General features: G+C 50.8%; 1 protein-coding gene across 1 annotated transcript; it reads left to right on the top strand.

Annotated features, from left to right (window-relative positions):
- Window positions 1–27145: 27145 nt before the first annotated feature.
- Window positions 27146–27913, top strand: LOC123099912 (uncharacterized; the record flags this gene model as incomplete). Its single annotated transcript, XM_044521934.1, has 1 exon — window positions 27146–27913. A coding segment is annotated over one exon (768 nt), but the record flags the coding sequence as incomplete, so codon positions are not given.
- Between the last annotated feature and the right edge of the window lie 44176 nt (window positions 27914–72089).

The following is a 72089-nucleotide window of genomic DNA, read 5'->3' as shown; positions in this document are numbered from 1 at the left end:
AAAAACTGCAAGTTCAGTTTCAGATAAGAAATTGCAACTTTCAGAGGCAGAGCATTTTTATTAACACAGCCTTTTCAAACAGGGTTAACATCATGTTGGAAGTTTTATTCATGGTCAAAAATGGAACTACCAGCCAATTAACATCATGCTGATCAACATTCATGCATAGCACATCTTCATATGATGCACAGTCAAAATGCCCACACAATGTCGAGTGTGCGAAACACAGAGAAAACGAGGGACGAAGTTTTGGCAAGTGTTGGACGTGGTTTTGGGCTGCCCCGTCTAGGCCTGCTCCCTCCTCCCCGCGGCCGGCTCTGCTGCCGCGTAGGCCTCACCGCCCCACCGTACTCCCATCGCTGGCCTAGCCATCCCTCTACTCACCCACACCTGCTGTTATTCTCCAGCGACGGCAGACGAACCAGTAAACCCTAGTACAGTCGTACTCCCCTCCGCGTGGGATACAACTACCGAGTCTTCACGCCTCCATATCTTTCCCTTCCTAGGCCTCGCCGTCGTCCACCGCACTGTGCTCTCGGCGCGGCTTGGTCAACGTGGTCAACGACTGACATGCATCTGAAGTGGACTGTACGTGGAGAGGCCGACAGCTGGGTCCATAGCCGCACACAAGGAAATGCCTCCTTATTACGCGCAAAATAATGATTCCTCCACCTGACATCAGGGACACACCGAAAGGGCCACTGTATTTCACAAAAAAACGTTACCGCCGCTGACAGCTCGGACCCACCAGCCATATCTTCGCACGCAAGGAAGTGCCTCCTTATTACGCACAAAAAAATGAATACTCCCCCTGCTAGCTGGGACCCACCATGGTGGGAGGCTGACTTGTGGGCCTACTAAGTTGACTGGGACGGGGGCCTTTGTCAACTTTAGTCAATATGAACGATTCTAGCTCCAGTGACCGTACGATGTCCATCCAACGGCCATAGTGCTTCTTCAACCTCTGGTCTTCTTTCTCTAGCCGCCCAAAGCAGCGCCGGTGGTGCCGCATGCTCCTGCCTCCCGTGGCCAGCTGTGCTGCCGCGGAGGCCTCACCGCCCCCTACTATTCCCACCGCTGGCCAGCCCCTGCGGCGACGGCAGCCTCACACCACAGCCGAACCAGTGAACCCTCGTACTCCTCTCCGCGCGGCCTTCCACTGCCGCGTCTTCCCCGACTCCGCGTCGTCCCCTTCCTAGGCCTCGTCGTCGTCCACCGCCGTGGTGCTCTGCGCACGGCATGGTCAACGTGGTCAAGGAACGACTTCCATCGGAAGAATACTGTACATGGAGAGGCTGACAGTTGGGTCCACGGCCACAGCCCAGTTTTTTTGTGATTTGCCAAGTAAGTCGCTTTGTCAGGCCTGTTGGGCTGCAAATCTTTCAAGACGAGGAGAGCTTTCATTCGGCTGGCCGAGAAAATGGCCCATTAGTAATGAGAAATGGGATGTACATTTTTAAAACACATCAAAGCGGCAATTAGTTTCAAATATCTTTTTTTCATTTCAAGATTTTAAATTACATTAATTTTTATGTGTGGAGAATTTGTTGGATTTTTATATTGATATACATTTATTTTTAAAATCAGTTTCAATGTGAGTCGAAATTTCGGGATTAAAACAAGTTCGGACCGCACCGAAATATGCAAAATTTCGTATAATTTTTTAACCGTGGCGACAATATGGGCTGTAATGCTAACAAAAAGAATATGGGCTCCAAAAAAACCTTAATAATTAGCAAATGGGCTGTAAATTATTAGAAATAATGGCAGATGGGTTGTATGCTATTTTCCACAGATTTGAGGTTTTCCAAAAAAAAGGGTTGACGCACAAGCAGTGACTGTTGGATGGCCATCCAACGGCCGTCGTGCTTCTTCAATCTCTGCTCTTCCTGCTTCAGCCGCTCAAACAAGCGCCGGCGGGACTGCCTGCTCCCTCCTTCCCGTGGTCGGCTCTGCTGCCGCGCAGGCCTCACCGCCCCACCGTACTCCTATCGCTGGCCTAGCCATCCCTCTACTCACCCACACCTGCTGTTATTTTCCGGCGACGGCAGACGAACCAGTAAACCCTCGTACAGTCGTACTTCCCTCCGCGTGGGAAACAACTGCTGAGTCTTCCCTGCCTCCATGTCGTTCCCTTCCTAGGCCTCGCCGTCGTCCACCGCCCTGGTGCTTTCGGCGCGGCCTGGTCAACGTGGTCAACGACCGACATGCATCTGAAGTGGACTGTACGTGGAGAGGCCGACGGCTAGGTCCACGGCCGCACGCAAGGAAATACCTCCTTATTACACGCAAAATAATGATTCCTCCACCTGACATCAGGGACCCATCGAAAGGGCCTCTGCATTTCGCGAAAAAACGTTACCGCCTATAACGCCCACGATGCGGCTATATCTCCCACGTGTCGAGGCACGACTTGGAGGCATAACCGCATTGTGGTATTGTCGCAAGAAGGGTTATCTTCACACAATCCCATGTAATGAACAAGAATGGGATAACGAGAGTTGGCTTACAATCGCCACTTCACACAATACATAAATTAATTCATACATCATCCAAAATCCACACATAGACCGACTACGGTCAAATCCAAATGAAAATAAGATAACCCCAAATGCTAGATCCCCGATCGTCCCAACTGGGCTCCACTACTGATCATCAGGAAACGAAACATAGTAACGACCACGTTCCTCGTCGAACTCCCACTTGAGCTCGGTTGCGACATCTGCACTGGCATCGTCGGCACCTGCAACTGTTTTGGTAGAATCTGTGAGTCACGAGGACTCAGCAATCTCACACCCGCGAGATCAAGACTATTTAAGCTTATAGGAAAGGATGGTGTAATGAGGTGGAGCTGCAGCAGGCACTCAGCAAATATGGTGGCTAACATACGCAAATGAGAGCGAGAAGAGAAGCAACGCAACGGTCGCGAAGCTAGAAATGATCAAGAAGTGATCCTGAAACTACTTACGTTCATTCATAACTCAAACCATGTTCACTTCCCGGACTCCACCGAGAAGAGACCATCACAGCTACACACACGGTTGATGTATTTTAATTAAGTGTCAAGTTCTCTACAACCGGACATTAACAAATTACCATCTGCCTCATAACCGCGGGCACGGCTTTCGAAAGATAATACCCTGCAGGGGTGTCCCAACTTAGCCCATTATAAGCTCTCACGGTCAATGAAGGATAAACCTTCTCCCGGGAAGACCCGATCAGCCTCGGAATCCTGGTTTACAAGACATTTCGACAATGGTAAAACAAGACCAGCAAAGCCACCTGAATGTGCCGACAAATCCCGATAGGAGCTGCACATATCTCGTTCTCAGGGCACACCGGATGGGCAAGACGTCGGGTTGGCATAGTCCCTGGTTGCCCAAGGGGCGCCGGACATCGCCCAGTTTGGGCCAGCACTCGAAGGAGCACTGGTCCGGGGGTTTAAATAAAGATGACCCTCGGGCTCGCGAAAACCCAAGGGAAAAGGCTTAGGTAGGCAAATGTAAAACCAAGGTTGGGCCTTGCTGGAGGAGTTTTATTCAAGGCGAACTGTCAAGGGGGTCCCATAAATCACCCAACCGCGTAAGGAACGCAAACTCAAGGAACATAATACCGGTACGACGGAAACTAGGGCGGCAAGAGTGGAACAAAACACCAGGCATAAGGCCGAGCCTTCCACCCTTCACCAAATATATAGATGCATTAATTAAATAAGAGATATTATGATATTCCAAAAATATCCATGTTCCAACATGGAACCAACTTCAACTTGACCTGCAACTAGCAACGCTATAAGAAGGGCTGAGCAAAAGCGGTAACTTAGCCAAACAACGGTTTGCTAGGAAAGGATGGTTAGAGGCTTGACATGGCAATATGGGAGGCATGATATAGCAAGTGGTAGGTAGCAGCATGGCAATAGAACGAACAACTAGCAAAGCAAAGATAGAAGTGATTTCGAGGGTATGGTCATCTTGCCTGCAAGGTTCTCAGATTTGTCGAAAGCTTGATCCTCGTAAGCGTACTCAACAGGTTCCTCGTTCACGAACTCATCTCCCGGCTCTACCCACAACAACAATACAAGCAATGGAACCACAATCAATCACGGGAAATGCACAAGCAACATGATGCACTACATGCATGATATGCGAGACATGATATGCAATGCGTATGCGTGCTCCGGAAGAAAAAGGATGAACAAGGCAGTAACTTGGCAAACCAAGTATGCCACTGGAAAGATGAGATGATTTCGGTCGAAATCGATATAAAGATCACCGGAAACGGATGCATGGTTTGCAAATGGCAAGCAAAACAAGAATGACACAAATCTGCGATTAACAGCATGACAGCACTAAAAATACAACAAGTAACTATGCTACAGCACTCCAACACAGAAACAAAGCATATGGCAGTGATCTACAGGAGATGCTTGACAAAAGATGAACACTGAGCTACGGCTAGATCACAACATAACAAGTTCAAACAAGCATGGAAAAAGTGCAAAAGATATCAGGTTCACAGACTCGGTGAAATTACTGGACATAGCATAAACAGCATCAGTAGCAATGTTCAGAGCAAGCAAAACTCATGGTACAGGAACTTAACATAGAAAAACAAGGCATGGCATGAATCTACTAAATTCATAGAACAAAAGTTCCTTACTCACCATGAGCCAAAAAGGATCAGAAGATCTGATAACACCCATGTAAACATAGCAAGTTTCGTTAACAGGTTTCAGACTTAGCAGAAAACAGAGCATGGCAGTAACAGAAATTATGAGGGCATCTTGGTGAGCTTTATTCACTCATCACAAAGCAATTCATGACAAAACAAGCATACCTACAGCAAAGACGGCATGTTTATGAAGCTATCCAAGGCAAGAGCAAATACATAGCCTGAGTGGATCAACTACAACAACCTTGGCAAAATTGAATATCATGTTAACAATCTGCCACGAACATTTTATAGCAAAAGTAGAGCAAGATTAAGACATGCTATGGCACTCCATAATTGCAAACAGGGGCATGGATGGATAGAGCACAACTATATCTACAAACCATCCTTAGTGAACATGCCCGAAAGAAGCATGGATCTCTCTGTAGCCACATGGGTACATGGCAACAAAATAACAGCAGTCACAGACTTGGCAAAAATCCGAAGTCCCTGAAAACAGAAACATCACGAAGCCTAGTTTGCATGCTTGTGCTAGTGACCACATAGATCACAAAAATACATGGCATACACCTCTGTAAAGATGGCATGGCATAGATCAAAACACCTATAGAGCTCATGCCCAAAAGATGCACACATCAAATGTAGCAAAAATAACAAAACACCAAGTTCTGATAAGTAACAGCAGTAAACATCATATAGCTTGCACCAGAGATTTGGCCATCAAGATGAACTCAAACGGGCATGGCACAATGGAACAAAATGAAGATCATCTCGAGGCGGACAATACGATATATCATGCACGCAAAACGGAGCAGTATGCGGTAAGATATGATGCAATGAACATGAGCAGATAATGCAATATCTTGGGACTTGGAGAATTTGAGGGGAGGGGGAAAGTCAACGTCGCGGATGAATCTGGATCGGGCGCTCGAGGCACGCCGGAGCAGGAGCTGGCTGGAGTCGGAGGGGAAGAGGAGGGCGCCAGCCGGAGAGAGCTCGGGGGAGGCGGACGAGACGCGGGGCGGCGGCGGTCGCGGGCATGGGAGGCGAGGTGGCGGGGTCGGGCGCGGTGGAGGAAGCCGGGCGGCGGCGTGCGAGGAGACGGGACGCGGGGGCCCCGCGCGGGCCGAGCGGGCCGCGGGCGGCGGCGCCGGCAGCTGCCATGTGGCGGCGTCCCATTGGTCGGGCGCGGCGGCGGCGAAGCGTCCGTCCGGACCGGACGTGTCCGGCGGCGCGAGGGGAGCGGTGGCTAGGGTTGGACCCGGAATTTGGAGGAGGGGTGCACGTTTATATAGGTAGAGGGAGCTAGGAGACTCCAAATGGAGTGCGGTTTTCACCCACACGATCGTGATCGAACGACCGATAGCATGGAGGGGACTTAGATGGGTTATTGGGCTGTTTGGAGGGGGGTTTCGCTGCAACACACAAAAGGACTTTGCGGTTACCTGGTTAACCGTTGGAGCATCAAACGTTTAACACCCGCTCACGAAAAGAAACAAGATTGGTGCGCCGGTGTACGTGGGAGTGTCGGATCGCAAAACGGACAACGGGGAGAATGCTCGGATGCATGAGACGAACACGTATGCAAATGAGATGCACATGATTACATGATATGAGATGCATGACATGAACAAAATGCAAAACAAAAAACAAAACCCGACCACGAAGGGAAAATCATAGCACATAGCCGAAAATGGCAAGAGTTGGAGTTACAAATATGGAAAGTTACATCCGGGGTGTTACACCGCCGCTGACAGCTCGGACCCACCAGCTATATCTTCGCACGCAAGGAAGTGCCTCCTTATTACGCACAAAAAAATGAATACTCCCCCTGCTAGCTGGGATCCACCATGGTGTGAGGCTGACTTGTGGGCCTACTAAGTTGACTGGGACGGGGGCCTTTGTCAACTTTAGTCAATATGAACGATTCTAGCTCCAGTGACCGTACGATGTCCATACAACGGCCGTAGTGCTTCTTCAACCTCTGGTCTTCTTGCTCCAGCCGTCCAAAGCAGCGCTGGTCGTGCCGCATGCTCCTGCCTCCCGTGGCCGGCTGTGCTGCCGCGGAGGCCTCACCGCCCCCTACTATTCCCACCGCTAGCCAGGCCCTGCGGCGACGGCAACCTCACACCGCAGCCGAACCAGTGAACCCTCGTACTCCTCTCCGCGTGGGCTTCCACTGCCACGTCTTCCCCGCCTCCGCGTCGTCCCCTTCCTAGGCCTCGTCGCCGTCCACCGCCGTGGTGCTCTCCGCGCGGCGTGGTCAACGTGGTCAAGCAACGACTTCCATCGGAAGAGTACTGTATGTGGAGAGGCTGACAGTTGGGTCCACGGCCACAGCCCAGTTTTTTTGTGATTTGCCAAGTAAGTCGCTTTGTCAGTCCTGTTGGGCTGCAAATCTTTCAAGACGAGGAGAACTTTCATTCGGCTGGCCGAGAAAATGGCCCATTAGTAATGAGAAATGGGATGTACATTTTTAAAACACATCAAAGCGGCAATTAGTTTCAAATATCTTTTTTTCATTTCAAGATTTTAAATTACATTAATTTTTATGTGTGGAGAATTTGTTGGATTTTTATATTGATATACATTTATTTTTAAAATCAGTTTGAATGTGAGTCGAAATTTCGGGAGTAAAAACAGTTCGGACTGCACCGAAATATGAAAAATTTCGTATAATTTTTTAACCGTGGCGACAACATGGGCTGTAATGCTAACAAAAAGAATATGGGCTCCAAAAAAACCTTAATAATTAGCAAATGGGCTGTAAATTATTAGAAATAATGGCAGATGGGTTGTATGTTGTTTTCCACAGATTTGAGGCTTTCCTAAAAAAAAGGTTGACGCACAAGCAGTGACTGTTGGATGGCCATCCAACGGCCGTCGTGCTTCTTCAATCTCTGCTCTTCCTGCGCCAGCCGCTCAAACAAGCGCCGGCGGGACTGCCTGCTCCCTCCTCCCCGTGGCCGGCTCTGCTGCCGCGCAGGTCTCACCGCCCCACCGTACTCCCATCGCTGGCCTACCATCCCTCTACTCACCCACACCTGCTGTTATTCTCCGGCGACGGTAGACGAACCAGTAAACCCTCGTACAGTCGTACTCCCCTCCGCGTGGGAAACAACTGCCGAGTCTTCCCTGCCTCTATGTCGTTCACTTCCTAGGCCTCGCCGTCGTCCACCGCCCTGGTGCTCTCAGCGCGGCCTGGTCAACATGGTCAACGACCGACATGGATCTGAAGTGAACTGTACATGGAGAGGCCGACAGCTGGGTCCACGGCCGCACGCAAGGAAATGCCTCCTTATTACGCGCAAAATAATGATTCCTCCACCTAACATCATGGACCCACCGAAAGGGCCTCTGTATTTCACGAAAAAAATGTTACCGCCGCTGACAGCTCGGACCCACCAGCTATATCTTCGCACGCAAGGAAGTGCCTCCATATTATGCACACAAAAAATGAATACTCCCCTGCTAGCTGGGACCCACCATGGTGTGAGGCTGACTTGTGGGCCTACTAAGTTGACTGGGATGGGGGCCTTTGGCAACTTTAGTCAATATGAACGATTCTTGCTCCAGTGACCGTACGATGTCCATCCAACGGCCGTAGTTCTTCTTCAACCTCTAGTCTTCTTGCTCCAGCCGCCCAAAGCAGCGCCGGTCGTGCCACATGCTCCTGCCTCCCGTGGCCGGCTGTGCTACCGCGGAGGCCTCACCGCCCCCTACTATTCGCACCGCTGGCCAGGCCCTGCGGCGACAGCAGCCTCACACCGCAGCCGAACCAGTAAACCCTCGTACTCCTCTCCGCGCGGGCTTCCACTGTCGCGTCTTCCCCACCTCCCCGTCGTCCCCTTCCTAGGCCTCACTGTCGTCCACCGCCCTGGTGCTCTCGGCGCGGCGTGGTCAACGTGGTCAAGGAACGACTTCCATCGGACATGGACTGTACGTGGAGGCTTACAACTGGGTCCACGGCCGCAGCAAGGAAGTGCCTCTTTATTACGCGGAAAATATTGATTCCTCCACCTGACAGCTGGGACCCACCAGACGGGCCACTGTATTTCATGAAAAAAACGTTTCCCCCTGACTGCTGGGACCCACCAGCTACATCTTCGCACGCAAGGAAGTGCCTGACAGTAGGGACCCACGTGGTCGAAGCATATGGAGCGTTGTCATTCTGTTCGCGAACGTGTACGTACATATATACTGGTGGATGTAGAGGTGCGCACGTGTCGTAGTAGAGGCGCGTACGTGTCGTAGTAGAGGCGCGCACGTAGCATGTACACGTACGTACAGCGGCCAGGGTGCATGAAAGAAAATACGGCCACGCATGTGTACATACGGGCGGGGTCTCGAACGCCTACTCGCGCATACGTACGGCCAGGGCTCGTGTACATGGCTGGGTCGGAATGGAGAAACAACGTCGTTGTCGTGTTCATGGGGAGGCAACGGAATGCGTCGTGTTCATGGGGAGGCAACGGAATGCGTCGTGTTCATCGGGAGGCAACGGAACGCGTGGGAGCCAACCGGCTGGGTCGAAACGGAATGCGTGCTCGTGTTCATCGGGAGGGCTTGGATGGAACAGGCGATGGAAACGAGGCCTGGCGTACCGCACAACGGAGGAAACGGACCTCCTACGTTTGGAACGGGGTCCTGTTGATCGAGAGGGGTGTGGCGTACCGCAAAACAGAGGAAACGGACCTCCTACGGTCGAAACGGGGGTCCTGTTGATCGGGAGGGGTGGGGCGTACCGCAAAACGGACGAAACGGACCTCCTACGGTCGAAACGGGGGTCCTGTTGATCGGGAGGGGTGGGGCGTACCGCAAAACGGACGAAACGGACCTCCTACGGTCGAAACGGGGGTCCTGTTGATTGGGAGGGGTGTGGCGTACCGTAAAACGGACGAAACGGACCTCCTACGGTCGAAACGGGGGGTCCTATTCATCGGGAGGGGTGTGGCGTACCGCAAAACGGGACTCCACGGGATACTGTTCATCTCCACCGTCGACCTCCTCCAGCCTCCACGGGCTACCGTCGACCTCCTCCAGCCTCCACGGGCTACCGTCGACCTCCTCCAGCCTCCACAGGCTCCTGTTCATCCAGCCTCCACCGCGCGCTACTCCACCGGCTACTGTTCAACCACCCCTCCACGGGCACCCCTCCACCGTCTACTGTTCATCCAGCCCTCCACACCACGGGGTCCTGTTCAACCACCCCTCCACGGGCACCCCTACACCATCTACTGTTCATCCAGCCCTCCACCACACCACGGGGTCCTGTTCATCTAGAGGCAACACCACCGCTCACTGTTCATCCAAACCCCCCCGCAACGCTCATTGTTCATCCCAGAGGCAGCATCGATCGGCTTCAGTTAGCAGCAGTAGCGAAGGAATTGCTCGATCGGGTTCAGTTAACAGCCATCGATCGATCGCTCGGGTTCAGTAACGCGTAGCCTGCAGTGCAATCGCTCGGGTTCAGTTAGAGCCCAACGCCTCGCTTGGGTTTAGTTAGAGCCAACGCCTCGCACACACGCGCCTACGTGTACGAGAGAAACGCGCATCGCTCGGCCCCCGACCTCCCACCGTAACCGGGAACTCCCCGAAATTTTCCTCGCCCTCGCTTCTACCACGGTTTTTTCCGTCATGGACGGCCCAAAGAATGTCATGCAGCTGCGTCTCCGGCCCACCCAGGACGAAAAGCCCATTTTCTGTCATGATTTTTTGTCATAGAAGTAGGAGCCCACCACATCTATGATGATACCGGGTTTTGTCACAATTATTGTCATAGAAGTGTCATATGTATGACAGAATTTTTTTTGTTCGGCCCAAAATGTCACGGATGTGTCTTTTTTTTTGTAGTGCCGTTTGCGTCTTTTGGCTCACGTATATGATAGTGTCGCTAGCATCCATATGACAGAGAACCCGGGCCGACATGGCTAGTCGTAAACCGAAAGTCGCACTAACTTACAGGGACAGGCATACATGACCTAGCAACCAAGTGTCGGTCATCAGCGAGTGAATCCGGGCTGTAGCAACTAGGCTAACAGGACTCCGGTAGACACCGCGTGACATTTCCCCGAAGGGACAGACACAGGAATGAAGAAGGACACATGCCAGCCAGTCTAAGTGTTCCGGAGCAGTAGCAACTGGGCTAACAGGACTCCGGTAATCCGGGCTGTAGTAGACTACCATGGCTCAGTGGAAGCACTAGACCACATTTCCCCATAAGAAAGGCTACCATGGATAGACAACTAGGTTGTTGGATCCCACACATAGCAATACACGTCACATGTACACATAACATGCAAGTATGTGCTAACAACATGGCATCACAACAAAACTCAAACTCATTTAGATAAAGGCCCAGAAGAGCCACATAGCATTCAATACAAACAGGGGTCTCATGACCCATCATTCAGAGCATACAAGCAACAAGCGGAAGCATTACATGTCTGAGTACAGACAACTACAAAAGAAAAAGGCTGAGAAGCCTGACTATCTACAAGACCCTCCCAAGGGTACAAGATCGTAGCTGAGGTAACAAGCTATTCATCGAAGTCCATGCAGAACTACTACTGAGACAGAAGTCTCATCTGAAAAAACATAAATTAAGCAACGTGAGTACAAAGGTACTCAGCAAGACTTACATCAGATCCTATCATACATGCATTAGTTTCAAGAAGGCAATGTGGGGTTTAGTTGCAGCAAGCCAGCTTTGACTCGGTAGCTATCTTGAACTACGACTGCTGGTAACTCTTTTGAGGTGGTGCACACGAGTCCACTAATCACCACATCAATACGCTACTATGGATTCATTCCCGTCTTCCTACGAGAAGGCCATCCATAGCACTCACACTTGTCTTGAGCATTTTAGGGTATCCACTTCAAGTTGTCTATGTACCACGTAAGCATCCAAGAAGTCCATAACCGCGGACCCGGCTATTCGAATAGTTCATGTTAACCCTAACGGGGTGTACTTCTTCACACATGCTCTCGCCACTTACCGCCATGTACACATCATGTATCTCGGCAACCTTGAAGCGGAATCCTGGTGAGGGAGTCGGCCACGACCTAACTAACCACACAAGACTCTAGTCCAGGTTTATCGCCTATTCGGGTTCCATCCGCAAGGAGATCCGGCTGGGGTGTCGCTCACGGCCCCAAATGATGTGTGCAGGGTTCCCAAGCCCACCTCGCCGGATGGATCTACGCTTGGTACACCGTGCCACTTGTGCCTCGTCTGTCCCAAGCCCACCTGGCCGAGTGCCACTTGGTAGACTACTAACACTACCTACAAACACCAGAAACTAATTGCAGCTCCTGGACAGAGATCAAGTTGGTCAATAAGTCGAGAGAGCTTGGAGCGCCCGGAGCCCAATGTGTGGTAGTAGCTGGTCATTGTACAACATACACAGAACTCAGTGCTTAAGGACGGTTCCAGTGAGACAACCCACCATGTACTCCTACATGGCCTCTCACCGCTACCTTTACCAAATCATGTTCACACACTTAACTCTCAGCACCAGAACATATCGTAACACTCCAATTCATTCCCAAGAATTAGACCTGACACAACTCTAAGAAATAGCAGGCATGGCATGGTAGGAACACAACATGGCTCAATCAACTCCTACACATGCTAGTGGGTTTCAACTATTTATTGTGGCAATGACAGGTCATGTAGAGGAATGGGTTCAACTACAACATAAAGTAGCAGTTGAATGGCTGTTGTCCTAATGCAATAAAAGAGAGTAGGAGTGAGAGAGTGGGATTGTATAGGAATGAACAAGGGGGGTTTGCTTGCCTGATAAATCGACAGTACAACACTGCTCTTCAGACAGGTACTCTCGAACACTCTCTCCGGAGCAGGACCTATCAAGAAGAACGGTGCCAGCAATCAATACACAAGCATATGCAACAATATGATGCATGATCATGGCATGTATATGTGATGTTGTTTGAGCTAATGCAGCTAGCATTCATTTGGATGAAGTCCATTTGAACCAAGAATTCAAATGCAACTCCAAGTTAAGTCTTTATAAATGCCATTTGTGTGTTTTCACCTATACAGCAAGTATGATTTGGTTTATGATGCATGAAACTGGTACAGATGGATAGATTGCATTTTTTTGATAATTTTTCATATATAAATTATTTCAATCTGAGCTACGGTTGAATTTCTATGAATTTTAGAAGTTTTTATCATTTTGTGGATTTTCCTGATTTATTTTTAAACCAGAAAATGATTAATTGCGTCAGCATGATGTCAGCGAGTCAACCGCGGCTGACCAGGTCAAACCTAACGTGTGGGGTCCACACGTTAGTGTCACAGTGTTAAACAGAGGGGTTTTTACTAATCTAATTGAAATTAGTGGCGCTGGGCCCATTGTCAGTGTCTCACGGGTTTAGTTAGGTGGTAATTACCCTTAAGCTAATCACCTGGCAGGTCGGGCCCGCACATCAGGCCGGCAAGGTCATCGCCGGCGACCTCTGGACGTGGCGGTGTCCATGCTGCAAGGCACGGGGGCGGCGGCTGAGAGCACCGGGGCATAGCCCGTGCTCTCTCGCATCTAGGAGGGCAGGTGGGAGGAGCTGGGGTGGCCGAAGCTCGCTGGAGCGGAGATCGGGGCGGCGGCCGGGGCACGGCAGGGGCTGCGGAAGGCCTCTACAGCCTCCTGGCATCACCAGGAGCATGGTGACGCGCGTGGTTGTGAGCTGCAGCGGCTAGCGCGACGGCGGCAACACGGATGGCGGCGAAGAGCTACGGCGATGGCGGGGAACGAAGCTACGGCAAGCGGCAAGCCACGGGGTTAGGGGCAAGACGTGCAGGAGCTCACGTTGGTTCGAAAGGCATGCTCAGCGGCTCGGGGGAGGCTTTGGAGTCAACGGAGCGGCGACGGCGATCTCGGGCGGCCGATGATGAAGACGACGGCGATGGCGGTGATGCAGCGCGTCCCTGGTCGCGTGGGTCGTCGGAGCGGTCGGAGACGAGCAGGCGGAGCGTCTGGGCACGAAGCGAGGGCGAGGCCGTTGCGGTGGGCGCAGCAACGGCGTGCGGCGGCGACGGGGGTGCTCGGGCGTCGCGCGAGGAAGCGAGGGAGAGGAGAGGAATGGGCACGGGAGAGTGAGAGGGGTACGGGGCGGCGCGGGGCGTCGCGCGGGGCATCCAGAGCAACGAGGGGGGGACAGGCAGGCAGGAGGTGGCCGGACGCGTGCGTGCGCGCCGCGGGCACACGTCCCTGTCCTCCTGGCACGGTGGAGAGGACGACTAGCTCTGGCCAGTCGGCTGGGCCGGCCTGTTGGGCCACTGGGCTGCCAGGTAAGAAGCCCAGGTAAGCTCCTACTCCTTTTTCCTTTCTGCTTTTGTTTTCTTTCTATTTCTGTAATTTTTGTTTCTGACTTAGTAAAATACTAAATCAATTTGTTTGCCTCTGATAATTTTTTTAGGGACTAGTTGGATTAATCCAAAGCCCCACACCAAAAATCAGAGATATTGGACATATATTAAATATATAACTATTATATATCCAATGCAAATATTTAGGCATTAATTCCAAATGGCCAAAATAAATATTTATGAGCTCCTAAATATATTGGTTTGAATTTTACCTCTGACCAATATTTTTAGAGAGCAACATGAACATTTTCTTGGACCTTTTTGGAGCAATTTTTAACTAGGTTATTTCCAGAAATGATTTTTGAGGATTTCACAAATCCCCATTTCAAATTTAAATGAAATTTAAACATGATGCACACATGACTAGCTAGTCTAGGTCATACCAGAACTAGGGATGTGACAAGCTGCTTCTTCTTGGTTGGTGCGGCTCCCTTTGGCTCGGAGGTGCCTGCGTTGGCGGGCTGCGCCGCCGTAGCGAGCTTGAGGGCAAGCTTGAGTGCTTCCAAGGCTTCCTTGGCGCCCCCCTTGATGGCGAGGACGCCCTTGCTTCCATGCATCTTCATGAGGGTGTAGGCCGGATGGGTCGCTGCCATGAATCAGGCCAGTGCCGGGTACCCAAGGATGGCGTTGTACGGGAGGCCGATGCGGGCGATGTCGAAGTCGACCAGCTCGGTGCGGTAGTTGTCGAGCGTGCCGAAGGTGACGGGGAGGCGGATCTGCCCTAGGGAGCGGGTGGCGCCGCCACCAAATCCTGAGAAAGGCTTGCTAAGGCTGAGCCGCTCGAGTGGTACGTGAAGAAGGCTGAAGGCCTCCACGGAGAGCAAGTTGAGGTTGGCGCCGCCGTCGATGAGGGTCTTGGTGACGGCCACATTGCATATGGCGGGCGTGCAGAGCACCGGAAGCCTGCCCGAGCCGGTGGTGGTGACGGGGTGGTCTTGTGAGTTGAAGGTGAGGTCGGCCTCAGGCGCAGCCCAGCCCAGCAGAACCCCCGAGCGCTTGGAAGCGGCACCGATCTGGCGAAGGAATGGCTTGATATGGCTATCTGAAGGTGGCGCTTGAGAGCCGGCAAGCAGGACCGTGACCGCATGGTGCGCCGGCGCCGCGTAGCACTGTGTGAAGAGGATGCGCAGCTCCTCCCAAGATGCCACCGTGGATCCGGGGAGGTTGAGCAGCCAGGCGCGCGACATGCCGGTGAGGGCCATGGGAAACCAATTGGCCATGACCTTGTCGTCGCCCCCGGCCTCAAGGACAGCCTCCTCGTATGCCTGCAGGAAAGCCGACGAGTCCGCCGCGCCGTCGTAGCGCGGCGGCATCTCCGGCTTGAACTTGGGCGGCCACTGGACTTGCCGTAAGGCGGGGGCCAGGGCTCGGAGCCCCCTGGCCAAGCCGTCAGCGCTGGCCGTCGGAGTCGGTGGCGGGGCGCCCGCCATGAGGGCGGAGCGCGGTGGCGGCAGAGCGTCGATTGGCAGAGGGAGGGCTACGGCGCACCCCTACCTTGCGCGCCAAATGTCAGATCACTAGTTCCGGCAAAACCCTCAAGGTTCGAACACTGGGGTGCGCGCGAAGATTTCCTCCCTATCGGTCCACGTCCTAACTAGCTAAGATCTTAAGAACGAACTCGACGAACTCACAACACAAGGGACACAAGATTTATACTAGTTCAGGCCACCGTTGTGGTGTAATACCCTACTCCAGTGTGGTGGTGGTGGATTGCCCCTTGGGCTGATGATGAACAATACACGGGGAAGAACAGCCTCCTGAGGTTGAGGTGCTCTTGTGATCGCTGTGTGGCTAAGGATTGGGTGAGATGCCTCTGAATGAGTTATCCCCTACGGTGGTGGCTAGCTCTACTTATATAGGCCCTGGTCCTCTCCCCAAATATTGAGCGGCAAGGGAGCCAACAGCGGCCAATTTGAAAGGGGACAGCTAGTACAGCTTATCCTGACAAAAGCAGTCTTTGCCTGCAAAAGTCTCTGGTGGTGACGCCGCCTTGGGCTCCATGGTGACCTCCATCTTGCCGTCCTGCTGGTCTTGGTCTCGTTGCACCGATATGGAAACCTTTGCTTGATGCCTCGGTACTCCGTGCCTGCACTTGCCTCCTTAGCACCAAAGGGGAAACAAGGACGCTGCGCACGCTGGCGCCCGCCTGGTCTCGATCATCATGGCTCACATCGCGAGAACCTCGTGAGGTTTGCCTTGCCTTGATCTCTCCGCCCCTCGCGAGCCTGCCTGGTTAGGCTGCTCCTGAGTTGGTCTTGCGTCATCTGCCTCGCGAGGCTTGGCCCCTCGCGAGGGTTTTGAATGCCTTGTTGATGAAGATGGGCCGTACAGGCCTGCTAGCTCAGCCACGGCATGGGCCGCAGGCAGGCAAGTCTGGGGACCCCCGTTCCCAGGACACCGACAAGAAGAGTCGCCGTAGCTGGACGAGCCGCGGCCAGCGCCGAAGACAAGCCCGCCTTCACCCTCGTCGCGACCATCGCCAAGGCTGAGCACCTCACCGCCGTCGTTGTCCTCAGGGCAGCACCCGACGCGGCGACCATCTTCCCCGAACACCCTCACGTAGAGGGTCGCGTTGCCATCGTACTTGAAGTGGAGCATACACTGCCAGCCCAGGCTACGCGCGCGGGCAAACATCTGCCAGCCGCGGGCCAGGGCTGCGTTGCCCGCGACGGAGACTTCGACCGCGACCCATGAAGCCTTGCTGCAGTAGTCGTCCGCCTACAGCCAGAGACCACCTGGACCCATGGCTGGCAGCTCGCCGACAAAGAAGCGCGGGATCTAAAGCCAGGTGCCGGCCGGGTTCTCCGACCAAACGACGAACTCCGGTAGCACCTACGAGTGGAAGCACGGACGGGGAGGCCGCACGACCATGGCGCGCCTACCTTCATCGATGGGGCTGCCACGGCTTGGGCAACCCCCACCGCGCGAAGAGGCGCCGCCGCGGCAGGAAGGGGCCACCGCGCGGGTCACGGTGTGCTTGCGGGGGCGGCCGCGCCCCCTCTTGGGCGACGGTGAGCCGGGGCCCTCCTAGCGGGCCTTCCCCTTCTCTGCGGCCGAGAACCTCTACGCAAGCGCCATGGGTGTCGCTGCTAGCAGTGAAGCAATGGAGAAGAAGCGAGCAGAGCAGGAAGAGATGAGCGACGGGGGCTCCGCCCCCTCCTCATTTATAGCGGGAGAAGGCCAACCGGCGACCCCCACGATCACAGGTAATGATGATTTTTCTTTGCATGCAGCAGGGACTCGTCAAGTCGGGCAGTTGCCGAGGCAGCGTGGGGAAGCGGAGACGTCCACGTCCCATCAATCGCCATGCGTCAACCGAGGCCACAGGCTGTTGGGGCCCGTGGCGCTCCGCGCTTGCCCCTTGGCTTCGCCTCGACGCCAAGCCAGAGCGTGCCTAGGGCCCGAGGGCTACTGTCGGCGTCCTGGGAACGGGGTCCCCAGACTTGCCTGCGTGCGGCCGACGGTGTGGCTCCACCAGTGGCCCTATACGGCCCATCTTCATCAGCAAACAGTCAAGACCCTCGCGAGGGGTCCAAGCCTCGCGAGGCGGACGATGCAATACCTCCTCGGGTGCAACCTCACTAGGCTGGCTCGCGATGGGCGGAGAGTTCAAGGCGAGGGGCACCTCGCGAGGTTTCGTTGATGCAAGCCATGACGACCAAGGCCAGGCGGGTGCCAGAGCGCGCAGCGTACTCGTTTCCTGTTTGGTGCTAAAGAGGCAAGCGCAGGCGAGGAGTCCCGAGATAATAGGCAAAGGTTTCCATATCGGTGCAACAAGACCAAGACTAGCAGGACGGCGGAATGGAGGTCACCGTGGAGCCCAAGACGGCGTCACCACCAGAGCCTTTGGCAGGCGAAGACCACCTTTTGTCAGGATAACTTGTACTAGTTGTCTCCCTTCAACTTTGGCCGTTGTTGGATCCCTTCCCGCCTACACTTGGGAAGAGGACCAGGGCCTCTATAATTAGGACTAGCCACCATAGTATGAGGCGACGGATCTTGAGCCATTCAGATCATCCTCATCCATGCAAGCTCACCAAGCACAAGAGCACCTCTCCTCAGGAGGCTGTTCTTCCCGTGTAACTGTTCATCCTCAGCCCAAAAGGCAATCCACCACACCACACTGGAGTAGGGTATTACACCACATCGGTGGCCCGAACCAGTATAAACCTCGTGTCTCTTGTTCTGTGAGTTCGACGCGCCAAGCTTTGAGATCGCGGTGAGGGCTTGAGATAGAGGGGGGAGAGATCTTCGTGCACACCCCAGTGTTTGAACCTCAAGGGTTTTGCCGGAACTCGAAATCCGACAGGCGCCTCCGTGGTGGCATGCAGATCTTCGTGAAGACCAAGAACATACGAGACTATGTGAGTATTAGAAGATGGAGATCCTCGGCGAGATCCTTGCCGAGGGTACTCACGAGACCCCCCCCGGCAAGATCCTTGCCGGGGACGCCCACGACGTCGCGGCAAGGCCCTTGCCGAAGACATCCACGGGGCCACAGCCAGGCCCACACCTGTCAAGACTCCACCGCCTTTCCCACACAGCTGAAAGCCCACCAACTAGGCGAGCACCTGCGTGGCAAAGGGCGGCCTCTAGACCAACTCAGCAAGCACCTGCGTGGTGGCATGCAGATCCTCATGAAGACTCTGCCACCACACCTACTCAGCAGCCAGCCAGCTAGCGTGGCACTACACGCCTTGTCAGCTCGGACGCGCGTCGAAGCCAGGCGAGGCGGCGACAGCTGGGACAAGCTTCCTTGCCATCCCCGATAAAGCAAGAAGGGCATGTCGGCAGCTCATTAAATGCGTTTGTCCTACGGCGCTAGGAGATAGACTTGACTACTGTACAACTTTCCACCTCCTGTGTGCCACTTGGCAACCCCTTTGACTATAAAAGGAGGCCCACGGCGTACAGAGAGAGGATTCAGATTTTTTGGACCCTACACGCTTTGTAGCTAGTCCAAGAACACCAGATAAACATAACAGCAGCAAGAGTAGGGTATTACGCATCACATGCGGCCCGAACCTGGATAATCCCCCTGCGTTGATCTCTCAATCCAGCTCTTTCCACAGCCCCGCGCCCGCCAATCGTAGCAAATGGGATTCCTCGTGATCCCGTAGGTATCGTTTCCCCCGACATCTTTGGCGCCCTAGGTAGGGGGCGCAAGCTGTGAAAATCCGGTTTGAAGGTTAGCACACCGACTTCATCATCACCATGGCCCCCAAGAGAAAGGGGATCACAGCGATCGGCTTGTCCGGGGCCGGCCCGTCCGCACTAGCGCGAGTAGGCGGCCGAGTGCCCACAGATGGGGCCGGAGATGCGGCCCGCGAGCATCCACGACATTCTAGCGATAGCAGCCAGATGAGCGGCGTCGTCCGAATCCGAGACGACGAGCCACATGCCGCTGGGTCCGGGGGCGGGGCCGTGCTACCCACGGGCGGCGCGGTAGCCACTACGACACCCCAGCTGGCACCCGTGCCGCGCCCTTCCCAGGCCGCGCGCGATGAGCAACACCGCGATGCCGGAGCCCCCGGGCACCACCGCGGAAAGAGCCCTGTGCGCCACTCCTAGGACAAACCAGGCCGGCGTGCGCACTCGGACGCCGGTGCAGGCGGCGTGCGACCGCGAGACCGTGATAGAGCCCCTTCTAACCCGGTTAGGAGTCGGAGCGCATCACGGTCTACGCAGCTCTCTCCGCTGCCTACGCCAGCGGAAGCGCTGGCACGCGTGCAGCTGCTCCTCGACTCCCCCCCGTTGCTGAAGCTCGGCGAGTGGAGGGCCACCATCCGAAGCATTGCCAGCTTCAGCAACAAAGACGAGTCGCTCCCGACAGGACCCTCACACCGGCGTCTTGCCGAGCCGGTGCATGCCGGCAGTGGGGGGACCAGAGATGCTGCGACCATGGTCACTCCCCCCTCCCCCGCGGCCGCGACAGCAGCCACTGGCCCGTCGGGCTGATGTCGGTGACAACGTTTCCACCGTGTCGTCCGACCCGCGAACCCGCTTCGACCAACGTCAATTCCTTCGGGAACGGGCCCATGAAGACGCTCGAACTTCCATCGGCAACGACAGGAGACGCGCCATCAGTTAGATCAACGTGCGGGGCCCACTATGGACCACCCGACGCCGAGAGGCCCCGGCGACCCGCCTTACGAGGTGGGATGCCGTGCTCTTACCCGAGAGCTGCGGCAGTTCTAGTGGCCCGATGTTGGCAAGAAGTACAACGGCAAGACCCACCCATCGGAGTTCCTCAGCATCTACACCATCGCGATGCAAGCTGCTGGAGCTCGCGACGACAAGGTGCTTCCCAATTACTTCCCGTTGGCACTCAGACCCAACGTCATGTCATGGTTGATGCACTTGCCAGTAGATTCCATTTCTTCTTGGTCGGATTTGTGTCATCAGTTTGTTGGCGCCTTCACTGGAGGCCACCAAGCTCATGGCCAGGCAAGCGATTTGCATATCATCCCCCAGAAAGAAGGTGAAAACCTGCGTAAGTACATACAGAGGTTCAGCCGGGTGCAGTACACCATCCCAGATGTCCATCCCGCCGCTGTCATCAGCGCATTCCATCAGAATGTGCGCAAACGCAAGACACATGAAGAGTTGGCGATGAACAAGGTCAAGGATGTGGCCGAACTCTATGTTCTGGCCGATTGATGTGCTCGAGCTGAAGAGGGGAAGAAGTACCCCGGCAAAGACGCCGGTGTGGAAACCGACTCCACAAACGAAGACACCGCCGCCCCGATGCGGTGCCGCAACAGGAAGCGTAAGGGCAAGACTGTGCTTGCCGTCGAGGGATCCGGTGAGCCCGGCGCCACCAAAAAGGCCAAGGCTGACGACCCCGGCAAGGAGGTTGCCGGGTGTCCCGCCTGCCTGGCCTTGGCGGCTGCCGGGAAGCTAGGAAGCTACGACAAGCAATATTGCGAGATCCATCGCACCAAGGGCCATGACCTCCAGAACTGATGACAGGTTGAGCTGCTTGCAGAAAAGCAGAAGGCTGAATACGAAAGGCAGGACAAGGAGAAGGGTCAGGATGGTGCCGAGGGGTCCGGCAAGAAGCGTGGCAGCCAAGGGGCTCGCCGCGGCAAAGATAACCAGCAAGAGAGGCTCTGTCGGAGTAATGGGCAACGGGTAGCCTAACCCGAGCCCCAGAACCTTTCAAGGCATCGGGGCCGGCTGCGCCCCTCAAGACATCAAGATGAAGCGCCGCCTTCTGGTGGCCGGCCGGCTGAGCGGCCGACTGCCGGAAGACGGCCATGCTTGGGAAGATGGCTCCAAGACGGGCCGACTCCTAAGCAGGCGGCCTCCAGAGAGGCCGACTCCGAGCAGTCGGCCCATGGCGCCCTCAAATTATGCGCCCCCATTAAGAAGACAAGACAGGGTGTGGCTGCAGTATAGCCCATCCCCCCGTATCTAGGGCCGGGCGTGGCCACAGTGCTCCGTACAGGCGGAGATCTCCGCCCGGCGCAGCATTGTTGCCACTCCGCTCGTGACATCACTCCTGTCAGGCGAAGCCCTGTTCCCACGACCGCTTGTCGGTACGGCCCGAAGAAGGCGGGCCCTGCCGGTCAGCGAGAGCCCGGAAGACGGTGGGGGCCTCACCAGTCGGACCCGAGGGAGGCTGGCTCCCAGCAGTTGGCCCGTTCCCTCCTTGGGGCCCTACGCACCATTAACCAGATAAGACACGGAGTGGCTACAGTGATCTCCCGCCAGGCGGCGGGACTGTAGCCATGCTCCCCTGACCAAGCAAGCGTCATTAGCGTCACGGCTACAGTAATCCGCAGCCAGCAAGACCCGTGAGCAGCGGAGGCGGCCTGTCGCCTCCGTACCAGACCAGCCGGCGGGGCCCACCAGGCGGTGGGCCCCGGAAGTCGGCGGAGAAGCCGGCGATCAGAGAGACTGACAGCCGGGTCCTACACCCGGCCGGATTACTATTGTACCCCTGGGGTAGGCCTATATAAACCCCCAGGGCACCCATGCAAAGGGTTCGAACATGTTAGAGTTAGACACACACCTAGGGGAGGAGGAGGGCAAGCCTGGCCTTCTTCCACCTCTGGCATACAGCTCGAGGAGCACCATTGTACTCACTACTGCCTTAGTGATCATGCATAGAACCCGTAGAACAGGACTAGGGGTGTTATCTTCTAGGAGAGCCCCGAACCTGGGTAAAGTGCGCCGGCATTCATGTCTACGCCTCATCCCGCTTCCAGGCACCGGCGACGTTCTAATCGCTCCCACCATGATAAGCCATCCATTGGCATATGTCCCACCCAACCCCCGACATTTGGCGCCCACCATGGGGGGAGGTGCACCGTCTCCCGGAGACCTATTCTGGACGGAACCCTGTTCCTTCCTGGCGAGCGCAGCCAGCCCGGCACACTGGACGGCGTCTGCGCCGACGCGCTGCACGGCGCGGAGGTCGCCTGCGCGGCGAGCTGCCTCGCTGATCTTGTTGGCGAGGTTTGCCTCTCCAACGAGCCCGCGTCTGATGCGGGCACCGATGGCCCTGAGAGCCGCCTTGTGAGCCTCCTCGATCAGCTCCACATCGCCGGGGAGTCTGCTGCCGACTTGGAGTCGGTTGGCTCCACCGACCCGATGTTGGTCGACTCTGACACGGCGTCGCTTGATGCGTTCCCCACCAACGTGGTCGTCTACGATGAGCCGCTTCCTCGTGCGGACAGCGGCGGCAGCACCGTCATGGAAGTGCTCGTCATCAGCCATGGCGAGCACTCTGGCGGGGGTGGTAAGGATCCATTGCAAGCGCCGGTGCAAGACTTGACTGCGCCCATCCCGGAAGACGCCGACGCCGAGACACTGGAAGCACGCCGCGTCCAGCTCGTCGAGAGCGCAAACCGGTTGGCCAGCATGAGACGCCTTTGGAGGCCTACCAGCGGGACATGGACCGTGCTGTCGGAGGCACGCCGGCTCCTGGTGGGCCTAGCCGCATTGGCCAGATCCAGCAGCGTGGCGCGACCATCGCCAGCATGTTCGGGACAGATCGTCCCGTCTACGCCACGCCTGCAGAGAATATACGAGCTGCCCAGGCGGCAGCGGATGAGCTAGACAAGCTCGAGGGCGACAAGCGTCGCCACATGACAGAGCGAGTCCAGCAGCTCCTCGACGCGGCTGCTGAGCAGCAAGACGCCGGGTGCTGCACTGAAGCGCCTAACCGGTGAAACAACGACCCGCCTCCTCGCCGAGACCAAGGTGCGACATCCCGGACGCCGACTGGTGGCGCCCGCGATAAAAGAGACAAGGAGCCGGCTGCTAGCCGCAGCTGGACTCGCATCACCATCGAGCGCGACCAAGACGGCCGCCCAAGAGCAGTGCAGCGATGAGACGACTGTCTGCCTCCTCCTCCCCGCAGGGAGAGGCGCATTTCCCCGCCGCCTGTTGATCACCCGTCACTCGGCGACCGCCTTGGCCGCCGAGAAGGAATCAGAGGAAATGACGGCCGCCACCGGATCGATCGCCTCAACCGATCCCTGGCGCTAGAAGAAGAAGACGAGCTGGGTCCACCTTGCTTCGGCCCCCGCATCTGAGACGAACCTTTCCCCAAAGGGTTCACGCTCCCGAGAGATACGCCCAAGTACACTGGCTCCCTGAAGCCGGAGGACTGGCTGGTCGACTACTCCACAACAATCAGCATAGCGAACGGCAACAAGCGCGTCGCCGTAAAGTACGTTTCGCTCATGCTCTAGGGCACGGCCCGGACATGGCTGAACATCATGAAGCCCCGCAGCATCAACAGCTAGGTTGACTTCACTGAAGCCTTCATCCGCAACTTCACCAGTACGTACAAGCGGCCGCCCAAACCTCGCGACAGCTCTCCTTGTGCGTCCAAGGCCCCAACGAGTCGACTCGCGACTACCTCACGCACTGGGCCGAGCTGCGCAACTCTTGCAAGGGCGTGCACGAGGTGCAGGCCATAGAGTACTTCACTGCCGGGTGCCGAGAGGGCACCCTCCTCAAGCACAAGCTCCTCTGCAATGAGCCGACAACCCTCGACGAACTTCTAATCATAGCAGACAAGTACACCACGGCCGACTCCTCCATGAAGGCGGAGATCCAAGTTAACGCGTCGGGCAAGGTGGCCCCTCAAGCTCCTCGGACCCCGGTTGGTGACACCAGTCGGTGACAGCAACCAAACGATAACAAGCGCAAGGCCATGTTGCCGGCTTCCACGAGCCGGCAGGTGGCAACAGTCGAAGATCAGCAGCCGGAAGGGCAGTCTCCCCCCAAGCGCCAGAAGGGCGGCAAGCCCAACTGGTTGCTTGCCTTCTCATACGAGCAGACCCTTGATGCACCTTGCAAGTTCCACAGCGTAGCGAAGCCGTCCAACTACACAACTCGTAAGTGCCACTGGCTCACTAGGATCGCCAAGGGTGAAGGACTCCAGCCCCCTCCGCCTGCCGGCCCGCCGCCTCCTCCCCCTCAGCAGTCGGCGGTTCGGCCAGTCGACGCGATACAAGATGAATAACCTGAAGTGCATGGAGCCTATGTCATAGTTCAAATGGCAGCAGCAACAAGAAGTAAATGCAGTAGCATCAGAGACCCCTGAATTCATGCACTGGTCTGAGAAGCCCATCAGCTGGAGTAGAGCCGACCACCCGGAGGTGATGCCCAATCCCGGTTCTTATGCTCTGGTGTTGGATGCCACCTTTGCCACGGAGAGGCGAGCTGCTCGCTTCTCCCGAGTTCTGATAGATGGCGGCAGCAACATCAACATCCTGTACAAAGATACCATGGAGAAGTTGGGAATCAAGCAGAGACATCTTCAGCCCAGCCGGACTGTTTTCCATGGCATTGTTCCAAGCCTTTCCTGCTCACCAATCGGCAAGACTCAGATAGATGCCCTCTTCGGGGACAAAAATCATTTCCGCTGAGAGCCAGTCTGGTTTCAGGTGGTGGACCTTGAGAGCCCTTATCATGCACTGCTTGGTCGGCCTGCCCTGGCCAAGTTTATGGCAGTTCCCCACTATGCTTACTTGAAGATGAAGATGCCGAGCTCCAGGTGAATCCTGACCATAGCAGGAGACTACAAGAAGTCATCTTGTGGTAGAGAGCATCCGGTTAGCCGAGTCACTCGTGATCGCGGCTGAGAAGCGGCTGCTTGACCGGGTTGTGGCAATGGACGGCAAGCAGCCGGAAATATCACCCAACCCCAAGGAGTCAGAAGCTGAGGGATCGTTCAAGCCGGCAAAAGAAACAAAGAAGATACCCTTGGACCCGAAGCACCTGGAGAGGCATGCTGTTATAGGTGCAAACCTGGACAGCAGATAGGAAGGCGAGCTCGCCGATTTCCTCCGTGAGAATCAGGACATCTTTGCATGGTCTCCCAAGGACATGCCAGGTGTTCCGACGGAATTCGCCGAGCACAAGCTACACGTCCGGTCTGATGCCAAGCCAGTCAGGCAGCCCTTGCGCCGCCTGCTAGAGGAGGCGAGAAGAGTTGTTGGAGAAGAGATAGCCCGGCTTCTAGCAGCCGGCTTCATCATGGAGGTGTTCTTTCCAGAGTGGTTAGCTAACCTAGTCCTAGTGCTGAAGAAGAACAAGCAGTGGCGCATGTGTATCGATTATACCAGCCTCAACAAAGCATGCCCCAGAGATCCCTTTGCCTTACCAAGGATTGACCAACTGATAGACTCCACAGCCGGATGCGAGCTCTTGAGCTTTTTGGATGCATACTCAGGATATCATCAGACCAAGTTGAACCCGTCCGACAGGCTGAAGACCGCCTTCATCACACCATTCGGATCCTTCTGCTACCTGACCATGACGTTCGGGTTGAGGAATGTTGGCGCCACGTTTCAGCGTTGCATGCAGAAGTGCCTCCTCAAGCAACTCGGTAGAAACGCCCACGTCTATGTGGACGATGTTGTGGTGAAGACAGAGAAGCGTGGAACGCTGCTCGAAGATGTCAAGGAGACCTATGAGAATTTGCGCCGATTTCAGGTCAAGCTCAACCCGGAGAAATGCGTCTTTGGTGTACCAGCCGGCCAGCTTCTTGGCTTTCTGGTCTCAGAGCGCGGCATAGAATGCAACCCTGTGAAGATCAAGGCCATTGAAAGGATGGAAGTGCATACCCGACTGCTGGACGTGCAAAAGTTCACCGGCTACTTGGCATCCATCAGCCATTTCATCAGTCGGCTGGGCGAGAAGGCTCTTCCCCTGTACCAGCTCATGAAGAAGACCACTTTTTTCGAGTGGAACGACAAGGGGGATGAAGCTTTTCTCCAGCTCAAGAAGATGTTGACCACTCCGCCTGTTCTAGCGGCTCCGACTCCTAAGGAGCCCATGCTCCTCTACATCGCCTCTACCAGCTGGGTGGTCAGCACAATCATAGTGGTGGAACGCAAGGAAGAAGGCAAAGCAATACCAGTCCAGAGGCCGGTGTATTACCTGAGTGAAGTGCTGTCTGCCTCCAAGCAAAACTACCCCCACTACCAGAAGATGTGCTACGGCGTGCACTTTGCCGCCAAGAAACTGAAGCCATACTTCCAAGAGCACCCAATCATTGTGGTCTGCACTGCTCCCCTTGCCGAGATCATTGGAAGCCGAGATGCCTCAGGCCGAGTAGCCAAGTGGTCCATATATTTGGGCCCCTACACCATCTATTACCAGCCTCGCACCGCCATCAAGTCACAAGCACTGGCTGACTTCCTCGTCGACTGGGCCGAAACCCAGTACTTGCAACCAGCGCCAGACTCCACCCATTGGCGAATGCACTTTGATGGTTCCAAGATGCGCACCGGTTTGGGAGCCGGCGTCGTCCTCACCTCTCCCAAAGGCGACAAGCTCAGATATGTGTTGCAAATTCACTTTGCCACCTCCAACAACGTTGCTGAATATGAAGCACTCATTCACGGGCTCCGGCTTGCCAAGGAACTCGGCATTCGCCGGATCCTGTGTTATGGAGATTCCGACTTGGTGGTCCAGCAGTCGTCGGGTGACTGGGACGCCAAGGATGCAAATATGGCGAGCTACCGTTTCCTCGTACAACAACTCAGTGGATACTTTGAAGGTTGCGAGTTTCTCCATGTGCCAAGAAACGACAACGAGCAAGCTGATGCCTTGGCACGGATCGGCTCCACCCGGCAAGCAATACCAGCCGGCGTTGCCCAACAATGCCTCCTTAAGCCGTCCATCAAGCCATCGCCAGAGTCGGATTCCATATTTGTGCCGGCCCCTCCTGAAGCAGTCGGATCCGACTTGAGGACCCTAGCAGCCGGCACGGGGAATTCGACAGGTGACCCGGGGACTGCAGCAGCCGCACCCGGCCCGGGGACTTCAGAACCCGACCCGGGGACTGCAGCAGTCGGCCTGGGGACTTCATCAACTCAGCAAGCGGCAGCCGACTCCAACCCGCCGCCTCCCGGCCCAACCGCCCTTGTGCAGGTAGCAGTCCTAGCAGTCGAAGAAATTGCAGCACCTTCATGGGCCCAGCCCATCCTTAACTTCCTGGTGAACAAAGAGCTGCCGACTGATGAGATCTCAGCCCGGCAAGTGCAACGCCGGGCAGCAGCATACACCATAGTCAACAGAGAACTTGTGAAGCGTAGTGTCACTGGTGTTTACCAGCACTACGTAGAGCCGGAGCAAGGCCAAGCAATCCTCAAAGATATCCATCAAGGCGAGTGCGGTCATCACGCGGCTTCAAGAGCACTCGTGGCCAAAGCTTTCCGCCACGGTTTTTTCTGGCCGACTGCTCTAGAAGACGCCAAAGACTTGGTCCAGAAATGCAAAGGGTGCCAGAAGTTCCGTTCAAAGCCACATCAGCCGGCTTCTGCACTCAAGACTATCCCCATTGCCTGGCCTTTTGCCGTTTGGGGCCTAGACATGGTGGGACATTCAAGATGGCGCGCGGCGGCATGACTCATCTGCTTGTCGCGGTGGACAAGTTCACCAAGTGGATAGAAGCAAAGCCAATTAAGAAATTGAATGGTCCGACTGCTGTGACTTTCATCTCCGACTTCACCATCCGGTATGGCATACCACATAGCATCATCACCGACAACGGCACAAATTTTGCGAAAGGTGCCTTGGCCCATTTCTGCACAACACAAGGCATCCGACTGGACTTAGCGTTCGTTGCCCATCCGCAGTTAAACGGCCAGGTGGAGCGAGCAAACGTCCCCATTTTGTCTGGCATCAAGCCCCGACTGGTCGAGCCTCTGGAGCATTCGGCCGGCTGCTGGCTCGATGAGCTGCCGGCCATCCTCTGGAGCCTGCACACAACCCCAAACAAGTCAACCGGCTTCACGCCTTTCTTCCTCATCTATGGTGCCGAAGCTGTCATCCCGACGGACATAGAATTCGACTCCCCTCGAGTCACCATGTACACTGAAGAGGAGGCATAAGAAGCACGACAATATGGTGTCAATCTACTGGAAGAGGGCCGGCTATTGGCACTCTGCCGGTCCACCATCTACCAGCAGAGCTTGCGCCGATACTACAACCGAAAAGTCAAGCCAAGATCCTTCCAAGAGGGAGACCTTGTGCTCCGGCTGATCCAGCGAACAGCCGGCCAGCACAAGCTCTCGGCACCTTGGGAAGGCCCCTTCATCATCAGCAAGGTGTTGGGCAATGACTCCTACTACCTGATCGATGCTCAGAAGCCTCGAGCACGCAAGAGAGACGACTCCGGCAAGGAGACGGAGCGACCATGGAATGCGAACCTCCTCTGAAGGTTTTACAGTTGATGCAGTATGTACCACGCCAACTTTTGTATCAAGTACAGAGACTCCGGGTCCCCCGAGAAGATCTCGGGGACTGCCCTCTTTTATCTATATGATAAGTATTAGGCCTGTCATCGTGTTATTTCATTTGTCTGTCTGGCACCGGGTTTGACCAGTCGACCCGGGGATTCACCGCCTCGTACTATTTAATGCTTCCTGCAGCCAGACAAGTAATGTATTGGCACTCAAGCTTTCTCCTGCCAGAGGCCGCAGCTCACAGAGCGACTGTTCGGCCGGCAGGAGTTAAGGCAGAAAGGGTGTCTGCATGAAAAATGGCTAAGGATCCAAAGCATGCACGTAGTCCAAGCCGACTTCCCACTTCGCCGAACGGCTGCTGAGCAGCCGGCCGGCCGGCTTCTACTTAAGTTGCTAGAAAACTCTAATCGGCTAAGTACTTGCCTCCCGAAAGCGGCTATGTACTTGACCTAGCCACGGTCCGCAGAGCGGCTATTCGGCTGGCAAGACGGCAACCAAGGGAAGGCGGCAAAGGAAAAACCCAAAGAGCAGAAAGCAAGAAAAGATAGAACTTGGTGAGCATATTTTACATACCAAAAGTTTGTCGAGACTGATAAGCAGGTAAAAACAAAAATAAATTGGCAGCCTAGGGAGCAGCAGATGGGTTCGGTGGAACGATGGAGTCGGTGGTGCTGCTTGGTGGAGCGGCCAGCTGGTCAGTCTCCGCTTGGTCGCCTTCAGTAGCAGCCGGCTCGCTCGGGCGTGGCTCGTTGCTAGAGGCGCCGTCGAGCTGGGGCTGGCCGTCCGCTCCGACCTCTGGCACCTCCTACTCACCTTCCTCCTCCTCCTCGTCTTCTTCCTCGCCGCTGGAGTCGATCACCTCGGCCGAGTCCTCGCCGTCCTCTGGGTTCAGCCCGAACCACTCTGCGCCTCGGCGCCGTTCTCGGCCCGCTCCGGGATGAAGATGCTGGTGTTGGTGTACTTGGCGATTGCCGCCGCCCGCTTGACAAGATCATCCTCCACCGCCACCAGCTCCTCCTGGGCCTCCTGTCGAAACGTGGTCAGCTGGGCTAGATTCAGCCCAGGACACCACGCCTTGACGAACTCCAAGGCCCAGCGTGCTCCAGCCCGGGCTGAGGAGCCCTTCTAGGCCTCAAGACGGCGGGCCGCCACCTCCAGCCAATCGGCAGTCCGACTCGGAGTGCGCCGTGCCGGCATATCCGGCCCCAGGGCAGCGATTGCCTGGGAGCCGACGCGTTGAAGACGGCGCAACACCCGATGAGCCGACCGAAGACGGGCCTCGATGCTGAGGAGCTGCTCGCTAAGGGTCCGGGGGCGTTGGCAGCAATCTGCGCACCTTCCACCCTCTATCCTTCGCGATCAGCTTCGATGGCCCGATTGGTGGCGTCAGAATGACCAGGGAAGAAGTCTGTGAAAACGAAAAGCGAAGAGCCACAGTTAGAGACAAGAGGCCGGCTCGGTAAGCAGCCGGCAGCTCGAAGAAGGAAAAAGAGCGAAGCTCACCATCAACCATGTCCTCAATGATAAACACTTCAGAGGAATGATAAACACTCCAAAGGAATTCAACCTTCATTTGAATCGTGGAGGAGCAGATTCAAGCAGGACTTTGCCATCCTGGTTCGTCGATCAAAGCAAGAGCAGGGCCCTTACATTCTATCAATAGTTAACTTGCTTTGATTTTACCTTCTGTTTGTGTTAGGCTACTTATCTCACCCCCCTATGTAACTTATACAGTGCTGGACACTCTAACCCCCCTTAATTTTGTCTTATTAATATAAAAGTAAGTGAGAGAATCTCACTGTCATCAATTCTAAAAAAACCATGTCCTCATTCTCGCCAAAGCCGGCAGTCAGCATCGCCTCCTTGTCAGTCCAGGCGGAGCGTTCGGTCGCGAACTCGGCAAGGAGACTGGTCTCCTTGTTCTCCGCCTCCTTTTGGGCCTTCTTGAGAAGCTCCCCCTGCTCTGCCAGTTGCATGACTAGCAGGTCACGCTCTTCGGTCATCTTGTTGCAGTCTGCCTCCTTGGCACGCAGCACGGTGTTGGATTCACCCAGCTGCTGCTGAAAGGCGCTGTTGGCCTCTGCAAAAGTAGAAGAAGAAAAGGGCATCAACAATCAACAAAGAGAGATATAGTTGCTGGGGAGATCCGGCCCGACTGCTCAGCAGTCGGCCCGAATCTCGGGGACTACAGCCCGCGGGTGCGCCACCGCGCCCCCGCAGAGAAAGAAGTCATTAATATCAACAAAAAGAAGAACAATCGCCGGGGAGATCCGGCCCGACTGCTAAATCTCGGGGACTACAGCCCGCGGGTGCGCCAGCGCGCCCCCGCAGAGAAAGAAACAAAGACTTACTCCGGCTTTCCGACAAGTCGGCGGTCCGTTGAGTTAGCTCCCGAACCTTGGAGTTGAAGACGGCCGCACAGAGGTTGTGATAATCCTGCAATGAAGATATCAGATAACGTTAGTACTCGGAGCTTGCCAATTAAAGTTCCGAGTCGCCTGCTCAGCAGCTGGCCCGAAACTCGGGGACTACACCCAGTGGGTGAGCTGGCGTGGCCCCACGAAGAAGTATAAAAGTCAAAAAGCAAGAGGTATACCCAGACGGCTACTCGCGACTCCAAGAACGCGTTGTTGCAATGCTTAAGAGCGTCGGCCTCAGCCTGAAGCTTGGCTTGGACGTCTAGGATCGCCATGTTCAAAGGGCTCGTCCCGCCTCCCCGCACCCACCCAGTGGGCGAGGCGGCGCTGGTCGCCTCGGCGTCCGGGATTGAAGAGCTCGCAGCGGCGGTCTCCTGCGGGCGTGGCACTGAAGCCGCCTTTGCGAGCCGGCGGCGCGTCGGGGTGTGGACCTCAGGAGTTGGGTCCGTCGCCATCTCGTCTCCGGCTGATGGTGCCGGTGGATCAGCCGGCTGCTTGTCTCGCGCCTCCTCAGAAGGCGGCGACGGAGGCACGATTACGTCCGACATGATGACGTCGCCGCTGTCCCTCTCCATGATCGGGTGCTCGTCGCCGGCTCCCCCAGTCGCCGCCACGAATTCTGGTGACGGCGGCGCAGAGTTCAGGGGTGACGAATATCGCTGACTGGCGGCGCGCGGCTTCCTCGGCCTACTTCTTCGCCGCGGCAGCAGCCTCGGCCTCCGCCAGCTTCTTCAGGGTGGCGGCCTCCACCTTCTCCGGTTCCGCCTTCTCCAGGCGGGCGGCCTCCTGCTCCTCGCGCGGCTCCCCCGCGTTTCGCTCCATCGCCTCCCGGAGGTCAGCGGCCGGATCGATTCGCCGGGTGGTGGTGGAGGTCTCCACCGACCCAACAATGGAGGCAGCGGCCGACTTCTCAATAGAGAGTGGGGCTCTAAGTCAAGAAAATAAAGCAAGGGAAACTCGGAAAGAATCAACAAGGAAAAAAGAAAAAGCACAAGAAAAGATACTTACGCCGACACCATGGGAGGCGCCTTCGGGAGCTTCCGAAAGTTGGCCGCCTTCGCAGCGGCCTCCTTCTACCGGGTCGCGGCTGTCGGGTTCTTGGCCTTCTTCGGCACGCTCCCGAACAAGACGGCGCCCTATTTTCGCTTCCGCGTGCCGCCTCGAGCAGGGCTCAGTGGAGGAGGCCGCGTCCGCCTTGCCCGTGCCTCGTGAAGAACGCGGCTCGTCTTCCTCATCGTCGTCGTCGGGCCAGGTCTCGATGCCGCCTTCCTCGGAGCCGCCGGCTCCATAGACGCCGCCTGTTGCGGTATCCTCCAAGGCGGCTGCCCCCAAGTCGGGGTCGTCCACGTCGCTCATGACCCGGTCCAGTGCTTAGTCACCACCCGGCCCCACGACAGCAGCCGTCGCCGGAGACATGTATATCTGCATCCCAAAGTTTGACTGCTCAAGACCACCAGAAGGAATCAAGATGAGTGTTAAAGAAAGGAGAGACCGAAAGAATTACGGCGGGTGGCGGATCCGCGTGGGAGTATGGCGGCTTGCCGAACTGCCAGGACCCCTCCAGCTTGAAGCCGGAGATTTCATTCACCAAGTTGGCCACCTCGGCAGCCGGCATCTCCTTGGTGCTCAGCCGGCATGGGTCGCGATGCCCGCTCATCAGGCTAATCAGGTGAGGCCGGCCTTGGAGTGGAAGAACCCGGTGCGCGGCGAAGGCAACCAACAAGTCGGTCGCCTTGAGGCCCTCGGTGTTGGTCAGCTCCCGGAGTCGTTGGAGGGTGGCGGCGCCATCTGCCGACACCGGCTTCGGCTTGTAGCCCCATCTGGCCCGAGGCTCAGCCGGCGGGCTGGCTACATAAGCCGGCAGGTTGAGGAAGTCAACGGCCGGGTGCACGTTCTCCACGTAGATGTAAGATTGCTGCCACATCTTAACCGACTATGGCAGCTTGATGGTGGGGAAGGCGTTCTTCGAAGACAGCCGGCGCACCGCGATGAAGGCACCGCACTGGGCAGCCATCTCCCGGAAGGAGGTGCCCAGCTTGGTGTAGAAAAACGCTCCCCACAGCTCGATGGTGGGGAGGATGCCGAGATAGCCTTCGCACATTGTGACGAAGGCGGCCAGGAGCATCACCGTGTTGGGCGTGAGGTGATGAGGCTGGAGGTGATAGAACTCGAGGAACGTGCGGAGGAAGCCGCTCGCCGGTAGACCGAAGCCGCGGATGAAGTGCGAGCGGAAGACAACCCGCTCGCCCTCCCCCGGCGCCGGCGAGATCTCTCCCTCCGGCGGCACGCGTGCCTTCACGTAGCCCGCAACGGGGAGACGTCGCGTCTCGTGTAGGAAAGCGATGTGGTCCTCATGGACATTCGACCCGTCCCAGTCTCCTCCATGCTCGCGCGCCACGGAGGGCTCGACGAAGAGAATGGCGCGGCGGGAGAGCTGAGATTGGGGCGGGGCCAAGAGGGCTCGGAGACGAGCAGCGGTGGTGCTCCGGCGGAGGTCGGGGGCGCTGCGACGAGAGGAAGAAGAAGGAGGGAAAATGGGGCGGAGGGGGCGCGCGTGCTTCGCTGCTCCATCTCCTCTCCCTACTTATAGCCTACGGGCTATGAAGCCGAGGGGGCGGGCGAGGAATCGTGGGATTAACTGTGCCCACGACCCCACGCTCCCGCCTTTACCGCGCGAGCTACTGCGCGCAGTAACTCCACGGGGAAACCCAACTGCCCGCCTCGGCCGCAGCGGATCCGCTCGCGTGCCGAGGCCCGGTGGTGGCGGGCCCAGCTTGCAGTCGTGTCCCATCACGCGCGTGGGCTGACAGGCTGGCCCGGCTGGCAGGCGCCATGTGGTGCACCCACGACGGGTGGCGGGCCAAGAAGCTTAGCTAGCACGCCACGCGATTCCGGCCATTGCGTTCGAAATCCCAGAAAGCTCTGACTGGATGTACCCGACTCCTGCCAACTGGCTTCCCAAGAGTTGGATGAAGCTTCCTTCAGAGCACCCGAAGGAGGAAACTATTGAGGCTCCTCGGCTCCTCAGCTACGCCACCTCACCAGCATCGGGGACTACTGTCCGAATAATGGGCCACGGGTAGCCTAACCCGAGCCCCAGAACATTTCAAGGCATCGGGGCCGGCTGCGGCCCTCAAGACGTCAAGATGAAGCGCCGCCCAGCCGGCCGAGCGGCCGACTGCCGGAAGACGGCCGTGCTTGGGAAGATGGCTCCGAGGCGGGCCGACTCCTAACCAGGCGGCCTCTAGAGAGGCCGACTCCGAGTAGTCGGCCCATGGCGCCCTCAAAGTCTGCGCCCCCATTAAGAAGACAAGACACGGTGTGGCTGCAGTATAGCCCATCCCCCTGTATCCAGGGCCGGGCGTGGCCACAGTGCTCTATACAGGCGGAGATCTCCGCCCGGCGGAGCACTGTTGCCACTCCCCTCGTGACATCACTCCTGTTAGGCGAAGACCTGTTCCCACGATCGCTTGTCGGTACGACCCGAAGACGGTGGGCCCTGCATGTCAGCGAGAGCCCGGAAGATGGCAGGGGCATCACCAGTCGGACCCGAGGGAGGCCGGCTCCCAGCAGTCGGCCCGTTCCCTCCTCGGGGCCCTACGCACCATTAACCAGATAAGACGCGGAGTGGCTACAGTGATCTCCCGCCAGGCAGCGGGACTATAGCCACGCTCCCTTGACCAAGCAAGCGTCAATAGCATCATGGCTACAGTAATCCGCAGCCGGCAAGACCCTTGAGCGGCGGAGGTGGCCTGTCGGCTCCGTACCAGACCAGCCGGCGGGGCCCACCAGTCGATGGGCCCCGGCAGTCGGCGGAGAAGCCGGTGACCAGAGAGACTGACAGCCGGGTCCTACACCCGGCCAGATTACCATTGTACCCCTGGGGGTAGGCCTATATAAACCACCCAGGGCACCCATGCAAAGGGTTCGAACCTGTTAGAGTTAGACACACACCTAGGGGAGGAGGAGGGCAAGCCTGGCCTTCTTCCACCTCTGGCATACAGCTCTAGGAGCACCATTGCACTCACTAGTGCCTTAGTGATCATGCGGAGACCCCGTTGAGCGGGACTAGGGGTGTTATCTCCTAGGAGAGCCCCGAACCTGGGTAAAGTGTGTCAGGACCCCGATTCCAAGTCACATCGATCTAGCCGGTAACACCTCATATCACTTTGCGGCCTCACGCACGGTTCTCCCACGGGTGTTGCCTTACCATGGCCCGGGACCGTTTGCGCCTTCTGGCTCACGTATATGATAGTGTCGCTAGCATCCATATGACAGAGAACCCGGCCCGACATGACTAGTCGTGAACCCAAAGTGGCACTAACTTACAGGGACAGGCATACATGAATCAACATCGAGCATGTCGGTCAGCAGCGTGCGAATCCGGGTTGTAGCACTGGGCTAATAGGACTCAGGTGAACCGGGCTGTAGCAGGCTAGGCAGGACTCCGGATGTCACCGCGTGACATTTCCCCGAAGGGACAGACACAGGAACGAAGTGAATCACATGCCGGCCAGTCAAGTGTTCCGGAGCAGTAGTGCTGGGCTAGCAGGACTCCGGTGAACCGGGCTGTAGCGGACTACTATGGCTCATGGAAGCACAAGACTACATTTCCCCATAAGAGAGGCTACCAAGGATAAAACAACTAGGTTGTCGGATCCCACACATACCAAGCATTTCAATCATACACACAATATGCTCGATATGTGTAAATACAACATGGCATCACAACAAAACTCTACGACTCAAAGTATTTATTCATTAGGCTCCGAGGAGCGAAATATTACAAACATGGGTCTCATGACCCAACATTCAGAGCATACAAGTCAAAGCACATGCGGAAGCTTAACAGGTCTGAGTACAGACATCTACAAATGAAAAAGGCTGAGAAGCCTGGCAATCTACCAGATCCTGCCAAGGGCACAAGATCGTAGCTGAGGTATCAAGCTAAACGTCAAAGTCCACATGGAACTACTAGCAAGACTGACGTCTCTCTGCAAAACATAAAATAGGCAAACGTGAGTACAAATGTACCCAGCAAGACTTACATCAGAACAAGCTACAATGCATCAGTATCAACAAAGGGGGTGGTGGAGTTTGACTGCAGCAAGCCAGCTTTGACTTAGTGGCTATTCTAAACTATGACTGCAAGTAACACTTTTGAAGTGGCGCACAAGAGTCCACATATTCACCATATCAATACACCACTATGGATCCGTTCCCATCTCCCTACGAGAACGCCATACATAGCACTCATGCTTATCTTGCGCATTTTAGAGTATCCACTTTCACTTGTCTATGAACTGTACAGGCAACCCAGAAGTCCTTTACCGCGGACACGGCTATTTGAATAGATGATGTTAACCCTACTTCTTCACACACGCTCTCGCCACTTACCACCATGTACAAGTCGTGTATCTCGGCAACCTTCATGCGGAAGCCTGGCGAGGGAGTCGGCCACGACCCGACTAACCATACAAGTCTCTAGTCCAGGTTTATCGCCTATTCGGGTTCCATCCGCAAGGAGATCCGGCCAGGGTGTCGCTCACGGCCCCAAACGATGTGTACAGGGTTCCCAAGCCCACCAAACGGGCGATGCTTGGTATACCCAGCCACTGGTGCCTAGTCTGTCCCAAGCCCACCTGTACCGGGTGCCACTTGATAGACTACTAACACTACCTACAAACACCAGAAACTAGTTGCAACTCCTGGACAGAGATCTAGTTGATTAATAAGCCGAGAGGGGTCGAGTTACCGGAACCCAATGCGTGGTAGTAACTGTTCATGGATCACAAACATAGAACTCAGTTCCTGAGGATGGCTGCAATGAGACAACCCACCATGTACTCCTACATGGCCTCTCACCGCTACCTTTACCAAATCGTGTTCACACACTTAGCTCTCAACAGTAGGACATGTTCACCACATTCCAATTCATCCCCGATGAATCACACCTGACTCAACTCTAAGCAGTAGTAGGCATGACAAACAAGCACAAATGAGTACGCACATCAGGGCTCAAACAACTCCTACTCATGCTAGTGGGTTTCATCTATTTACTGTGGCAATGACAGGTCATGGAGAGGAAAAGGGGTTCAACTACCGCAACATGTAACAGTTGAATCACTGTTGTCCTAATGCAGTAAAAGAGAGCAGGAGCGAGAGAGTGGGATTGTATCAAAATGAACAAGGGTGTTTTGCTTGCCTGGCACTTCTGAAGATACTATAGTTCTTCATCGGTGTCATCGATCTCATCATCGAAACCATGTCTATCGAGAGGGGACAAATACCGGCAACAGAGAAAGAAACACAATCAATGCAATGCACAATATGATGCATGATCATGACATGGTAAAATGCGTGTGTTGGGCTAATGCAACTACAACCAAATGGGTTTGAGCTATTTTGAACCAAAGATTCAAAGTTCAAACTCATTTGTGATCTTAAATAGTGCTTTATCATGTTTTGCACTAAATAGCAAGTTAACTTGTTTAAACATGCATGAAACTAGCACAGATGGATATATTGGATTTTTTGATAATTTTTCATATATAACTTATTTCATTCTGAGCTACGGTTGAATTTCTATGATTTTTAGAAGTTTAAGACATTTCTGAAATAAATAAATCATTTCTGATTATTTAAAATCCCAGAAAATGTTTACTACATCATCAATATGTCATGCTGACCTCAGCAGGTCAACAGGAGCGGTCCTGGTCAAACCTGACCAGTGGGGTCCATTGGTCAGTGACCCAGGGCTATTTTGTGTGGCTGACAAGTGGGCCTGGTCAACGGCTACGTCAGCAAGGTCAAATCTGACGCCTGGGTCCACCGGCATTAAGTTAAGTCTAACTAATTTTGTTAGCGGTTTAACTAAGCTGGTGGGGCCCGGCTGTCGGTGGCATAGGGGCTTAGTTAGTGGGGTGATTAACCCCTAACAGTTGCTATCACCAGCGGCTAATCGCCGGCGTAACCAGGACGCGGCGGCGTTGCCCGTCCGGCCAACTCCGCCGACGGGAGCTCGCGCGGCTGGGCTCGTTGGAACCGGAGCAAGGAGGCGCGTTGGTTGGTGGCCTCAGGCGATGCTAGGGTGGCCGGGAACGTCGACGACGTCGAGTTTTGCGGCGGCGCAGCTGCGACTTGCACGGGTGCAAGGGCCACGGTGCACGAGCAGACGACCTAAGGTGCGCTACGGGTTCCTGGAGAAGCCCAGAGCACGACTCCATGCTTGGGTTGGTCAGGCGGGGCGGCTAGCGACGGCGAGCTTCGCGGCGGCGGCGGCGATTGCTCGGCCATGGCGGGGCTGCGGTTAGAGGACGGGAACAGAGGGGGCAAGCACGGGGGAAGGTGTAGGAGCTCACAAGGATGCGGCAGAGAAGGTCAGCGGGCTCGGGGACGCGTTGGAGATGGCGGATCGACGGCGGCGGTGGTCAGAGCCCGAGGTGGAAAACAACGGCGATGGCGACGTTGTAGGGCGCCCGAGGATGCGTGGCTCACCTGGGATGATGCAGACGATGAGGCGGAGCCGATAGACACGGCGGTTGGTTGAGGGACGGGCGGTGAGCGCGGTGGCAGTGAGCGGCGGCGACGAGCTCGCTCGGCTTCGGGAGAGAGCGAGAGAGGCGAGGCAGGGAGAGAGGGGAGCGGTCGAGGGGGTCCAGGGGTCTGCGTGGCACTCCCAGGGTGTCAAGGAAGCGGCGGGAAGTAGGAGGTGGCCCGGCGCGTGGCCGATGAGTGAACCGCCATGGGGTTCCTCGGCCTGATCCATCTAGTCGGGAGACGATGTGGTGAGTACCCCCTAGTCCAGGACACTGTCAGTAGCCCCCTTTAACCGGTCTTCAAGTTGGGGATGCTCCTCGATCCTTCCGAACTGTTCTTCATCTTCGATCGTCGGTCTTGAAAACTGGTTCAACAAATCTTCTCATCTTCGATCTTGAGGATCGCCGAAGTAAATCCGAAGAGTTTACACGTCGGGTATCCGAGGAGCCCCTTTAAGTTATCGGCCTTTATCAATGCCTTGTTATTTTTATGCCACACCTCGGGTGTGAAGTTGTTCCCGGGCGGCAGTGTCCTCTTGCGTCTGAGCTCCAACGCCGGACTGTATTCGAGGTGTCTTTTGCAGCCGAGCACCAACGCCGAACCGCTTCCGAGCTCCAACACCGGACTGTATCCGAGCTCCAACGCCGGACTATGTCCAAGCTCCAACGCCAGACTATGTCCAAGCTCCAACGCCGGACTATATCCGACGTGTCATAGATCACCTTGGTTCAAAAAAGTTGAAGGAGTTTAGCCGAGCTTAATGCCGGAAATGCCCTCTATGGAGCCTGCCACTGGCGCCCGAGCTTTATGCCGGACTGCTTCCGAGGTGGTGCACCACCCCGACTACGGGCCGATTTTTCGTCAATATTTTGATTGGTGCAATTTATTCTCTACTGAGATATATAGCCAGTATCCCTCAAGGTGTGTATCAGTCGAAACCCCGAGATGCACCTGAAGGATGACATAAGACCGCTGATCCCTGTAGCCCCTGAGACTCACGTTGATTCGCAAAATCGGCCTGAGGATCAACTCCTAGCTTAGGCAGAATACTTCGGGACACAAAAAAGCGGTGTGCAAAGTCCTTGAGACTCAGGTTGGGTGCGGCCGACCAACCTGAGGATCATAATCTCCTCGAAAACTATATTGCACTTAAATTTTTCTTCATTGGATTGCCAACGTAGTAGCCCCCGAGACACTGGTCGGGTGGCAACACCAGATCAGGGGATCGATGTGCCCATTTAATATTTATAAATAATGAGCATGAAGCCCAGTAGCCCCCGAGCCTTAATGTGGGCACGGGTGGCCGAATTAAGGATCGATATCCGGAGTAAAATCATAAATTATGTGTAATGATTCTATGTATCCAAGTACTTGACATCATTAATGCTCAGATCCGCATTGTCCAAAACTTTGTTGACCGACCATCGGCTTCAACCTCCTCGGCTAGTAGCTGGGGAGTGTTTGTCCTACTTTACTAAGCCTTTATAAGGGCAAAAGTTTACGGCTAACAAGGCAATCCAGTCATACAGTTTTATAAACAAGGCAATCCTGAGAGATATGTTATATTACTTTTTTAATATAAGAAACATAAGGAAAATAGTCCCGCTATCAGTTCTTTTCCTTGGGTTGTCATGCTGACCATGATCATGAAACCTCACCTCCGATCAATGTGGGAGGAAAATATTGAGGATTCAGTTCGGAGAAAGTTTCCGAACTCTATGGTCTTAATGAACTGAAATTTTCACTTCCATCGTTGCCGACCAATTATATCCTTTAAGATCGCTAGCTTTCAGCTTCACCCAGTCTTAGGTACCAACTCGGATGACCCGGTAGTAACAATCACAGAGGTGCTCCCTTTACCGCCTAGCCGAACAATCAGGAACTTAGGGGTAAGCACCGGAGCCAGGCAACCCAGCTTGACCAAAATCAAGTCAAATTGATGCATATTTATGGATTTATAACGATGATTATGGAAGGCAGCCATCGTATATTGAATACAAACACCGATGGTATGTTTATTTTGACTCCGTTGCGACCGTTTATCAGTTGAAAGTGGCCCATCGTCGGCTTCCCACTACTAGGAAAAGGGCTATAGCTAATATCGACATTAATGGCGCACCATGTATGTGGTGCGCCACTGCTATATAGCAGTGGCGCACCAGATACAGGTGCGCCATTATTGACATATTACTAATGGCGCACCTGATGTGTGGTCCGCCATTACTAGTTTTGAAAAAAAAATTGTTAGCAGTGGCGCACCAGGAGATAGTGCGCCATTAATAGTTGACATAGTAATGGCGCACCTGTACAAAGTGCGCCATTACTATGTGTATGACTGGGTCAAACCTTGGTCAAACTTAGTAATGGCGCACTTTGCATAGGTGCGCCATTACTATGTCAAACTTAGTAATGGCACACCTACACAAAGTGCGCCATTACTAACTTTGACCAAGGTTTGACCAAGTCATACACATAGTAATGGCGCAATTTGTGAAGGTGCGCCATTACTAACTTTCTTTGCACCCCCTCCCATGGACCGCCTTTTCAGTTTTTTTAAAAATAAAACAAAAATGATGGAAATGACAAAAAATAAAAGAAAATAAGTTTCCCATGTGATATGTGGTCTAGTTGTTGGGAAAATTTACAAATATGAATTTCGACTTTATTTGCAAAATCTCTTCGGAATTTAGTAAAATGGGCATAACTTTTGCATACGAACTCAGATTAAAAAGTTTTTTATATGAAAAATCATCTACTCGGAAAGTTACATCCGAAATCAACCGGGGGAACTATGTTGAAGATTTTCAGAATCCCCAAAAACCTAACAGAACGAAAGATACGGGGCTTTTAAGATCTAGAGGGGGGGAAATGGAAAAAGTTTCAAACTTAGTAATGGCGCACCATTTGCTAGGTGCGCCACTAGTAACAGAAAAAAATGGTTTCAAATTTTGTTTTGGAATTTTTTTTCAAAATATGATACGTAATATGACCGGGAAGTTTGAAATATTTTTTTTTATTTTCATCACACTCATGAACATGAACAAAGTCCTAGAGATCAACAAGGTTTAATAGGATTCATATGATAGATATATCAACAAGTGCCTGTTAAGTGAGGTGGTGTTGGGTTTGGATAGAACTGCGAAGTTAAGCGTGCTCGGGCTGCAGTAGTGTGAGGATGGGTGACCTTCCAGGAAGTTTGACCACGAAGTGCGATTTGACTTGAGATTAAGCATATTGACCCGAGATTAAGCCATAGTGACCCGAGATTAAGAATAAAACCGAAAAAAAATTCTAATTTTTTTTTAAAAAAAATTGTTAGTAATGGCGCACTTCTATGTGGTGCGGCATTACTAAGTCAGATAGTAATGGCGTACCAGATAGGCATAGTAATGGCGCACCAAATGTGCGCCATTACTATTTGTTACTAATGGCGTGATAATAGTGGCGCATCTATAGTGCGCCATTAATAACAAAAATAGGTGCGCCACTAACAGGCCTTTTTCTAGTAGTGTCGACCCCCTTGTAGATGCTACACAGGGTGTTTCCATAATAACAAAACAACCCTTAGCCGACGTCTCGGTGCCCGAAGGCGGTTGTGTTAGCGGAAACGAGGCAATCAGATATGCGGGCTTTATAACTTTCACTTAGTCATAGGAGCTTTAAACTGGGGATGCTAGCTCTGAGCCCCCGGTTAGTGTTCGCCGACAGCCAAGGTCAAGCCATAAACACTTCGGCCAATGTTATGAACGACCTGTATTTAACATGGGGTGACCTATATCGATCTTATAGTGTAACACAGTCATCGGATCGCTGACTAGTTTGCCCTTATTGTAACAGTCAGTTTTCGGCTTTCTCCACTGAGGTGCTTTAACCATGCTAGCCGGAAGCACAATCACAATGGTTCTCCCTTTGCACACCTAGCCGAATAAAGAGGAACGTAGGAGGCAAGCACAAGAGCCGGGCAAGCTAACTATTGACCGAAGTCACAATTCGAAACCGATGCATATATAGCAATATCCGAGAATGTTTTTGCCGAATCTCTAAAGGTGTCCGGCGTTGCACTGCGAGACTTATGCTGGAAACACACAAATAGTTTAAAAGTGCCATAGGCTTGGAAGACCGAAAAACTTCAGTAAAAACTTGACGTCCGAACTAGATCAAGTGTTCGGTGCCGATCCGAAAATTGGCCTTAGAAAAAAAATTGTGCTTCTGTCGTGCTTTAACATGACACATCCTATCTCAAGACTTAAAGCGGGTCAGCCTACGGTTTCAACCTCCTATCCCGAAGGCGGAGTACTTCTCGTTAGGCCAGTTTAGCAAACTAAACTCTAGCGGCTTTGAGAGAGAAATTAGGCTCCCCCGCTATTGACCACACACTCGCGTCGAAAAAAGGAGTGATAGAAAGAGAATTTGCAACGACTAAGAAGAATACTTATTATAAAACAGCTCATACTAATTTAAGAGCCCCCAAGTGATTTGGATAAAAGAATTTTATGAATGATTGTATGTACCAAAGTACTTATATCATATCTGTGTTCACCCGAACTTTAAACGCGTCTTAACCGACCGTCGACTTCTCCCTCTTCGGTCAAGGGCCGAAAAGTGTTATGTACTCCACCTGTCGAGAATATCGATGGTGTTTCCGATAACCAGGCAATCAGGCCATAAGGCTGTAACAGACAAAGCGCGCTCAGGGAACTTATGCTATATTACTAACGAAGTGTAAGAAGCATCTTCAAAGAAAATATTACCCCCACTGATACCTTTCTTCGGTTGCTCATTGTTACTATGAGACTTGTGCAATAGATTTTTTGTACTCATGAGTTCCGTTGTGTGCCGACCATGATTGAAAACAATAAGAGTGCTAGCTTGATAACCCACAAGTATAGGGGATCAATTGTAGCCTCTTTCGATAAGTAAGAGTGTCGAACCCAACGAGGAGCTAAAGGTAGAGCAAATATTCCCTCAAGTTCTATCGACCACCGATACAACTCTACACACGCTTAATGTTCGCTTTACCTAGAACAAGTATAAAACTAGAAGCACTTTGTAGGTGTTGTTGGATAGGTTTGCAAGATAATAAAGAGTATGTAAATAAAAGCTAGGGGCTGTTTAGATAAAGACACAATAAAGTTAGTATAGCGAGTGTGGAAAAAGTGGTGGTAGGAGTTGCGAAATTGTCCCTAAGCAATTGACTACTTTACTAGACCGATAGCAAGTTTTATGTGGGAGAGGCCACTGCTAGCATGTCATCGCTGACTTGGAATTCTATGCACTTATGGTTGGAACTATTAGCAAGCATCCGCAACTACTAACGTTCATTAAGGTAAAACCCAAATATAGCATTAAAATATATTGGTCCCCCTTCAATCCGGTATGCATCAATTTCTATGCTAGGTAGAAGCTTCTGTCACTCTTGCCCTCCAATACATAGTCCTATGAACATACAACTAACCCTATGGTGTGATCCACGCGCGCGCTCATATGATGCGCACCAAAGGACAGCAACATAACCACAAGCAAATTAAATCAATCATAGCAATTCATCAACCACCGATAGGACAACGAAAATCTACTCAGACATCATAGGATGGCAACACATCATTGGATAATAATGTGAAGCATAAAGCACCATGTTCAAGTAGAGGGTACAGTGGGTTGCGGGTGAGTGTACTGCTGTAGATAGATGGGGGAAGGTGATGGAGATGTTGGTGAAGACGATGGAGGTGTTGGTGTAGATCGCGGTGATGATGATGGCCCCGGCGGTGTTCCGGCGCCACCGGAAGAGAGGGGGAGAGGGGCCCCCTTCTTCTTCTTCTTCTTCCTTGACCTCCTCCCTAGATGGGAGAAGGGTTTCCCCTCTGGTCCTTGGCCTCCATGGCATGGGAGGGGCGAGAGCCCCTCTGAGATTGGATCTGTCTCTTTGTCTCTCTCTTTTTCTGCGCTCTTGATTCAGCCCTTTCACCGTTTCTTTTATAACCGGAGATCCATAACTCCGATTGGGCTGAATGTTGGACACGATCTCTATCCGGATATTAGCTTTCTTGCGGCGAAAGAAGGGCTCCAACCGCCTTATGGGGTGTCCACGAGGGTCAAGGGTGCGCCCAGGGGGGCAGGCGCGCCCCCTGCCTCGTGGCCAGCTCGGGCACCGTCTCGCGTTGATTCTTCCTCCCATATTTCCCAAATATTCCAAAAATATTCTCCGTCCATTTTTATTCCGTTTGGATTCCGTTTGATATGGGGTTTCTGTGAAACATAAAACATGCAACAAACAAGAACTGGCACTGGGCACTGGATCAATATGTTAGTCCCAAAAATAGTATAAAAAGTTGCCAAAAGTATATGAAAGTTGTATAATATTGGCATGGGACAATAAAAAATTCTAGATACGACGGAGACGTATCAGCATCCCCAAGCTTAATTCCTGCTCGTCCTCGAGTAGGTAAATGATAAAAAAGATAATTTTTGATGTGGAATGCTACCTAGCATAATCTTGATCACACAATCTAATCATGGCATGAATATTAAGACACGAGTGATTCAAAGCAATAGTCTATCGTTTGACATTAAGACAATAATACTTCAAGCATACTAACCAAGCAATTATGTCTTATCAAAATAACATAGCCAAAGAAAGCTCATCCCTACAAAATCATATAGTCTGGCTATGCTCCATCTTCACCACACAAAATATTCACATCATGCACATCCCCGATGACAAGCCAAGCAATTGGTTCGTACTTTTTAACGCGCTTTAGCCTTTTCAACCCTCATGCAATACATGAGCGCAAGCCATGGATATAGCACTATGAGTGGAATAGAATATGATGATGGAGGTTGTGTGGAGAAGAAAAAAAAGAAAAAAAATAGGAGAAAGTCTCACATCGACGCGGCTAATCAATGGGCTATGGAGATGCCCATCAATTGATATCAATGTGAGGAGTAGGGATTGCCATGCAACGGATGCACTAGAGCTATAAGTGTATGAAAGCTCAAAGAGAAACTAAGTGGGTGTGCATCCAACTTGCTTTCTCATGAAGACCTAGGGCATTTGAGGAAGCCCATCGTTGGAATATACAAGCCAAGTTCTATAATGAAAATTCCCACTAGTATATGAAAGTGATAACTCAAGAGACTCTCTATATGAAGAGCATGGTGCTACTCTGAAGTACAAGTGTGGTAAAAGTATAGTAGCATTGTCCCTTCTCTCTTTTTCTCTCATTTTTTTGTTTTTTTTGGGCCTTCTCTTTTTTGGCCTTTCTCTTTTCTTTTTTTTCGTCCGGAGTCTCATCCCGACTTGTGGGGGAATCATAGTCTCCATCATCCTTTCCTCACTGGGACAATGCTCTAACAATGATGATCATCACACTTTTATTTACTTACAACTCAATATTACAACTCGATACTAGAACAAAGATATGACTCTATATGAATGCCTCCGGCGGTGTACCGGGATGTGCAATGATCTAGCGTAGCAATGACATCAAAAAACGTACAAGCCATGAAAACATCATGCTAGCTATCTTACGATCATGCAAAGCAATATGGCAATGAATGCTCAAGTCATGTATATGATGATGATGGAAGTTGCATGGCAATATATCTCGGAATGGCTATGGAAATGCCATGATATGTAGGTATGGTGGCTGTTTTGAGGAAGATATAATGAGGCTTATGTGTGATAGAGCGTATCGTATCATGGGGTTTGGATGCACCGGCGAAGTTTGCACCAACTCTCGAGGTGAGAAAGGGCAATGCACGGTACCGAAGATGCTAGCAATGATGGAAGGGTGAGAATGCGTATAATCCAGGGACTCACATTAGTCATAGAGAACTCATATACTTATTGAAAAAGTTTATTAGCCCTCGAAGCAAAGTACTACTACACATGCCTCTAGGGGGATAGATTGGTAGGAAAAGACCATCGCTCGTCCCCGACCGCCACTCCTAAGGAAAGCAATCAAAGAACACCTCATGCTCCAACTTCGTTACATAACGGTTCACCATACGTGCATGCTACGGGACTTGCAAACCTCAACACAAGTATTTCTCAATTTCACAATTACTCAACTAGCACGAATCTAATATCACCACCTTTATATCGCAAAACTATTGCAAGGAATCAAACATATCATATTCAGTGATCTACAAGCTTTATGTAGGATTTTATGACTAACCATGTGAATGACCAATTCCTGTCATCTCTCTAAATAGATATAAGTGAAGCAAGAGAGTTTAATTCTTTCTAAAAATGATATGCCCATGCTCTAACAAATATAAGTGAAGCAAAACAGCATTCTACAAATGGCGGTTTTCTATGTGAAGAGAAACAGGCAATCCAAACTTCAAATGATATAAGTGAAGCACATGAAGCATTCTATAAAGCCATACTCAAAAGATATAAGTGAAGTGCAAAGAGCATTCTATAAATCAACCAAGGACTATCTCATACCAGCATGGTCCATAAAAGAAAAGATAAAACTAAATGGAAAAAGACGCTCGAAGATTTGCACATATCACATGAATGAAACGAATCCGAAAACATACCGATACTTGTTGAAGAAAGAGGGGATGCCTTCCGGGGCATCCCCAAGCTTAGACGCTTTAGTCTCCTTGAATATTTACTTGGGATGCCTTGGGCATCCCCAAGCTTGAGCTCTTGCCTCTCCTTCTTCTCCTCACATCGAGACCTTCTCGATCATCAAACACTTCATCCACACAATACTTCAAAAGAAAACTCAGTAAGATCCGTTAGTATAATAAAGCAAATCACTACTCTAACTACTGTTGCAAACCAATTCATATTTTGTTTTTGCACTGTAGCTACTGTAATATAACTTTTTAATGGCTTAATCCACTGATATAAATCGATAGTTTCATCAAAACAAGCAGACTATGCATCAAAAACAGAATCTTTCTAAAACAGAACAGTCTGTAATAATCTGAATATTCACCATACTTATGATACTTGAAAATTTCTACCAAAATTAGGAAAAATAAAAAATTTGTATAGAAATACAGTGCAAAAAGTTTCAGAACCATCTGACGTTCCAGCAGAAAACTAAAAATTGCGCACTACAGTCAAAGTTTCTGTCCTGCACCGCAAAAACCAACAAACATTGTAAACATCCTAAAGGCAAACCTTGGCACATTATTTTTATAATACAATGGAATTGTAAAAGGGGATAATTATTTTTGTTTTGAAAGTTTATGTAATCAAGATTCACAAAGTTTCCGTGAGCATGAACAAAGTTCAAGGCTAGCTCCCACTTTAACAATGCTCGTCTTTCTCACTTTCGCTTTTCTTTTTGAAAAAGTTTTAGGTTCCCCTCTTTATTTTTTTTGTTTTTAAACTCTATAAAAGCACACAATAGAAATAAATGAATCTCTAAAACTTCCTGGTTGTCTCCCTGGCAGCGCTTTCTTTAAAGCCATTAAGCTAGGCATATAGTGCTCAAGTAATGGATCCACCCGGATCCCAAGGTATATCAAAGCCAATTTTAATTAGCAATGATTTGGCATTTAGTAGTGAGCACAAGGAAACATATATCAAGCAATGAAGAAGTCTAACTCTCTTACTATGCATCGGCATGTCATAAAAGAACAATTCATGCACACATAGTAAAGGCCAATGCATAGTATAAACAGTTTCTTGCAATTCTATTGTATTGGAACCATAGAGAGGTGAAGATATAGTTCCTCTCTCATAATAATTGCAAGTAGGAGCAGCAAGCACATGCATATTATATCTATCAAATCATCATGTGCAACGGTAAAAGGCAACCCATCAATATAATCCTTAATAAGCACAAACTTCTCCGATATAGTGTAATTTGGAGAATTCAAAAAGATAATAGGACTACCATGTGTGGGTGCAATAGCAACAATTTCATGTTTAACATAAGGAACTATAGCAAGTTCATCTCCATAAGCATAATTCATATTGGCATCTTGGCCACAAGCATAGCAAGCATCATCAAAAAGGGATATTTCAAGAGAATCAACAGGATCATAACAGTCATCATAGCAATCGTCCTTCGGTAAGCACGAAGGGAATTTAAATAATGTATGAGTTGAAGAGTTACTCTCATTAGAAGGTGGGCACGGGTGATCAATCCGCTCTTCCTCCTTTTGTTCTTCGCTCTCCTCCTCGTCTTTTTCATCCAATGAGCTCACAGTTTCATCAATTTCTTCTTCCATAGACTCCTGCAAAATATTAGTCTCTTCTTGGACAGCGGAGACTTTCTCAATAAATGCATCAATATCGGCATTGTATTCATAATTCTCATAGCAATATTTAAGGATAGCTAAATTTTCAGGTCTATAAACAGCATCATAAAGATTTTCACACTCGTTAAACAAAGATTCAATTTCATAAGCACCCATAAAAGCAACAAATTCTTCTATTTGTTCCACATCATAGTAATCATATATACCTCTAGCATAAGAAGCCAAGGTTTCATTATCATTAAATTTGCATGAAAAGGGAAGGTGTGGAGACTTCATCCTAGAGCAACAAGTATAATCATATCTCAAGCATAGTTGCCTAGCATACCACTTCAACATATAAATTTGATCCCATAATAGTTTCCCTTTTTGAGTCAAGCGATAATCCCTAAAGTATCCGCGTTGATCCAACGTGTCTCCCATTACATAATTGAATGAGGTTTTCTCAGGATTATCAAAGTAGTACATAATATTTTTCACATAATGATCATCGAGGGTTCTAGGAGGTTCCCCATCTCCATGAGTAGGAAGTAAACCTAATTTTTTTGGTATTTCGTGTTCCATATCCATAACTAAGGATAGAGAACAACTTAGAACAGCAAATAAAAATTACTTAGTGATAAAGCAAACAAGCACACACGAGAACATTCACGCTATGGCTCCCCGGCAACGGCGCCAGAAAAAGGTCTTGATAACCCAAAAGTATAGGGGATCAATTGTAGACTCTATCAATAAGTAAGAGTGTCGAACCAAATGAGGAGCTAAAGGTAGAACAAATATTCCCTCAAGTTCTATCGACCACCGATACTACTCTACGCACGCTTAACGTTCGCTTTACCTAGAACAAGTATAAAACTAGAAGTACTTTGTAGGTGTTGTTGGATAGGTTTGCAAGATAATAAAGAGCACATAAGTAAAAGATAGGGGCTGTTTAGATAAAGACACAATAAAGTTAGTATAGCGAGTGTGGAAAAAGTGGTGGTAGGAGTTGCGAAATTGTCCCTAAGCAATTGACTACTTTACTAGACCGATAGCAAGTTTTATGTGGGAGAGGCCACTGCTAGCATGTCATCGCTGACTTGGAATTCTATGCACTTATGGTTGGAACTATTAGCAAGCATCCGCAACTACTAATGTTCATTAAGGTAAAACCCAACCATAGCATTAAGATATATTGGTCCCCCTTCAATCACGTATGCATCAATTTCTATGCTAGGTAGAAGCTTCTGTCACTCTTGCCCTCCCATACGTAGTCCTATCAACATATAACTAACCCTATGGTGTGATCCACGCGCGCGCTGATATGATGGGCACCAAAGGACAGAAACATAACCACAAGCAAATTAAATCAATGATAGCAATTCATCAACCACCGATAGGACAATGAAAATCTACTCAGACATCATAGGATGGCAACACATCATTGGATCATAATGTGAAGCATAAAGCACCATGTTCGAGTAGAGGGTACAGCGGGTTGCAGGAGAGTGGACCGCTGTAGATAGATGGGGGAAGGTGATGGAGATGTTGGTGAAGATGATAGAGGTGTTGGTGCAGATCGCGGTGATGATGGTGGCCCCGGCGGCGTTCCGGCGCCACCGGAAGAGAGGGGGAGAGGGGCCCCCTTCTTCTTCTTCTTCTTCTTCTTCCTTGACCTCCTCCCTAGATGGGAGAAGGGTTTGCCCTCTGGTCCTTGGCATCCATGGCATGGGAAGGGCGAGAGCCCCTCCGAGATTGGATTTGTCTCTCTGTCTCTCTCTGTTTCTGCGCTCTTGATTCTGCCCTTTCACCGTTTCTTTTATAACCGGAGATCCGTAACTCCGATTGGGCTGAACTTTGGACACGATCTCTATCCGGATATAAGCTTTCTTGCGGCGAAAGAAGGGCTCCAACCGCCTTACGGGGTGTCCACGAGGGTCAGGGGCACGCCCAGGGGGGCAGGCGCGCCCCCTGCCTCGTGGCCACCTCGGGCACCGTCTCGCGTTGATTCTTCCTCCCATATTTCCCAAATATTCCAAAAATATTCTTCGTCCGTTTTTATTCCGTTTGGATTCCGTTTGATATGGGGTTTCTGCGAAACTTAAAACATGCAACAAACAGGAACTGGCACTAGGCACTGGATCAATATGTTAGTCCCAAAAATAGTATAAAGAGTTGCCAAAAGTATATGAAAGTTGTATAATATTGGCATGGAACAATCAAAAATGATAGATACGACGGAGACGTATCATAGCTTTCGGATTCACCCAGTCTGAGGTCCGAGCTCGGATGACCCGATCGTGACAATCGCAGAAGTGCTCCCTTTACTCCCTAGCCGAACAATCAGGAACGTAGGGGTAAACACAGGAGCAAGGCAACCCAGCTTGCGGAACAATTAAGTCAACATGGTGCATATTGTGGCGTAATACACGAACACGGAAGGAAGCCATACAAGTATAATCATATGAAGGAGGAAAGGCTTCATAAAGGAAGCCCCAAAGTAAATGGGGTATTTGATTTTGTGTGTCACAAACAATGTTTTGACAAGGAAGTTTTTCACATACAACTGTTTGCCAAAAAAGTATAATGCTTGGTCGAACCGAACAAAATTTAAAACTAAAAGTTTTCGAGCATGAAAGTGACTTAGCTGGTTAATGTGCTCGGTGTTGATGCATGGCCCAAGCTTGTGGAGGGACAATGTCCCAGCCCCCAAGCCGGTCCCGAGGTGGCGGAGCGAAGAGCTCGGCACTACGAATTGGCGACATAGCACGACCAATGCAGGCCGACAGTGTGACACCGAAGTCCCCGGTGTGGGTTAATGAAGTGATGACGAAGCCCCCGGTCCAGCCGAGGTGACGTGGTATGTCGGTACGCCGAGGTGACAGCGCTGCCCGACCCGGATCATTTACCTGTGCACAGAAAATAGTGCAAGCCGGAGATAATAGGAATAATAATAAATTAAAAAAGGTTGTATAATTAATAATTTATGCAAAGTGAGTAATAAAAGAAATATGGCCCGTGTGTCGAACACTCGATGAGGTAGAGTTCTCTCAACGATGCCGAAGTCCCCGAGGCAACCAAACATGTCGGTATGGCAATTCAACCAAAAAGGTGATCACGCGAGCCGATTTATACTGATTGGGACGACAACGTCGGCTTGTGGAAGTGACTGCGTGATACAGTCGAAGTCGATCACCTACACACATAAATAGTGCGGTCCAAAAAGAACAATATAAATATATAAAAAATCCTTGCATAATTCCTTTTCGCAAAAATAATTTATTTAAAGAGATGTGGACTGGCGCCGAAGTCAATGTCAATGCAGGGCGTCGGTGTGACGTGGTGAAGGCGTGGCAAAGCCTGAATTCACAAGCCAGTCCGAGTTCCGGATGCGGCGTTCGCCGAACGGTATACGGAAACTGTCCGAACCACCACGCAACCGTTGTTAATGCGGCCACTGTCACATCCCTAGTTCTGGTATGCACTAGGCTAGCCCTTCATGTGTGCATCATGTTTAAATTTCTCAGAAACTTGAAATGGGGATGACAGAACCCCCAGCAACCCTTAATCCAACTAGGGTTTACCAAAATTCTTTTCAATGAACCTGAAATGCCCTTCTAAAATGTTCATCATCTTTGGCTTGGTCTAGAACCTCTGACAAAAATGGTGCACACTTTTCTAGGACATCACAAGGTCACAGGATTAAATCATATGTTATTTGCATTTGGAAACTTGAAATGGGGATGACAGAACCCCCAACACCCCCTTAATCCAACTAAGGTTTACCAAAATTCTTTTCAATGAACCTGAAATGCCCTTCTAAAATGTTCATCATCTTTGCCTTGGTCTAGAACCTCTGACAAAAATGGTGCACACTTTTCTAGGATATCACAAGGTCACTAGATTAAATCATATGTTATTTGCATTGGACATTTAAATGCTATAAAATATTTTAAATGTCCAAATAATCATAAACTAAAATGTTTACTGTTGGAAATATTCCATACAGTGGGAATGAGAAGTTTCATGATTTTTGAGTTAGTTTTAGTATTTTTAGAAAAGCCACAAAGTTACAGAAGAAATAGAAAAACATGAAATAAAGGAGAGAGAGAGAAACCTACCTGGCTCACCTAGGCAGCCCACCTGGCCAGTCCACCAGGGGCAGCACTGTCTTCTTCCTCCTGCCAGAGAAGCAGCTGGCGTGCCCGGTGCACAGCCGAGCCGCGCCAGCCCCTGCTTGCCACCTCACGGTGTCTCGGCGCTTCCAACCGCGCCACGGAGATGCCCTCGTTTCCCTCTGCCTCTCTCCTCTCTCACTTTCCCCTCTGGCCCTCTTTCCCGCAAGAACAGAGCGCAACCGAGCGCCGCCGTCGCCACCGTTCGCTGCCACCGCGCCCAGAGCCACTGCCTCGCCTCGCCTTCGTGCCCCCGAGCTTCGTATCCTCTCGCTGAAGCCCTCTGCCGAGCCACCCGTCGCCGGACGCCCCCGAACACCCTCACCGCCGTCTTCTTCAACCTCGGGTTGACTGCGATCGTCGTCGCCCGTACGTCGCCGTCAGGCCGCCCCCGAGTTCGCCGTCTCCTTCATTCGAAACGTTGTGAGCCCCTGCCTCTTTTCCCCTCTCTCCTCTGCTCTTTTCCTCGCCATAGCCGCCGCTTCGCCGAGGACCGAAACGCGCCGCCGCCTGAGCCCCTCGCCGTCGTGGCCACAGCAATGTTGGCTTGATTCTGAGCACGCCGTCGTCTTCACCGCACTCGGAGAAGCACATAGCACCTCCACACGCGCCTCGCCGTGCCTCATAGCGACGACTTCGACCTCGCCCGAACTCCGGCGACCGCCAAGGTCATCGCCGGCGACATTTCCGGCTACCCCAGCTCCACCCAGTGCCACCACTCGACGCGGCTCACTCCCCGCATCACATAGATGTGCTCCGCCGTCGTTTTGGTCGCCGGAGCACGAATCCCGCACTGCCCCGCCGCGTTTAGCCTCGCCGGCGGCTAAACGCCGGCGAGTTTGACCCCGCTGACCGAGTTGACCCCGGGTGGACCCAGTTTGACCCCCATGGGTCTATGACAAGTGGGACCCGCCTGCTAATTAAGTTAGGATCAAGACTAACTAAAAATTAGTTAGACTAATGAAACTGGCACGCCGGACCCACTGGTCAGGTTTGACCTGGACAGTCCCCGTTGACTGCTGATGTCACCCTGACACACTGCTGACGCAATAAAGAATTTACTGGATTTATTCTTATATAGGAAATTCCAGAAAATGCTACAAACTTCAAAAATTCATAGAAATTAATCTGTAACTTCAAATACAAAGATTTATATATGAAATTTGACCAGAAAAATCCAATCTATCCATTGGTACTGGTTTCATGCATGACAAAGCAACTTAACATTGCTGTTTTGATCAAAACATGATAATGTACTTTATAAATTCATAACTTGAGTTGGAATTTGAACCCTTGGTTCAAATTGACTCAAACCCTTCTGGGATTAGTTGCATTAGATCAACACACTCATTTTGCCATGTCACATTCATGCATCATATTGTGCATTGCATTGATTGTGTTTGCTTCTCTGTTGCCGGTGTTTGCCCCCTCTCAGTAGACGACCTACCGACGATGTGATCGATAACACCGATGAAGAACTATACTATCTTCAGAACTGCCAGGCAAGCAAAAACCCCTTGTTCATTCCGATACAATCCCATTCTCTCGCTCCTGCTCTCTTTTACTGCATTAGGACAACAATGATTCATCTGTTACTTGCTGCGGTAGTTGAACTCCTTTTCCTCTGCATGACCTGTCATTGCCACAGTAAATAGATGAAACCCACTAGCATGAGTAGGAGTTGTCTGAGCCCTGATGTGCCTACTCATTCATGCTTGTTTGTCATGCCTGCTACTGCTTAGAGTTGAGTCAGGTCTGATTCATCGGGAATGAATTGGAATGGTGATGAACATGTCCTACTGTGTGTGAGCTAAGTGTGTGAACACGATTTGGTAAAGGTAGCGGTGAGAGGCCATGTAGGAGTACATGGTGGGTTGTCTCATTGAAGCCGTCCTCAGGAACTGAGATCTGTGTTTGTGATCCATGAACAGCTACTACCATGCATTGGGCCCGAAACCAATGGACTCTCTCGGCTTCTTAACCGCCCTTGTCCTCTGTCCAGGAGTTGCAAGTAGTTCCTGGTGTTTGTAGTATGCTGGAGGCCGTGCGTAGCGCTGACCCGAGGGGTGGGCTGTGATGCAGTAGGCACATGGCCGGGTATGTCGGGCGCCCGTTTGGTGTCGCGGAACCCTGCACACATCATCCGGGGCCGTATGTGGAAACCTCGGCCGGACTCCCTGCGGATGGAACCTGAATAGGCGATAAACCTGGACTAGAGTCTTGAGTGTTTAGGTAGGCCATGGCCGACACCCTCGTTGGGATTCCGCTTGAAGGTTGCCGAGTACATGTCGTGTAAACGGCGGTAACTGGTGAGAGCGTTTGTGAAGAAGTACACCCCTGCAGGGTTAACATCATCTATTCGAATAGCCGCGTCCGCGGTAAAGGACCTCTGGGTTGCCTATAACAGTTCATAGAAAAGTGAAAGTGGATACTCTAAAACGCGCAAGATAAGCGTGAGTGCTATGGATGGCGTTCTCGTAGGGAGACGGGAGCGGATCCATAGTGGTGTATTGATATGGGGAATATGTGGACTCGTGTGCGCCACCTCAAAAGAGTTACTTGCAGTCATAGCTTAGGATAGCCACTGAGTCAAAGATGGCTTGTTGCAGTCAAACTCCACCACCTCCTTTGTTGATACTGATGCATATGTAGCTAGTTCTGATGTAAGTCTAGCTGGGTACATTTGTACTCACGTTTGCCTATTTTATGTTTTGCAGAGAGACGTCAGTCTCGCTAGTAGTTCCATGTGGACTTCAACGTTTAGCTTGATACCTCAGCTACAATCTTGTGCCCTCGGCAGGATCTGGTAGATAGTCAGGCTTCTCAGCCTTTTTCATTTGTAGATGTCTGTACTCAGACATGTTAAGCTTCCGCATGTGCTTTGACTTGTATGCTCTGAATGTTGGGTCATGAGACCCATGTTTGTAATATCTCGCTCCTCGGAGCCTAATGAATAAATACTTTGAGTCGTAGAGTTTTGTTGTGATGCCATGTTGTATTTACACATATCGAGCATATTGTGTGTATGATTGAAATGCTTGGTATGTGTGGGATCCGACAACCTAGTTGTTTATCCTTGGTAGCCTCTCTTATGGGGAAATGTAGTCTTGTGCTTCCATGAGCCATAGTAGTTCGCTACAGCCCGGATCACCGGAGTCCTCCTAGCCCAGCACTACTGCTCCGGAACACTTGACTGGCCGGCATGTGATTCACTTCGTTCCTGTGTCTGTCCTTTCGGGGAAATGTCACGCGGTGACATCCGGAGTCCAGCCTAGCCTGCTACAGCCCGGTTCACCTGAGTCCTATTAGCCCAGTGCTACAGCCCGGATTCGCACGCTGCTGACCGACATGCTCGATGTTGATTCATGTATGACTGTCCCCGTAAGTTAGTGCCACTTTGGGTTCACGACTAGTCATGTCGGCCTGGGTTCTTTGTCATATGGACGCTAGCGACACTATCATATACGTGAGCCAAAAGGCGCAAACGGTCCCGGGCCATGGTAAGGCAACACCCATGGGGATACCGTGCGTGAGGCCGGAAAGTGATAGTAGGTGTTACCGGCTAGATCGATGTGACTTGGAATCGGGGTCCTAACATGTAACACCCACGATGCGGCTATATCTCCCACGTGTCGAGGCACGACTTAGAGGCATAACCGCATGGTGGTTTTGTCGCAAGAAGGGTCATCTTCACACAATCCCGTGTAATGAACAAGAATGGGATAAAGAGTTGGCTTACAATCGCCACTTCACACAATACATACATAAAATCATACATCATTCAAGATACACACATAGACCGACTACGGTCAAAACCAAATACAAAGAAGACAACCCCAAATGCTAGATCCCCGATTGTCCCAACTGGGCTCCACTACTGATCAACAAGAAACGAAACAACACAACGAACAAGAGCTTCATCGAGCTCCCACTTGAGCTCGGTTGTGTCATCTGCACTGGTCTCGTCGGCACCTGCAACTGTTTTGTAGAATCTGTGAGTCACGAGGACTCAGCAATCTCACACCCGCGAGATCAAGACTATTTAAGCTAATGGGTAGGAAAGGGTAGTGAGGTGGAGCTGCAACAAGCACTAGCGTATATGGTGGCTAACATACGTAAATAAGAGCGAGAAGAGGAGGAACGGAACGGTCGTCAACTAGTAATGATCAAGTAGTGATCCTGAACTCCTACTTACGTCAAACATAACCCAAAATCCGTGTTCACTTCCCGGACTCCGCCGAAAAGAGACCATCACGGTTACACACACAGTTGATGCATTTTAATTAAGTCAACTGTCAACTTCTCTACAACCGGATATTAACAAATTCCCATCTGCCACATAACCGCGGGCACGGCTTTCGAAAGATAATACCCTGCAGGGGTGTCCCAACTTAGCCCATTATAAGCTCTCACGGTCAACGAAGGATAAACCTTCTCCCGGGAAGACCCGATCAGTCTCGGAATCCCGGTTTACAAGACATTTAGACATTGGTAAAACAAAACCAGCAAAGCCACCCGATGTGCCGACAAATCTTGATAGGAGCTGCACATATCTCGTTCTCAGGGCAACACCGGATGAGACTAGCTACGAGTAAAACCAGCCCTCAAGTTTCCCCAATGTGGCCCCGCAGGCAGCTCGGTTCGGACCAACACTCGAAGGAGCACTGGCACGGGGGGGGGGGGGGGTCTAAAATAAAGACGACCCTTGAGTCTGCAGAACCCAAGGGAAAAAAGGATAGGTGGTAGCAAATGGTAAAACCAAGGTTGGGCCTTGCTGGAGGAGTTTTACTCAAAGCAAACTGTCAAGGGGGTCCCATCAATCACCCAACCGCGTAAGGAACGCAAAAATCAAGGAACATAACACCGGTATGACGGAAACTAGGGCGGCAAGAGTGGAACAAAACACCAGGCATAAGGCCGAGCCTTCCACCCTTTACCAAGTATATAGATGCATTAATTAAATAAGAGATATTGTGATATCCCAACATATCCATGTTCCAACATGGAACAAACTTCATCTTCACCTGCAACTAGCGACGCTATAAGAGGGGCTGAGCAAAAGCGGTAACATAGACAAACAACGGTTTGCTAGGAAAGGTGGGTTAGAGGCTTGACATGGCAATATGGGAGGCATGATATAGCAAGTGGTAGGTAGCGCGGTAAGGAAATAGAGTGAACAACTAGCAAGCAAAGATAGAAGTGATTTCGAGGGTATGGTCATCTTGCCTGAAATCCCGCTAGGAAGAAGAACGAGTCCATGAAGAAGACAAACAGACGTAGTCGAACGAATCCTCACAACTCCGGAACGAAACCGAAGCTAACGAGATAAGCAACCCGGAAAGAAACAAACAACATAGTAAACAACCACCACATACACATGGCATGATGCAAAATCAAGTATGATGCATGTCCGGTTTAATGATTCATGTCATGGCAAATGCAACAAACAACACTACAAATTAAGTGGAGCTCAATATGCAACGAGTTGCATATTGACGAAATACCACATCAATTATTTAGTTCTCTCCCGTTTATGTACCCAACAATATTAAATATGGTTAAGCATGGCAAGAGGTGAATCATAACAAAACTACCTATCTAGGCAATTTAAATGAGGCCGAAAACAACGAACAACAATTCCGGAAAATCCTCATATGCATATTTTGAATTTGCTACTGTTCTGCCATAAACACAATTTTAATGTTGTTAAATAGCAAAATAATGTGCACCAAGTTAATCTATGCATTATTCTACCCCATTTACATATAAAGTTTATTTAAATCCGAGCTATGGTTATTTAGTTATGGAATAAATCATTTTAACATGGCATTTGAGCAAAATGAAACAAACAGCATTTTAAACATTTTAAACATGGATGCGAGCAGCATATTATGACACTAGATAAAATTCTAAGCACTTTTCATATACAAATCATTTTAAACCGATGCACTGTTAATTAGTTATTACATGCATGAACATGAGGGGTTTTTCTGCAAAACTGGTAAATCCTGGGATAATGCTAAATTCGCAGAACTGGAAAAAAACATCTACGGGCCGAATCTGCACTTGGGCCAACAGTGGAAGGGGCCCGCTGCGGTGGCTCACCATAGGTTGAGGCCCAGTTGGTGGAGGCAGGCCGAGCGAGGCCGCTGGGCAAGGGCGCGGTCAACGCGAGCGCTGCTCGTGCGCTTGTTCTCCTGTTCGATGCAGGGAGCTGCGGGCGGTGCCTGGAGCAGAGCTCCGATGAGCGGGCGAAGGGGCGGCGAGGTGAGGGACTTGGGGCGTGGAGCGGCGACGGCAGGGTTGGTGCAGGAGCTCCGGTGGCTTGATCCCGTCGGAGCATCGGCGACGTGCGGAGAGGCGACCACGGCGGGGAAAATTCAGAGAAGATACAGAGAGGGAGGAAAAGAGATAGAAGGAGAGGAGAAGGCGCGAGGCACAGGCCTGCTGGTCCGGCGGCTCTGCTCGTAGAGGTGGCCGATGGAGGAGCTTGGACGGCGTCGAGGCGGTTCCCGTTGGTTCGGTCGGCCTGCGGCGGGGCGGACGAGGCGCGCGAGCGAGCGCAGCGCTCGAGCTGCTGCTCGACACAGAGGAAGCAGGGGACCGAGCAGGGGAACTTGGCGCTGCGGAACTTGCTACCGACGAGGCACGAGGAGGGGAAGCACAGAAGGCCACGGGCTCCTGTAAGAAGATGGTGGCGGCTTGAGGAGTTTCCCATCGCAGATCGAGGGAGTCAGGTGGCGCTCCGGTTCCTGTGCAGAAGAGGCAGGGAGATGAGACGGGAGGGAGAAGGGAAGAAGAAAGGAGAGATAGGGAAGGAGAGGGCAGCCCTGCTGGTGCTCGTCTTGGCAGGTTCGGGTGGCGGACGGAGCAGCTCCGGCGGCGCGGGGTCCTGGAGGTCACCGGAGCTTGCTGGGGGTGGCGGAACGACGACGAGGCCGAGCAGAGGAGGCTCACGGGAATGGAGCTGCGGGGCTCGATGCGGCTGGTGTTCAAGTGCAAAGCAGAGAGAGGGCGGAGCGCTGCTCCTCTTCCATGGTGCTCCGCTCGGGGACGAGGCATTGGAGGCTGTGGATTGGGCGGTGGCGGAAACCAAGGGAGGTAGGTGGCTGGATCGGGAGGGATCTGGGAAGATCCCGAGAGCGAAGGGAGTTGGTCTGGTGGCGGCGGAGGGAATGGAAGGATGGGACAAGGCGCCTAGGATCTAGGGTTGGATGATATATATATACATCACGTGGATTAGGTTAAGGGCTATCTAGCCCCTCTGATCATAATCGGACGGCCAAGAAATAAATAGGTAGGGAGTCCTAATAAGAAAACGGAGATGCTTTGTAGATGTTAGGGGATGATCCGGACCCATTGGTCATGACAGAGCGGGTTGGGTTCGGGACAACTTCCGGGCGCGCGCGAGGGGGTCAGTGCACTATGCAGAGAGGGTCAAATGGTCGGACAACACAAGAACGGTTGGACTGAGAAAGGTCAACGGAGGCGAGGAGGGACGCGGCAACTACGAATGTATGCAAACTTTATGAAAACATGCAGATGCAAAGTGCATGATGCTATGATGAAATGCAACAAACAAAAATAACATGCCGCAACAATGCAAAACATGGAAAGCGTCTGGAGCGTCGGTCTCGGGGCGTTACAACACTCCACCACTACAAGAGGATCTCGTCTTGAGATCTAGGATGGCACCGGAGAAAATCGGAAGAGGAAGAGAAGAGGTAAAACTACGTTGCTTCTTCGACAAACGAGTGAAACCACGAACCTTGAGAGGTTGGGCAACTTGAAATAAAGAATACAACGGAGACAAACAATATTGCAAACACTCTGTTGGCAAAGCGGAACAAGGAACATCACGAGTACCTTGTAGGTTGAAAGACAAGAATGGAAAAATCAATGAACGAGAATTACTTCGAAACCACTCCGGTTTAAATGAAATAGAGAAGGAATGAGAGCGAAAAGAATTCAGCCATCACTCCGGTAGAAAAGAGAAGGAAAACTCTATAAGATCAAGAGAACTTGAAAGATATCACAACACCCCGGTTAAATGGATACGCAAGGAAAGAAGATGATCTTGACAAAACAAGAAGATGGGTCGAAGAGAACGATATCACAATGCCTCCGGAAACAATGCATGGTAGTTAGATAGTTGGAGTGAATAGAACGAAGAATGAAACCAACATCTCCTACCATAAATGAATTTTAAAGAGCATCCGTACGAAGTAGGATTGAACGGAGTTGTTGGAAAACCAACAATGAAAAGAACAAGCTTGTTGTGGACTTATGGAACACATCTCAAAATTATGAGGTGACAACCCGCCACTAACGGAAACAATTGCTTGCGTGAGATCAACGAAGAGATGAAAACTTCTCTCGCCGAGAGGATAGGAGAAAACTTGGATCATTGATAAGCACCATAATAGCAACATTCCTTCGAGAAGGCTTTAATTGAAATCTATACCAAGATAACTCCAACAAAGAGATTATTATGGGTTGAAACAACTCATTGACGAAGAAAATATGATGGGTTTAAATATCTCATTCTTGACAACTTGTGAATCATGAAACATGAAGAGAATTATCAAGAATGACATAACACCACCTCAAAAGATAGAGAAAGAATTGCACTTCGGAATGCAAGATGAAGAATGCTTGAACTCCTCAAAACAACACATATGTTGAGCACCATGTAGAGCCTCCATGAGGAACTCTGGTAAACAAAAGGATGATAGAAAGAAAGAGAAGTTGACAACACAAGGTGAAGCTTTGCAATGATTTAGGTGGAGCTTCGCGACGAGATAATGCAGAAAGCTTGGAACTCCGAAAAAGAAAGATGAACAAATGAGATCAAGAATTTTGATGAATCTCCGGATTAAGGAATTAATCACTTGGATGAAACAAGAATAAGAATTACATTATGCTCATCCTTCACCAATTAAATTGATGACAAGCAATGGATTTGGCATACTACTTATTCTCGTAGAAAGGATTAAGATAGATATGGCGCAAACTTGAGAAAAGTCTTCAACGAACCACCGGTAGGATTGAAACAACGAATAAATTGATATGGTAACGAAGGAAGAGAAATCTTGAATGAACCACCGCAAGAATTGAAAACAATTGAAGAAAAGAGGACGAAACACAGCGAGAATTAAACAACGCGCGAAAATACTTGAGCGAATTTAGATACATGAGAACGAATAGATCACGAGCTGACTAGAGGATACTTGAACGATGCACCGGGAGAATATGGAGATGAATGAAGAGACATCAATTTAGAATAATTGGAGAACGAAGCTGAAAACTTAGAACGAAGAAATCTTTTGGAATGATGGCCTTTGGATGATCAAGAAATGAAAAGACTCATGAATTGCTCCGGATGGGTGAAAAGAATTGCGCGATTGGAAACAATTTGAGACGATGGCAACAAGTTAGAACCATGAATCTTCAAGAGAACGGACCAAGATTCAAGAGAAATTCTTTTACCTTGATCTTGAAATGTTGAGAATGACGATGAGAAACACCACCATGAGTTGTTGAGGCACTCCGGAATGAAAATTCGAAAGGTTGAACCAACGATGAAAAGAATTTGAAAGATATTGGAGAAAGACATATGTCTGATGAAAACTCATTCTTACGTCAAACTTTGAAATGAATTTGAGAAGCTCCGGGAAGATTAGAAGAGTCAGGTAAGATCCTGGGAAAAGACCTGTGGGTTAGGGCCCACTCAACAGATACACCGTTGAACGATTTAAAAGAGAGATTGCGCCGGTTCAATTAAATGGCTTGAATAAGGTAAGACCTCGAAATAGCTAGAAAGGATTAAGAATAGAAACATGAATTCTCTGGGATACCTTCAGCACTCCAGATAAACATGAATAGCAAGAGGTGGATGATTAAGAGGTGCACCGGCATGAGAAAACATTTGAAACGAGGAAAGGATATGATCGACAAAGCTTGAATTGAATCCACCGAAGAAGAAAAAAGAACAAAGAATGATGAACTTGAAGCTCCCTTAGTATATTCATGAGAAATCACCAGATAAAAACATTAAAGGAAAAGAATGAAGAAACTTCCCATCAATAAAAGGAAACTTGATTAAGAAATCTGAGTCCTTGTAGAAAAGGGTGGGAGGGCGGGAAAAGAAAGGCAACTTGGGATGAATGAAACAGACATCATTGAGAAAACTTAGAATTGATCTTGCAGATGGGGAGAATGATGGGATCATCTTGAAAAGAAACGCACTGGTTGGAAATAGAATTAAGATGGCAATTCGATGGTCAAGAATGATTAGTATCCACATAGGAATATGAGAACACCGCTTAGAATAAGGTATGGAATCAACACTTGTCATTGAAGCAACTCGAATACCACAAAACAAAACAAAACAAAGGATTGGCTTGCAGAATAAGCCGGAACAAACATATGATAGAGATTTCGTCCGAAGTTTTCGTGGTGGGGCCCACACGGGCTCGATCGTACAACACCATCATGTACAAGGCAGTGCACATGACATACGAAGCGTCCCCGAGTCGGCATAGCCAAGGACTCTTTAAGACACTACGAGACCACTGTAAAACCAACCGTGGAAAGGCGGACCACTAGACGTCGAACCCCAATCTCATATCATGCATCTGTCGGAAAGATATCCTAGGAGCTACTTGAATTCCCACTTATAAACTCCCGAAACTTTCTGGTTATGCAATCAGGTGTTGGGGATACAGGGGACACAATATATCTCACCCAAACTAACAATACCTAGATCCAGCTGTATCCATCCTTCAACACATAACCAAGAAACCTTCGGAAATCATTTACCTCAACCTTCGAAAAGCATCCGTTATACGAGTTATGGCAATACTCCCGAACTCCCGCCCCAGTACTGGGTGGCGTCGAGGTGATCTCACCAACAACTGCATAAAAGAGATTTTCGATGTCGGCGAAACTCAGGTATTCCAGAACTGCAACGATAAAATTGTGATGACAACACCTCAGAGCTCAACTCCCCGGGACACTGCCACAACCCCTAAATGTCTGGAGGCACCAAGAACAATGTTCTCGTCACAAAACCATCGGAACGATTCCAAGATACCCGCGTGATCCTAATTTTTTTAGTGAAATTTGAGGAGAGAAAAATCAAAACTTCTACAACAGGAGGCCTCACCAGAGCGACGAAGGGGCTGAGGAGTAAAAAGAATCCTACTCTCCGATATATATAATCCTAAGACTCAAAACATTTTTGTTCTAGACTCAACATAGCCAGCGATTCGATCAAGCAGGGGGCTCCTAAGTCGGGGATGGCTCTGATTACCAACTTGTAACACCCACGATGCGGCTATATCTCCCACGTGTCGAGGCACGACTTAGAGGCATAACCGCATGGTGGTTTTGTCGCAAGAAGGGTCATCTTCACACAATCCCATGTAATGAACAAGAATGGGATAAAGAGTTGGCTTACAATCGCCACTTCACACAATAAATACATAAAATCATACATCATTCAAGATACACACATAGACCGACTACGGTCAAAACCAAATACAAAGAAGACAACCCCAAATGCTAGGTCCCCGATCGTCCCAACTGGGCTCCACTACTGATCAACAGGAAACGAAACAACACAATGAACAAGAGCTTCATCGCGCTCCCACTTGAGCTCGGTTGCGTCATCTACACTGGTCTTGTCGGCACCTGCAACTGTTTTGTAGAACCTGTGAGTCACGAGGACTCAGCAATCTCACACCCGCGAGATCAAGACTATTTAAGCTAATGGGTATGAAAGGGTAGTGAGGTGGAGCTGCAGCAAGCACTAGCGTATATGGTGGCTAACATACGCAAATAAGAGCGAGAAGAGGAGCAACGGAACGGTCGTCAACTAGTAATGATCAAGAAGTGATCCTGAACTCCTACTTACGTCAAACATAACCCAAAAGCCGTGTTCACTTCCCGGACTCCGCCGAAAAGAGACCATCACGGTTACACACACAGTTGATGCATTTTAATTAAGTCAAGTGTCAAGTTCTCTACAACCGGATATTAACAAATTCCCATCTGCCACATAACCGTGGGCACGGCTTTCAAAAGAAAATACCCTACAGGGGTGTCCCAACTTAGCCCATTATAAGCTCTCATGGTCAACGAAGGATAAACCTGCTCCCAAGAAGACCCGATCAGTCTCGGAATCCCGGTTTACAAGACATTTAGACAATAGTAAAACAAAACCAGCAAAGCCGCCCGATGTGCCAACAAATCCTGATAGGAGCTGCACATATCTCGTTCTCAGGGCAACACCGGATGAGACTAGCTACGAGTAAAACCAGCCCTCAAGTTTCCCCAAGGTGGCCCCGCAGGCAGCTCGGTTCGGACCAACACTCGAAGGAGCACTGGCACTTGGGGGGGTATAAAATAAAGATGACCCTTGAGTCTGCAGAACCCAAGGGAAAAAGGGATAGGTGGTAGCAAATGGTAAAACCAAGGTTGGGCCTTGCTGGAGGAGTTTTATTCAAAGCGAACTGTCAAGGGGGTCCCATAAATCACCCAACCGCGTAAGGAACGCAAAAATCAAGGAACATAACACCGGTATGACGGAAACTAGGGCGGCAAGAGTGGAACAAAACACCAGGCATAAGGCCCAGCCTTCCACCCTTTACCAAGTATATAGATGCATTAATTAAATAAGAGATATTGTGATATCCCAACATATCCATGTTCCAACATGGAACAAACTTCATCTTCACCTGCAACTAGCAAAACTATAAGAGGGGCTGAGCAAAAGCGGTAACATAGCCAAACAACGGCTTGCTAGGAAAGGTGGGTTAGAGGCTTGACATGGCAATATGGGAGGCATGATATAGCAAGTGGTAGGTAGCGCGGCAAAGCACTAGAGCGAACAACTAGCAAGCAAAGATAGAAGTGATTTCGAGGGTATGGTCATCTTGCCTGAAATCCCGCTAGGAAGAAGAACGAGTCCATGAAGAAGACAAACAGACGTAGTCGAACGAATCCTCACAACTCCGGAACGAAACCGAAGCTAACGAGAGAAGCAACCCGGAAAGAAACAAACAACATAGCAAACAACCACCACATACACATGGCATGATGCAAAATCAAGTATGATGCATGTCCGATTTAATGATTCATGGCATGGCAAATGCAACAAACAACACTACAAATTAAGTGGAGCTCAATATGCAACGAGTTGCATATTGACGAAACACAACATCAATTATTTAGTTCTCACCTGTTTATGTACCCAACAATATTAACTATGGTTAAGCATGGCAAGATGTGAATCATAGCAAAACTACCTATCTAGGCAATTTAAATGAGGTCGGAAACAACGAACAACAATTCCGGAAAATCCTCATATGCATATTTTGAATTTGCTACTGTTCTGCCATAAACACAATTTTATTGTTGTTAAATAGCAAAATAATGTGCACCAAGTTAATCTATGCATTATTCTACCCCATTTACATATAAAGTTTATTTAAATCAGAGCTACGGTTATTTAGTTATGGATTAAATCATTTTAACATGGCATTTGAGCAAAATTAAACAAACAGCATTTTAAACATTTTAAACATGGATGCGAGCAGCATATTATGACACTAGATTAAATTATAAGCACTTTTCATATACAAATCATTTTAAACCGAGGCACGGTTAATTAGTTACTATATGCATGAACATGAGGGGTTTTTCTCCAAGACTGGTAAATCCTGGGATAATGCTAAATTCGCAGAACTGGAAAAAACATCTACGGGCCGAATCTGCACTTGGGCCAATAGTGGAAGGCGCCCGCTGCGGTGGCTCACCATGGGTTGAGGCGCAGTTGGTGGAGGCAGGCCGAGCGAGGCCGCTGGGCAAGGGCGCGGTCAACGCGAGCGCTGCTCGTGCGATCGTTCTGCTGTTCGATGCACGGAGCTGCGGGCGGCGGCTGGAGCAGAGCTCCGACGAGCGGGCGAAGGGGCGGCGAGGCGAGGGACTTGGGGCGTGGAGCGGCGACGGCAGGGTTGGTGCAGGAGCTTCGGTGGCTTGATCCCGTCGAAGCATCGGCGACCTACGGAGAGGCGACCACGGCGGGGAAAATTCAGAGAAGATACAGAGAGGGAAGAAAAGAGATAGAAGGAGAGGAGAAGGCGCGAGGCACATGCCTGCTGGTCTGGTGGCTCTGCTCGTAGAGGTGGCCGATGGAGGAGCTTGGACGGCGTCGAGGCGATTCCCGTTGGTTCGGTCGGCTTGCGGCGGGGCGGACGAGGCGCGCGATCGAGCGCAGCGCTCGAGCTGCTGCTCGACACAGAGGAATCAGGGGAACTTGGCGCTGCGGAGCTTGCTACTGGCGAGGAACGAGGAGGGGAAGCAGAGAAGGCCACGGGCTCCTGGAAGAAGTTGGTGGCGGCTTGAGGAGTTTCCCGTCGCAGATCGAGGGAGTCAGGCGGCGCGCCAGTTCCTGTGGAGAAGAGGCAGGGTGATGAGACGGGAGGGAGAAGGGAAGAAGAAAGGAGAGATAGGGAAGGAGAGGGCGGCCCTGCTGGTGCTCGTCTTGGCAGGTTCGGGCGGCGGACGGAGCAGCTCCGGCGGCGCGGGGTCCTGGAGATCACCGGAGCTTGCTGGGGGAGGCGGAACGGCGGCGAGGCCGAGCAGAGGAGGCGCACGGGAATGGAGCTGCGGGCGCTCGATGCGGCTGGTGTTCAAGTGCAAAGCAGGGAGAGGGCGGAGTGCTGCTCCTCTTCCATGGTGCTCGGCTCAGGGACGAGGCATTGGAGGCTGTGGATTGGGCAGTAGCAGAAACCAAGGGAGGTAGGTGGGTGGATCGGGAGGGATCTGGGAAGATCCCGAGAGCGAAGGGAGTTCGTCTGGTGGCGGCAGAGGGAATGGAAGGATGGGACAAGGTGCCTAGGATCTAGGGTTGGATGATATATATATATACATCACGTGGATTAGGTTAAGGGCTATCTAGCCCCTCCGATCATAATCGGACGGCCGAGAAATAAATAGGTAGGGAGTCCTAATAAGAAAACGGAGATGCTTTGTAGATGTTAGGGGATGATCCGGACCCATTGGTCATGACAGAGCGGGTTGGGTTCGGGACAACTTCCGGGCGCGCGCGAGGGGGTCAGTGCACTATGCAGAGAGGGTCAAATGGTTGGACAACACAAGAACGGTTGGACTGAGAAAGGTCAACGGAGGCGAGCAGGGACGCGGCAACTACGAACGGATGCAAACTTTATGAAAACATGCAGATGCAAAGTGCATGATGCTATGATGAAATGCAACAAACAAAAATAACACACGGCAACAATGCAAAACATGGAAAGTGTCTGGAGCGTCGGTCTCGGGGCATTACATAACAGCTTTGGTATCAGAGCCTGACTGCCTGTAGGATTACCAAGCCAAACTGGTCGAAGTTGAGTCTAGAAATGCTTTAGTTATATAAGGGAATTCATTGTGGAAGGGAATGTAATGTTCTTTTCACTCCTTTACCTTATGCCCTTCTGATCTGAGTCAACCTCTTATTTTCTATGGCGATTAAGAACTAGGCCCTCTCATCTATCTATCAGGATGACGTGTTACTAATCCATAGACTTATAGAATTGATAGTTTCAAGTCTCAGTTCAGTTTCTACTACTTCCGTATGTTCATAGCTGGCCTCAGAACCTTGATATTGTGATGTTGAGTGGTCATGCCACTATTTTGCAGGATGTCTGCAATATTTTTGGGCATTTATATCCGTTATGCTGTCCGAGTCATCCCAGGTATCTAAAGAATCTTATGCATTTGCAAATCCTTCCTCCCAGTTCTCGATGTCCTTTTGGGCCAGATTAAGCGCACTAAACGGTCTATTGAGGTACTCCATTGCCTTGACATATATGTTGGAGTTATTATTATGGCCCTAGCTGTCTTAGAAGATTACCTAGTAATCTAGCCATGTTTTGTGTCCCAGTGTGATGATTCTGGCCATCATTCTCAAAAGCATCCCGTGATGCCACTTAGTTAGTAGGCATTCTATTCCTGGGTTATTGAACCCGAGATTCACCCTACTTACTTCATGTTGATAGTGTTTGCTTGTTCCTTTAGGTTATTAGTAACCTTTGCATTAGTCCTCGAGGTCTGTGGTATTTCCTTCTTCCAAATACTATGAACCACTTATGGCAGAAGTTTGTTGGATCAAAAGATCACAACAGGAGTGCCCTCGATGAGTTCTCCATTCTATATTGTGATTCTGCCAGTTCAACCTTTCTGCATGGGTTATCCGGAAGAAATATGTTGAGCTCCTTCGACATGCTAATTCATGCATCCATAACTCACAAAATCATATGTTCTTTGAGTTGTCCCTCATTAGTTGTATTCTGACCTCCGTCTATCAATTTGTAGTCAGGAGTAGTCGTGCACTCGTGTTATCGATGCCTATTACTCTTGTGGTTCATCAAGCCATTCTATTCCAGAATGACTAGGAGAAACAAACTCCAGTACCTCATCCATATCCAGGATTGGGTCAAAGTAGTTGTGTACTGCAGATCAAATGCCAATCCAGCTTTTGCTCTGTTCTACCCTGGAGTATTACCACTTTATGTCAGGATTGTCATGAGAATTGCACCATCTCTTATGAATTCTTGACGCAGTTATACTTCTCGCCATCATTGCTTCATTCCTCGGTTCCCTGTTATTGTAACCACAATGCCGACAAGTGAACTGTGATGCGTGAAATCAATACTCCTAGCAAGTCCGATGCTTGGTAGTTATGGGACAATTTTCTCATCCTTAGTGTGTTGGTTATTGAATCACCATCCTAGGACTGATCGTGCTACCTAGTCCATTTTTGTTGGTGCACTCTTCGGTCGATGAGTTAGGATTTTGTCAAACCTTTGCTCTTTTGATCACATCGTCTTGCCTTGAAAAGCAAGATTGTTCTCGAGCTTAGTAACATATCGGTGGTTCGTGATGTTCCGAATATCTTCTCGGAAGTATTACCAGGTTGTCACCTGTCCGCTATGTTGAGTTCGTGATCATGTTGGTTTTCCTCCAAACCACCCATTCTCCAAGAATCTGTGTTGGATACCCCTGAGCTAGTTGGTTAAGCCAAACAACAACTTGGAGAGTTGGAAGATAAAAGCTTGTCTGACTTAGTTCATGTTAAGGGATTTCTTTTGTGTGTGTTGAAGAAAGATGATATCTCCATCGATTGGTCCTTGTGATCAGTTGTTGGATCTATTGCCTTGTCAAAACTTTGACTTGAGTATGGGCTATCATCAAGTCAAATCAGAATCAACGATGTTCGTAATGTTGTCTTACTCGTGGTTGATCCCTCAAGCATACACCATTACATCTTCTGGTCTGACCAATTCTATCACCGTGTTCACATGATGGTGGAAGTCCAGTGATATGGAAATTCCGATGAGTTGTTGTTGAGCCCCTCAGCAGCATTTTGTCTCCCCCATGATTCATGTTGAACATCAACCTAGTGTTGAAAACTTTGTAAGCAATGCCTTCGTGTTCCGTTCATGAAGCTTATGCTTGGATGGAAGAAGTGACTTCCTCAAATTCATGTGCATTTGGTGCAAGTTGCCGCCGTGAGTTCGAGAAAGATTGTTTTTGTTTCCTCTGGTACCATCCCAAGTCAGTTATGCATGTGCGAATGTATTCTATGGTTTGGTAGATTAATTACCTCCACTCCATATGTATTCCCTAGCACACCAAGCCACTGATTGATTTGTTCAAGGAAAATAAGTTCTTAAGTGCTAATCCTTAAGGACCCGAAGGTACATGCGTAGGACTTCGCTCTCCGTAATGATGGTTCCCAATCAGAACTCGGTAGTGTTTCATTGTAAGACTACTATGTGGTCATGCTTGTCTTGGACAACGTGTTCACATGTATGTAGAAGAACCAGCTCATGTGTTGGAGCTTGCTATCGTAGTTCACTCCCCGAGAATCTCGCAACGTCATCTCGTCGATTTGTGTTGCAAACTTTCATTTTTTTTCTAGATTTGATGAGCCTGGAATATCCTGACACCAACCAGATCTGAATCTCAGGCAGATATGATGGTTGGAACATTCCCAACATTTGCATTTTGTTCCCAGCTTGTACCGCCATTGTGCCAATTTCCCATGGGCTGCCCCTCTCGGCAGTTGCTGTCCAAGATCATCTTCCAATGTGGACCTACCAATGGATCCCATCCATTTCTGATGATAAGCAAAATCATCCATTGCGTTGTCTTCAACAAGGTAGTCCACATCATCCATTCTAGCCCGAGTGTGCCATTCCTCCGAACTCCTTCAAACGGTCGTTTGTGAATTTCCTTAGGCTGGTATAGAGAGTTCCAATGATCTCTGTATCAAAAGTAATTTTTTTGCCACTTAAGGGAATAATTCTATGAGTCACCTTTCCCAAGGTGTCCCAATATGGAATCATGGTAATTGTTTCCTCGCTACTTTGAAACCCTCGTAAAATTGTTTCTTCTCTCCCTCCTGGTGCATGTTTTGCCTCTCAGCTCTAGAGATGTTTCTACGTCTCATTCCGTGAGTTAATCTTGTGATCATTAAGATGATCCTATGTTGCTCGAACCTCAAGAAGATCGATTCTTCTAAAATTCTCCCTTTCTTCTCGTTGTCATGTTGGATGTAGTTCTCAAGCAAGACATCAAGATCAAGGTGATGCAATGAATCAACATCCTCGAGAAAGACATCTGGATCACGAAGATTGTATTAGCTTGTGTCCCTCTGTCTTCTTACCTCACGACTTGAATCTCAGGACGAGATTTTTGTTTAGTTGGGGTGAGTTGTCACATCCCTAGTTCTGGTATGCACTAGGCTAGCCCTTCATGTGTGCATCATGTCTAAATTTCTCAGAAAGTTGAAATGGGGATGACAGAACCCCCAGCACCCCCTTAATCCAACTAGGGTTTACCAAAATTCTTTTCAATGAACCTGAAATGCCCTTCTAAAATGTTCATCATCTTTGACTTGGTC

Source organism: Triticum aestivum, chromosome 4D (assembly GCF_018294505.1).
Source record: "Triticum aestivum cultivar Chinese Spring chromosome 4D, IWGSC CS RefSeq v2.1, whole genome shotgun sequence".
NCBI classification, from domain to species: Eukaryota; Viridiplantae; Streptophyta; class Magnoliopsida; order Poales; family Poaceae; genus Triticum; species Triticum aestivum.
Note: the sequence above shows the minus strand (reverse complement) of the source record. Positions and strands in the feature narration are given on the sequence as shown.